The sequence below is a fragment of the Meriones unguiculatus genome, chromosome X (assembly GCF_030254825.1).
Source record: "Meriones unguiculatus strain TT.TT164.6M chromosome X, Bangor_MerUng_6.1, whole genome shotgun sequence".
In the NCBI taxonomy this organism is placed as follows: domain Eukaryota; kingdom Metazoa; phylum Chordata; class Mammalia; order Rodentia; family Muridae; genus Meriones; species Meriones unguiculatus.
The window spans coordinates 119,983,491-120,055,579 of NC_083369.1; the positions used below are offsets into that span (position 1 = coordinate 119,983,491).

Consider the following 72,089-nt stretch of genomic DNA (forward strand, 5'->3'; position numbering starts at 1 on the left):
AGAAACAGAGAGATCAGGCTGGATAGAGATGGCTCAAGGTGGTTAAGGGTTGTTGTGCTCTTCCAAAGAACCTGAGTTTAGTTGCCAGAGCCCACTTCAGGTGGTTCACATTTGCTATAACTCCGGGAAATCCATCCAATGCATTCTTTTGGCCTCCATAGATAACGTGTGTGTGTGTGTGTGTGTGTGTGTGTGTGTGTGTGTGTGTGTGTGTGTGTTTCAAAAGTTGTGACATAATTTGTTTTTGAAAAAGATCTCTCAGGGCTAAGGAATGTTGCCCAGTTGTAGAGGGCAACACCTTGGTTTTGATCTCTAGTGCATAAAAATATAGGAGATCTTTAGTGGCCTGGAGAGAAGGCTCAATTGGTACATTGCCGGCCATGCAAACTTGAGGACCCAAATTCAGATCCCCAGTGCCCATGTTTAAAAAAAAAGTTAAGGTTTTGTGTGCTTATAAACCCAGAAATGGTGGAGGAGAGACAAGAAGCTCCCTGGGGCATGTTGACTAACTAGCCAGTTGGTGGGCTCTAGATTCAGTAAGAGAACCTATCTCAAGAAAAATAAGGTGGAGAACAAAAGAGGCAGACAGCTGGACAGCTGACATCCTTCTTTGGCTTCCACACATATACCCACATGTACACATATGTCACATTAGCATACAGAGAGAGAGAAAGAGAGAGAGGTCTTCAGACTACTGTAAAAAATCGAATCATAGGTGAAAGGAGCAGAGAGGAAGATGTAGCAACAGTCCAGATTAAAAACAACAACAAAAAAAAATAAAACAAAAACTAAAACAAAAAAACTTGGAATTGAAGTAGAGCAGCATTTGGCAACAAATTGAAGATGGACTGATTTTTTCAGTCCATAAATAGGACTGCTGATTGTTTGAATACAGAGGGTAGAGAAAATGGACAAGAAAAGATTGACTCCTAGGGCTCTGCTTTGCATAATGAGATAGGTGGTCGTCATTCCTAGAATAAGGGACAGGAAAGGAGGATCTGGTTTTCTTGATATGGGCTGTGGTGAGTGAAATGTGTTTATGATGTTCAAGTGGAGATATCCAATAGCTAGATGCGAGTCTAGAGGACAGAAGAAATATTTTATATGTAGAATGAAGGAACAAAACTGGAAAACAACAATTTAGAAATGATAGAAGCAATGAGAATGGATGAGGTCAACAGTGCCTGGCAAGATCGTTTTGTTTCTCCAGTGTGTTTGATCTCCAGTTTTTATCTCTCAAAGTCTGGGGAATTGGATCTAGAGCCTTGCCAAGGTTAGACAAGTTCTGCACACCCTCAGCCCTCTTTTTATTTTGAGATGAAGTCTCACTGTTGCCCAGCTTGACCTTGAACTCATTTGATAGCCCAGCTGGTCTTCAGCTTGGCATTTTTCTGCCTCCACCTCTAGAGTAGGTAGAATTACAGGTGATGGGATTACAAATGTCTTTTGCCATACCTGGCAAGGAACAGGGTCTTTAAAAAAATTATTTATTCACTTTACATCCCTATCACAGTCTCCACCCCCTTCTCACCACCAGGTCCCATCCTCCCACCTTCTTTCCCCCTTTCCCCCTCCTTTTCTCCTCCTCCCCCCACCAATATGCCCCACTACATCAAGTCTCATCAGGACCAAGTGCATATTCTTTCCCTGAGACCAGCCAGACAAGACAACTTAGCTAAGGGAAGGTGATCCAAAAGCAGGCAACAGAATCCATGTCAGAGACAACCCAAGGGAGAATGCTTGAATCTCCCACAGAAGGGGAAATAAACTAGACATCGGAAGCGGAAGTGGATGAAGTGAGTGAAATGGGTGGGAGAGAGGGTGGGGAGGTGAGAGGGCTGGGAGAGAAAAGGGAACACAACCGGTGGGGTGCCTCTCTGGGGCAACAGCCAGGTAAGCTCCTGGGAGGATATGGGGGTTGCTCTAGCTGAGACTCCTAGGAGCAGGGCATATGGAGATTGAAGTGGTCACCTCCTGTTGCCCGGCAGGACTTCCAGTGGAGGGAGGGGGACACCAGCCCATCTGCAAAACATTTGACCCAAAAATTATCCTGCCAGCAAAGTGTGCAGGGATAGAGATGGAACAGAGATTGAGGGAAGGGCCAAATAATGACTGGCTCAACTGGAGACCCACCCCATGGGAGAGAGCCAACCGCTGTCACTGTTAATGATACTCTGCTCTGCTTTGCAGACAGGAGCCTAGCATAAGAAACAGGGTCTTAAACTCAGCCTCAAGGTACAGGCATTATCATGAAAAGCATACTAGGGGTTGGGAGGGAAGGAGATGAGCAACTACTGAAGCTTTCTCTTTCCTGGTTTAGTCCTAATAGACTCTAAGGAGCAGACTTGGGCCTGCCTCCAGATTTCAGCTAAGGTTCCAAAAACAAACAAACAAACAAACAAACAAACAAACAAACAAACAAGAGCCAGGAAGCCAGGAGTGGTAGTGCATGTTTTAAATCCCAACATTCAGGAGTCAGAGGGTAGGCAGATCTCTGTGAGTCCCAAACCTACAGAGTGAGACCCTGTCTTCAAGAAAAATGTCATGAAAGTATCAGGTCCTACGGTCCTGTCACTAGCATGAACAGTATGAGATGAGAGTTGATGGCTTTGGTAATTATTAAACTACAGAACCTTCAGTTGGTTCATTCATATCAAAGCAACTATCCTTTTCTCTTAAAGATTTATTTTTAGTATTATTTTTTTTACTTACCTTTATTTTATGTGCATTGGTTTTTTGCCTGCATGTATGTCTATGTGAGAGTGTCAGATATTAAAGTTACAGACAGTTGTGAGCTACCATGTGGGTGCTGGGATTTGAACCCAGGCCCTCAACCACTGAACCATCTCTCGAGCCCAAAGCAAGCATTCTTAAAAGGAGTGTGCAGATCTCCATTTTTTTGGTGATCCTGGAGATGCCCTTGGAGCTTGCCGAGGGTGGGCAAGAGTTCCACTCCTGAGCTGCATGTTTCCTGCCCAATTTCATGTCTCCTTTTTTGTTGGTGGGTTTTGTTTGTTTGTTTTAAAATCTCTTCTTATGTATCCCTGATTGGCTGCGAACTCACTGCTTTGACCGGGTAGGTCTCAAAGTTGCAAAGATCTTCCTCCCCTGCTTTCCAAATGCTGAAATTTTAAGTATAAACCAACATATCTGACCAGGTTGTTGTTGGTTGGTTGGTTTGGATTGAGATGGGCCTCATATCACCCAGACAAGAGCCATGAATAAACTTGAACTTAATCCTCCTGTCTCTACATCCTGTTCTAGGACTACAGATGTGGACTATCATGCCTGCCTAGCCTTTCATACTCCTGAGAGATAGACATTGGGACGGAGAGATGGCTCATCATGCTTGGCATTTATTTATCTATTTTAGAACTTTAGTCACTTTTTTATTTAATACATTTATTTGTGTGTATTGTGAGGTGCATGTGATTTGATGAAGAGTGTGTAAGTCAGAAGACAACTTTTGGCAGCTGGTTTTCTTCTTCCACCACATGGCTCCTGGGCATCCAACTCAGGTCATCAGGTTTGATGGAAAACATGTTTATCTGCCACAAGGTTTCCTGGGCTGATCCTTGAGTGACACCGCTTCTTAAGAGGTGGTATTACACACAAGAGCACCACACTAGGCTCATCTCTATTTTATAAATAAGAAAACCAGGGCTTCAGAAGGGAAACCAGAGCTGACTGCATCCTCTCCAAGCTCTTCATCAGTTTCTGCAGTTCAGAAATCCTGCCTCCTACCATGCACTTTTGGAAACAATACAACCGGATTATAGGCCAGTCACTTTGAAGTATGAAATCACATGGGCTGAAGTGGAGTATAATTATACATAAGCTACATCTTAAGTATGTGTTACTGAAGGATCTCCCTGCCTGGCTTAGTCATCCAAGTCAGCAAAATCATCTGTGCCTCTGTGAAGAAACATTCCAGATGTGCTTTGCCATCTGTGCTTTCCTTCAAAACTCATTTGTTTGTTGTTGCCACGCACCCCCACCCCATATATGAATATATGAGTTCCATTTGTCTTCCAAGTTTGTTTATGGAGGAAATCCAGAAGTGGGTTAAGTGTGTATATTCTACGTCATGGATGCTCTCCCACCCCAACCCCTTGTGGTGTGTGTGTGTGTGTGTGTGTGCCCACAATGCATGCACAGTCTGATTTTTAAGGATATTCATTTTTATCGGTGTGTGCATGAATGAATGCATGAGCACTTGGAGGTCAGAAATGTTGGGTCCTCCTGGAGCTGGAGTTACGGCACAACGTAAGTTCTGGGAACTGCGATCCTTTGTAAAAACAGGATGTGCTCTTAACCAATGAGAAATTTCTTCAGACCCCACAGTTTGGACAGTATCACCTGGGACCTTGCCCTTCACATTTACCTCATTGACTTTCTCCTATTTGGTAGGCCCATCAGGCTAACTGAAGAATGTCTACCTAGAACTTTAGATGGCATTCGATAAAATCAATTTATCTTAAGGTTCGCATTTATACTTAACGTTTTGGGCCACGCTGTAGAGACATATCAGAGGGTAACACCAAAATGTCAATGTGCATCCAAGATATAAAGCTGGGTGCGGCAATCCTTACACTTAGAAGGACTCTGAAATTCAAGGCCGCCCTGGAGTCTCCCTACCCTTCCAAGACAGTAGAAAACTACTTAGAATGCAAAGTGGGACCTCTATAACAACCACTTAAAATTGAGGTAATAGTGACCTAGTATGGTGCTATACGCCTTTAATTCCAGAGGCAGGTGGATCTCTGAGTTTGTGGCCAGCTTGGTCCATACAGTAATCTTTTCTTCTTTCCTTTCCTTCTTTTTTCCTTACCTTTCCTTTCCTTTCCTTTCCTTTCTTTCCTTTCCTTTCCTTTCCTTTCCTTTCCTTTCCTTTCCTTTCCTTTCCTTTCCTTTCCTTTCCTTTCCTTTCCTTTTCCTTTCCCTTTTTTCTTTCCCTTTCCTTTCCCTTTCCCTTTTTTCTTTCCCTTTCCTTTCCTTTCCTTTCCTTTCCTTTCCTTTCCTTTCCTTTCCTTTCCCTCTCCCTTTTTTCTTTTCCTTTCCTTTCCTTTCCCTTTCCCTTTTTTCTTTCCCTTTCCTTTCCTTTCCCTTTCCCTTTTTTCTTTTCCTTTCCTTTCCTTTCCCTTTCCCTTTTTTCTTTCCCTTTCCTTTCCTTTCCCTTTCCCTTTTTTCTTTTCCTTTCCTTTCCTTTCCTTTCCTTTCCTTTTTTCTTTCCTTTCCTCTTTCCTTTCCTTTTCTAATTTTTTTTTTTTTATTTCCTGAGACAGGGTTTCTTTGTGTAGCCTTGGCTGTCCTAGACTCGCTTTGTAGACCAGGCTGGTTTCAAACTCACAGAGATCTGCCTGCCTCTGCCTCCCAGGGTGCTAAGATTACAGGTGTACACCACCACACTTAGCCTCCTGATGGTTGCAAAACTGTGCTTACTATATGTAGTTTATTATAAATAAATAAAGTTCATATGTAAAAAGTTGAGATATTTGCTTAATTTAGACAATTCTGAATGTGTCTGGGTTTTTTAGAAGATGGCAAAATGTAGAATTTGATGTATAACAGAACCAAAATGACATGTACATATGTCTAAGAGCAGGGAGACACTAAAACATGAGGAAGTGTAACTTGGAGCTCCTGCATAGAGTACTGAGATATGAACTGTAATTTGGAGGTGACCTAAGATAGTATTTGGGCCACAACATAATTAGTGTTGATTTTATTTTCTTTTAAGACACGATCTTCAAAGGCTGACCTTGAACTCACTCTCTAGCCCTAGGCGGCTTCAAATTTGAAGTGGTCCATATACTTCTTCCTCCCACATTTAAGGATTCCAGGTATGCTGTAACTATATTATTTGTATTTTATGTACTACTGGGGATTGAACCCAGAGCCTCATGTAGGCACTCTAGCAAATTGAGCTATATCCCAAGCACCCTCACCCTCTGATGCTGTACAGCAAATTTAACCACTTTCTGTAAACTTTGGATCTTCTTTTTTATTTTATTTTCTTTATATATTCATTTATTACAATTTATTCCTTTTGTATCCCCGCTGCAACACCCTCCCTTATCTCCTCCCAGTCCCACCCATCCTCCCTCTTTTCCTCCTATGCCCTTTCCCTAGTCCCCAGATAGGGACCTCCTCCCTTTCTATCTGACCCTAGCTTATCATGTCTCATCAAAGCTGACTGGATCATCTTCCTCTGTGTCCTGGCAAGGCCGCACACTTGAGGGGGAGGTGATCAAAGAGCCGGCCACAGAGTTCATGTCAGAGACAGATCTTACACACTTTACTAGGGAACCCACTTGGAAACTCAGCAACCTATGGGCTTCCTCTAAACAGGGGTCTAGGTCCTCTCCATGCATGATCATTAGTTAGAGTATCAGTCTCTGTAGGACCCCCTGGGCCCAAGTATTTTGGCTGTGTTGTTCTCTTTGTGGAGTTCCTGTTCCCTCCAGGCCTTTCTATCTCCATCTTCTTCCATAAGGATTCCAGCACTCTACCCAAAGTTTGTTTCTAGTTGATTGATTTCAGCCCTTAGTTTGATTATTTCCAGCTGTCTGCTCCTCTTGGGTGTATCTGCTTCTTTTTTTTTTCTAGGGTTTTCAGTTGGGCCATTAAGTTGTTTGTATGTGATGTTACGAATTTCTTCTTGCAGGCACTTAGTGCTATAAATTTTCCTCTGAGCACTGCTTTCAATGTGTCCCATAAATTTGGGTATGTTGTGCCTTCCTTTTCATTGAATTCTAGGAAGTCTTTAATTTCTTTCTTTATTTCTTCCTTAACCCAGCTGTCATTGAGTAGTAAGTTGTTCAGATTCCATGTGCGTGTCGGCTTTTTGTTGTTTCTGTTGTTGTTGATGTCTAGCTTTAGTCCATGGTGGTCAGATAGTATACAAGGGATTATTTCAATCCTTTTGTATCTGTTGAGGCTTGCTTTGTGGCCCACTATATGGTCTATTTTGGAAAAGGTTCCATGCGGTGCTGAAAAGAAGGTGTACTCTTTTGAGTTTGGGTGAAATGATCTGTAGACGTCTATTAGGTCCATTTGATTTAGGGATTCTGTGAGTGCTTTTATTTCCCTATTTGGTGTCTGTCTAGTTGATCTGTCCCTTGGTGAGAGTGGAGTGTTGAAGTCTCCCACTATTAAGGTATTAGGATCAATGTATGATTTAAGCTTTAGTCTCAGTATCTCCTTAGATACCCTGGTGGGTAGAGTCTACAATATAACATAAACATACTAAAATCTATAGCCCTAAAGAAGCTAAACAACATGGATCTTCTTTAAAGTGCTGGATTCTGTGTAATAATATAAAGGGCTGAAAGTCTTCTATGTTCTAATCTCTATACAGACATACATTATTCCCTCAGCTCTGTTCAGTTGAGCAATTTACCCTTGTTTCCAGAAAGCACTAGTCCATACTTTTCTGAAAGTCCATGTGCTCCATGTGCTTCATTCCATAACCATCTTGAACAGTCATCAAGAATTCCAAATTGGGCAAGGTGGTGCTTACCTGCAATCCCAGGACTTGGTATGTAGAAGCAAGAGAATCAGGAGTTTAAGGCCACAGGTGACTGAGTCAGGATAATTGCCTTGAGTCTGAATCCAGCCAGGCTCACAGAGGGAAACCCTGTCTTAAATGATAAAACAGAAGCAAAAGCAAGCACTGGATGTGGTTGAAATGCATCTTTAATCCCAGTACCCAGAAGGCCAGAGACAGGTGGATCTCTGGAAATTCAAGGCTGGCCTGGTCTACATAGTGAGTTCTGGGTCACCCAGGACTACATAGTAAGACCCTGTGGTCAAAGGAAAAGTTTGGGTTTGAGAGATGGAACAGTGGGTAAGAACATGTTGCTTGTGTAGAGAGTCCAGTTAGACTCCCAGCACCCACATGGCGGCTCATCACCACCCACAGCTCTAGTTCCAAGGGATCTAATGTCCTTTTCTGAACTCATGGGAACCAAGCATGCACATGGTACACATACATACACATATAATAAAATAAATCAATCTATTTTTAAAACGAAGGAAGACAAACATGGGAAAGAAGTCTTCTCTCAGTACCATGCCTATGAGGGTCTTCTTGCCTTAGTCAGCCATCTTTAGAAGAAGACTTGAGAGCCTGTATAAACAATTTGACAGATGCAAATAGGACAGGGCTCTTATTGCCACAAGAGAGGCTGAAAAGCATCTTTGGCTCTTCCAGAGGCTCTAAGTAACCCACAGTTAAAGTAAGGCCTTCTTCCCATCTCTAAAGCTGCCCACAACTCCTGGAGCATGGAGAGTGGTTCTACTCTTTAAGAAACAAAGAAAACATTTAAAAACTCCTAGATACATAAGTGCAAACACAGAGAAGACAAATGTAATAAAAGTTTTCAAAACAACTAACTGATAATTATTTTGTTACTATTTGTAAAGATATGGATTGCCTATAAGATACAGGATAATTTCTCCTGTGGTTTGATTCTGTAAGTTTGGACAAAGAACCAGGCAGAGGATTCAGTTGCTAATGGCCATGCTATGGGTGGGTAGTATTCCATAACAGCTGGTACACACACACCATTATGAACAATCACATGAGCACAGTGTGTGCATGACATCAGGCTAAGATATGAAGGTTCAAAGTGGAACTTTGGCTGTCCCTAATACATTCCTAGTCCAGTTGATATGGACAATGAGATGGCCATTTGAACAGCCACTCTGTGTGAGCCCCTCCACTATATATGGCCCAGGGCACAACACTGGGCATAAGAAAGCAGGCGAGACTAGGTCTAGCCCTTATCACCTGAGACAACGTGATAAACAGGACAAACAGGGAAACATGATGGCATAATACTTAAACGCTGTCAAAGAAGGCTGGGGGTTGAGAGATCTCTGGAGAATGGATCTCCCAACAACACTAGTTGGCCAAAGCCATTGTAGCACTATGAAAATTTTGGAATTATCATCAATTACTTTGAGAGAGTAAAGACCCCTTTTCATCTGTTTAATCCCTTGACTTCTCTGGTAATTTAGTTAATTGAACTGGAATTCCTATTTCCCTTGGAGCCAGTTTCTATAACTTTGGGACCAGGATAAGGGAATTCAAGGAAGTTTCAGCCAGTCTAGCTGTAGGCATAATTTCGATCTTTTGCTTTCTTGGCTGGAGCTTCCTTCTAAGCTCTGTATCATGTTTTTTCCCCTCTTCTTTATCTAAAAGGCCCTTTTTAGAAAGAATGAGTTCGTGTTATATGTGACTAACCTCTTAGAAGAATTTCCCACAGTTGCCTGAGGACAAGATTTACCTGGTGTCATTGTCAATTATCTGGTTAACCTTGTTTTTCTCCTAGTAGTTTGCATTTGGTGAGTCTGGCTTAGGGTCTGGAATCTGTTCTTTAAAAAGATCATTCCTAGCAGGGTAGTGGTGGTGCATGCCTGAAATCCCAGCACTCTAGGAGGCAGAAGTAGGTGATTCTCTGTGAGTTCTAGGCTAGCCTGATCTACAAAGTGAGTCCAGGATAGCCCAGGCTACACAGAGAAACCCTGTCTCTAAAATAAAAGAAGACTGGAGAGATGGGTCAGAGGATAAGAAAACTGATTGCTCTTCTAAGGTCCTGAGTTCAGTTTCCAGCAACCACAAGGTGGGTCATAACTATCTATAAATGAGGTCTAGTGCCCTCTTCTGGCATTCAGGCAGAACACTGTATACAGAATAAATTAATTAATTAAAAAAGAAAAAGAAAGACAAACAAAGAAAAGGTCATTTTTTTTTCACCTGAGGCAGGGTTTCTCTGTGTAGCTTTGGCTGTCTTGGACTCACTTTGTAGACCAGACTTTTCTCCAGCTCACAGAGATCTACTGGCATTTGCGTCCTTGAGTGCTAGGATTATAGGTGTGTGCCACCACTGCCCACCAAAAAAGTCATCCTTATCCTTAGGCAAATTTGGAAAGCTGTGGTCTAAATACACTGCCCCTAAAAGTAGAACTACCATATAACCCAGCTAGACCAATCTTGGATAAAGAAAAATGTGCATATGCACAATGTAGTTTTATTCAGCAATAAAGAAAGAAATGAAATTACAACTGTGGAAAAATAGATGCAATTGGAGATCATTATATTAGGAGAAATAAGCCAGATTTAGAAAGACAAATACTATATGTTTCCTCTCATCTGCTGATCCTAGATTTAAAAGCCTGTGTGTTCATGAGTGTGTGTGTGCGTGCACCTGACTGTGTTCGTGTGTGTGTGTGTGTGTGTGTGAAGGGAGAAGACAAAGAGGCTCGGGCATGTGTTATGAGATTTCAAAGTGGATCATGAAAGGGTAGGAATAAATCTCATAAGAAGTGGGGAAGCAATACATGAAATACTTGACATGAAAGCAGTGTGAGAGCCTGTCTATCAAAGCAACGGGAGCCAGCCGCAGGACTAGGGAGCAGATGGAAAGGGAGGGAGTGAGTTAGGACAAGAATGATACCTATGTAGGAAAATACCATGACAAATAATTTCCTTGGAATGCTTGCTTAAAATAAAAAAAAAGAACCACACACATATAAATAAATGTATTATCTCCACGAATTTGCAATAAAGCACTTTGAGTCTTAAGAACAAGTGGCTAAGTTGTAAAACATTAAGAATTTTAATAACAGAGCTGGGGAGATGGCTCAGTGTTTGGGAGCACTTGATACTCTTGCAGAAGACCTGAGTTAGGTCTCCAACACTCAAATGGTGTCTCACAACCACCTGTAACTCCAGTTCCAGGGGATTTGACACCCTCTTCCAGCCTTTGCAGCATGCACACAGTGCACAACCTCCCGTATATGTATATGTGTATATACATATAGATGTATCTTTTTAAAATATTTAAATTAAAGAATTTTTAAAAGAATTTAAATAACAAAACAGACCTTATGTTTGAAAAGCATAATAAAGTTTATGAAATCCTATACAGCATACATGGTACTATATTAGAACCTTATAAGAGCCTGTAAATCATGTAGACCATGTGTCTCTATGTGTCCCTAATTTGGCAATAAGGAAATGTTGCGGTAGAACATAGTCTTCAGGGCAAAACAGCTGCTATCTTTCTTAGATCAATTGAATCTCTTGCAAGAAACCATCACAATCATATGTGTAGACTGTTGACATTCAGCCAAAAGAAAAAATGAGCTGAGTGTGTCACTGGACACTTACCTGAATTCCCAGCCATTCTGCTGAGTCATTTGTATGACTACAATTCTGTCTAAATTACTCTTGGCCTCACTGGTCTCTAGAGGCACTAGAATCCACAGGCTGGCGAAAGTTAACTAAGGGATGTTCCCTTATGCAGCTAAGAAGAAGCCATTTTGGGTGCTGTGTAAAAACTTTCCACAGTGGGTGCCTTGGGGTCACCCACTGCTCTGGCCAGCGGAGCTTGTTATTAGCGGGGATAGAAGAGAATCTGAACCAGGCCTTACCGTCTCTTGGGTCTAGAAACGGCGGCCTTCAAGGAGAATGACCGGTCACTGTTCTCGAGAGTCTCCATCCGGAGGGGATTCGTTCTTCTAGCCCCACGTCTGGGCGCCACCTGCTCCGGCCAGCGGAGCCTGTTATTAGCGGGGGATAGAAGAGAATCCGAACCTGTGAAAAGATGGGCGAGAGAAAAGAAGGAGTCCAAGCAAACGGGTGCTTGTCAAGGACTAACTTTACTGAGCAGAATTAGCTTTTATAAAGGGTTCAGGATGAGGAAGTAGGGTGGGTGAAAATTTACAAATTCTTCTCGGCCAGGGGCCTGAAACATCTTGTGATAAGCCATGGTTCTGTGGTAAGCACATCTCTGCTGTTACCAAGCAGTATGTTTACCGCAGGTAAGGAAACGGGCAAGTTGAGGCAGGTTGATGAGTTCCCTCAGGTGGTCCCTGACAACCCACACCCTTGTAGGCAACCCCTCACTCATGCTCTATAAGTAAGCCCCATACTTCCTATTTGTTATTGTTGTTTTCAAGACAAGGTTTTTCTGTGTAGCCTTGGCTGTTCTGGACTCAATGTGTAGACCAGGCTGACCTTGAACTCACAGTGATCCTCCTACCTCTGCCTCCATTGGAGTGCTGGGATTTCAGACATGCACCATCACACCCAGCAACGCCCATATTTCTTGATTTCTCCAGGTTGAACTTCAGTGGAGTCATACTTTGGTTTGTTATTGGAGCTTTATAAGGAGGAGCTAGACTTTGTTTACATCTCTTCAGAGAAGGAATTTTCTCAACATCTGTCATAATATAGTTTATAATAGAATCAGAAAGCAAGCACACCTGAAATGATGGAAGAACAACACAAAGTCAGGTACCCATTATCAGAGCACTGAGGCTGCCCCTGTAGAGGGGATCAGTCATGCATGCCTCACATCCTATCTAGTATATTCTCTGAACTATTAAACATGGTGCAGCCCCCAAAGTAGGGTAGACCCATAGGGATACCTTCCTAAATTAAGGTGTTGTGTCCTATCTAATATCTTCACTAATCTGCTACACTTAGAGAGATTACTTAACTCCTAAGGTTTCCAAATCTAAGGCTTTTCCTTTGTTATATGGGTGGTTGCTGAATTGTTACCATATCCCAGCTTCCCCTCAGCAATCTCCCTATTGACTCTGGAAAGAATCCTTCTTATTTTAATGCCCATGTTTGCAAAAGACTTTATGCCACAGACAATGGGGGTAAGGTTGGAACTGATATGGAGCCCAAGGATAGCTTGAACCAACAGGAATTTAAAAGCATCCCAAATCTAAGTAATATAACTATTTGGAAATTCAATTATTTTCTGTGGTGCCATATATTTTTCTCCACTAGATTCTCATGTGAGTTGTTATGTCTTCCATAACCACATATTGTACCACAAACCAGTCTGACCTGCAAGAGGAGTACAAGCTTTGATCCTTTTGCAATGTTCTGCTGCCTAACCAGTTTGTGTTTGCAAAAGCAACATTTGGTCAGGTCAAGATGGGGAGATGTCTTAGTGAAGAAAGGGCGACTGTCATATGAAGCCTTGTTTGCAGTCCTTTATGGGTCTATTTAGGATTTCTGATGCAATGGAGCTAAAGCATCACATTTAATTAAATTGTATACATATCTGTTGTAGAAGGGGCATTGTGCTGACAACTGTGGCCTGTTCTGAGGTATTCATAGCCTAGGCAAAGGAAAAAAGAATATATAAATGTGACCACGAGTTTACCTATGTCAAGAAGAAATATAAAACAGAATTAGCAGTGTTCTTTGGTGACACAGTAGGAGTCAGTGGTTCTTTTTTTTAATTTTTTATTTAACTTTTATTAATTATACTTTATTCATTTTGTATCCCCCCCATAAGCCCTCCCGATCCCACCCTCCCTCACCTTTCTGCATGCATGCTCCTCCCCAAGTCCACTGATAGGGGAGGTCCTCCTCTCCTTCTTTCAGTGGTTCTTATGCAAGTGTCTGCTGGACTTACTGGTACATGCCTATAATCTCAGCATGGCAGAGACAGGAGGATCACTGCAAGTTAGAACCACCTTGGTCTACATAGCCAGTGTCAGGCCAGCCAGGGCTACATAATCAGGCCATGTTTCAGACAAACAAATAAGTCATAAGGTTCTTATGGAAGATTCTAATAGGTTAGTTGGGAAAGTGACATTTCCCCTGGATCCTGAAAGACAGGTATTCAAAAGACAGATAAGAGCATTACACAAAGTCTGTGAGTAAAGGTATCAGAGCCTAGGGCCTAGGTGATATCTACCATTACATACCCATTTGTTTAGGTAGGGCAAACAGGAAGAAGTCTTTGGGTCCTATGATTGAGGAGAGGGGACCTGTGACCATTGCATTTTATTCTTCCTTTTTGAATATAATTAAGTTTGAACTAAGTCTCTTTTCTTTCTTTCTTTCTTTCTTTCTTTCTTTCTTTCTTTCTTTCTTTCTTATTTTTTTTTTTCTGAGACAGGGTCTTTCTATGTACTGCTGGATGTCTTGAGATTTGGTCACACTGGCCTTTAACAAACACACCTGCCTCTACCTCCCAAGTGCTGAAATTAAAGGTGTGTACCACCAGCCTGGTGATTTTTTTTTTAACACAGGGTGTCCTAGGTAAGGTTTCTATCGCTGTGATGAAGCACCCATAACCAAAGAAACTTGGAGAGGAAAGGGTTTATTTGGCTTACACTTCCACAGTATTGTTCAGCATCCATGGAAGTGGGAACAGGAACTCGATAGGGCAGGAGCTGATTTATAGGACATGGAGGAGTGTTGCTAATTGGCATGTTCCTCATGGCTTGCTCAGCCTACTTTCTCATAGAACCCAGGACCACCAGGTCAGGGATGGTCCCACCCATAATGAGTTGGGCCCTCTTATGTCAATCAATAATTAGGAAAGTCACCCAAAGGTTTGGCTGCAGCCCAAATTTTGTTTCTTATTTTTATTGTTTATTTATTTATACATTTATATAGTTTATACAGTTATACATTTATATAGCTTATATTTTTATTAATTTATATATTATATAAATATATTTATAATATATTTTATTATGTTTATTATTTATTACATCTCAATTGTAGTCTCCTCCATCATTTCCTCCTGGTCCTGTCCTCCCTCTCTCTTCCCCCTGTCCAACCCCCCCAACTTCTCAGAAAAGAGGACCCTCCCTCCCCCCAACCCACCCAGGCACATCAAATGGCATGCACTCAGTCCTGATGCAGCCCAAACTTCTGAAGGCATTTCCTCAATTGAGGTTCCCTCCTCTAAGATGATTTTAGCTTGTGTCAAGTTGACATCAAACTAGCCAGCACACAGGGTCCTGCTAGGAAGACTAGGCTGGTTTGGAATGCAATCCTTGGGATCTTCCTGACTTTGCCCTTGAATGCTAGGATTACAATTGTGTTCCACCACGCATAGCTGAAAAGTCTTTTTATCTCTCATTTGTTGGTTGATGGGTCTCGCAGGTACCCCTGGCTTGTCTGGAACTTCTTATGTAGACTAGACAGGCCTCAGTCTCAGAGATCCACTGCTTCTGCCTCCCAAGTGCTGAGATTAAAGCCTGGCCACAGCATAGCTGTCTGGAAGCCTCTAAGAGATTACAGAAATTACTGAGAATGTAGAATTTCCACTTTTAAAAGCTAATTGTCAGTATGTAACCCAGGTTGTTCTTAACTCGGGATTCTAAACCTTTGAATGCTGGGATTATAGTCTTGATCCACCATGGCAGGCTTGAAAGGCTTTGAGTAGACTAACAGAGTCAACCTATACACCTTAGGCTGATCCATTTGGGAAATGTAACAAAGTAATAGTGGAAGGAATGAATCCAATCAGAAAGCTACTGTAGCAGCATGAAAAAGTCCTTACGGAGTCCACTGTGCTGATGATAGAGTGGAGAAAGAGGGACAGCCATTAAGATAGGTCTCAGAGTAAGAATCACTAGCCTTGGGTAGTCATTGAGGGCATGCTGGGGTGGGAAGAGGAGTGAATGAAGCAGATGTCAAGGGTCACCACCAAGAGAGTGCAAAGAGATTGCATTCTGAGAAAGCCTCTAAAGCTCTCAGGGGGTGGAGAGGAGAGAAAGAGGAGGGGTGGCCACAGGACAAAGAAGGAAGTAGTTTGAAGCACTTGAGAAGGAAGAAACTCTAGAAGCCAGGTGGCAACACAGAAACTCCGCCCCCAATTAGATCCCACCCCTGAAGCTGCCTTCCCTTCTTCTTCTGAACCGTCCCCCACCCCCGCCTCCCAGTTGTGACTCCTCCTCCTGGGCGGGGAGAGGTGGCAGTCTAGTCCTCCCATATCCCAGCAGGCAGTGCAGTCTGGAGACTGACAAAGGAGCCAGGAGCAGTCGCAGCTGCTTTCCGAGAAGCCTGTATTGCTGAGGTGAGAGTCCCCCAATGTTCCGTCACCCACTTCCTCTGACTTGTGGAGGCAAACGTGGGACTTACATGGCCAGCTCCCCACCCCCACCCTCACCCCAGTGTAGACAATGCCCAGTACCCACAGCCAGAGCTTGGCTCTGTGGCTGACAGCAGGGCTGCGCGGTGCCGGGCTGCAGTGGCTGGCCAGGACCAGGCGGCCGGTCCACCGTTCTCTGAGTGCTGGTGGCCCTTTCACAATGTCGGGCCAGCAGACGTATGTAGCTGGCCCTGCCTGGGCCAAGGTATCCTCCAAAGCCACCCGCTGCTTGCTTGGCGGAGTTCAGTTGCCCTGGGGATGCGACTCCAGGGACAACTCTTTGGCGGACACTGCCTGGAGGGCTGTGGGAGAGAAGTCAGTCGACTACCCTGTTCGGGGTGACACTGTCCTCGCCCTTCCTGCAGTTCAGCCGGTCCCCCCCACCCCCCACCCCAGAGAGCAACTGGAAGGAAATGGGGCGGGGAGGGTAGGTGGCTGGAACCAGGAGTCCCAGGATGGCTTTGCCTAAAGGGACAAACTGGGAGGGTGGTGGTAGAAACACAATCTTCTTGGAATTATATAGGGGGAGAAAGGAGATACATGGCCTGTATCATTACTCCTCCCCAGACCTCTGCACTGATCCTGATGGTTGCACCAGCTGCTCAGCTGTAAACAGGCTCACATGACCAGTTTCACATGGAGCGGGGCAGTGTGGCGATAGAGCTGTAAAGGCTGGGCCTCTAGCCGTTGGGGCTAATGTCTTAGAAAGGTTTGGGTGCCCCCCCCCCCAGTCCTCAGCCCTTAATGTTCTGCACTACAAATGTAACTGACATTTGTCTTTCTCTCATTGAAGCAGCATTGCTGTCCCAGTAGAATTAAAGGAAATTTCGCTTGGGAGAGCCAAAGGGCAACTATGAAGTGAAAAGGGCACTAGTGTGTTGTATTTTCAGGAAATGCTAAACAAAAGTAAATCTGAAAATTTCAAGTTCCTGAATTTTACCTAAAAGGCAGTCCTGTTCTTTTTGGAACACGTTTTGTTCTTAATGGGAATTCCAGACAGAAGGAGAAAGTCTATCCTTTTGGGAAAGGCACACATTAGATTTAATACATTCTTAATGATGAAAATCCTGAAAGTATTGGAAAATCTCTTTGTCTATAAAATACTACATTTAGGAAATTGAGTAAGGGTAGACCCCCAGCTTTTTGATTACACATATATTTGTTGTAGATTGGCTGTAAGTTTAGAAAACAAGAAACGGCCAAATGTGTCTTCCTTTTTTTGTTTTTGTTTTGTTTTTGGTTTTTGTTGTTGTTGTTGTTGTTCGTTTTTCGAGACAGACGTTTTCTATGTAGTTCTGACTGTCCTGGAACTCACTCTGTAGCCGAGGCCTGCCTGCCTCTCCCTTCCGAGTGTCCCAGTTTGTAGACCAGGCTGGCCTTGAACTCACAGCCTACTTCTGCCTCCCTGAGTGCGGGGATTAAAGGTGTGAGCCGCCATGTCTGTCTCAAATGAGTTTTAAATTGTTCAGTCTACACGTTCAGACAGGATGTAAGGTTAAACTGGCTTCTGAGGGATATGTAGACTTTGCAAAGCAACAGAAGTTTCCTGACGTGCCAGGAAAATTTAGGAATGTTCAAATCTGTGAGAGCTGGTTGTGATAGTCTCCCTTTTCATGTAGTATAAAATCAAGTGTAATGGGCAGCATTTCAGTGTAGGCAAAGACAGAAACTAGTATTTCACCTGCTTTCCTTAAATTGTTCATCTTTATTCTTCCCAGATATTTTATATTTATTTATTTTTTCTCATACGGGGTTTACATTTAATTCCACGGTCTAAAAACATAAAACAAGAAACTAGAAAACCCACCCCATTCCTTACTTAAGCCCAATAAAGAAATTTATGGGCTGGGTGTGCTGACATAGGCCTTTAATCCCAGCACTCAGGTGTCAGAGGCAGGCAGACAGATCTCTGAGTGCCAGGCCAGCCCAGGCCAGCCAGGGCTACATAGTGAGACATCTCAAAATATTGCTGCTCTTCTCCAACATTAAAAAAAAAAGGGAGTTTAAGATAGCTGGGTAGTCTCCCAAGTTCAAGGCCAACCGGGTCTACATAGTGAGTTCCAGGACAGCCAGAGCTGTAAAATAGAGAGACTTTGTCTCAAAAACAAATAAGCAAACAAGCAAACACACACACGAAGAGGGCTTAAGATAGAAGATAGAAAACATTTTAATCTTTTCTAAAAGCAAGCAGAAAAGATTCCAAGTGAAGTTACCCCTTATCAGTCTGGTAATATATTTACTTACAATAAATATATTAAGTGATTTATTCTTTAATGTCCTTGATTACTTCATCTCTATTATAAGGCTTTTGTTGTAATCTATATGGACCTCTGTAGCTCTTAAGTTACCTAAAAGTGTACAGTTTGTGGGAGTGGGGTAAGTTTGGGGGGTGGGTGAGACAGTGTTACTATGAATCCCCAGCTAGCTCATGTAGCTCAGGCAAGCTTCTAAGTCTGCCATAGGCTTCCAAATGTTGAGTGTACAGGTGTGAGGCACCATGCCTGGCAAGTGTGCAGTTTTTGACAGAGAGCTATTTTTGGACAAATATGTTGGCCAATTAAGACAAGATACTGGTCACAATGAAAGCCCATGAAATAACAAGAGGTATCTATCTACCCAGAATCATGATAGAAATAGCAATTATATTCTGCAAGGTTCTTTTTTTGTGTGTGAAGGAGGGGTTGAGACAGAGTTTCCCTGTGTAGCCTTAGCTGTCCTGCACTCACTTTGTAGAGCAGGCTGGCTGGCGTCAGTCTCACAATGATCTGCCTACCTCTGCCTCCCCAAGTGCTGGGATTACCGGTGTGCCTGGCTTCCTGAAAGATTCTTGTGGCAGACAGGTCTGTGTGAGTTTGAGGCCAGCTTAGTGTATATTGTGAGTACCAGACCATATGGGTTACATACTGAAACTGTCTCAAAAAAAAATATTATGAGGAGGTAAATTAGTCATATACGTTGGCCTGTACCTGTCTTGCTTTTTGTCAGGTAATTGAAGATGGCCCCAGCTAAATCATGACTCCTAAATTAGAAATAACAGCTCTGCTAGGTTTTCATGACCTTCAGGATATAACCCAAAGTCTAATTCTTTCACTCAGTTCAGTTCAAACTTCTTCCAGAATTAAGCAGGTTCTGCGATTTTAGTGACATAATGAGGAGAAAGGGAGGGGTTTAATGGTCTCTCTGTGACAGCACCTGGCTTTGATCACCTGAACCAGTGCTTCCTTTCCAGCTTTTTCAGGTTCAGAATTTGTGCCAGCACATCCTGATATCATCAGTCTCGCAGATTGGTTCTCACGAGCTAAACTCACAGAAAATATGAACATGTTAATATGTCAACCTACTGGCTGATAGTGGGAGGCAGAAATACCAAGTAGACCAGAGTACTCATGTACAAACTAAGGCAACCTTTGCTCCTGACTATAAAGGAACACATAAAAATTGTTCTCTTCTTCCCTTTTTCTGGATCTATCAATTGACAGATTCAACAAGACTCTGGCTTTTGTGTAAAAAAAAAACAAAACAAAACAAAAAAAAACAGTGACACATTTGTATGAGTCTACTTTCACCACCTGATTGCTCTATGATCACTTGAAATATCTCTTAAATGTGATTCCAATTGCCTTAGCCTCTTGCTTATGTCATGTCCTCATGCCATTGTCATCCAAAAGTTTTTTTTTTTCTTGTAACTACCCTGGAGTCAGGTGTTGGACTTGGATAGTCAATGGCCACCACCCACCCATTTCCAAATTCATCAGGTCAATTTCAGTTGCTTAATATTGCCTGCGGCGGTAGTTCTCAAAGTTGGTGAATCGTGTCCACCATTCCTGATTCAGTAGGTGTGGGTCAGGAACTGAGAATTTCCATTTCTGATCAGCTCCAAGCCTAGGAAAGTTGGTTTATAGTCTTCTGCAATCTACCTCCAGCTTACCTTTCCAGTCTTACCTCTCCTTGTTGCTCTGCTCAGATATATTTCTATCATATATGATGCCAGCGCTCACTCTGTGTACCCCTTTTTCTGCCTCTGCCCATTCTTTTTAGAATTCACCCCTTCCACTCCCACTGTAGGATGTCATTTTATGTTTCCAGAGCACACTGTGTTAACTGACATTTCAATATGTCTTAATATCTCAATATCATCACATTCTACTAACTGCTATATGCTTTTTTTGATAGGCTGGGGTTCTGAAGGATGAAAATAGTATTTTTCTTTATATTTCCTATCATAGTTTCCGGTATATGATGAATAAATTAAAGACATTATTATTTTGTTTTGTTTTGACATAGTGTCGCTATGTAGCCCTGGTTGGCCTGGTACTATCTATTTAGATCAGACTGGCCTCCGGCACAGAAATCCTCTTCTTGCCTGTGTCTCCTGAGTCCTGGGCTTATATTCCATCAAGTGTGGAATAAAAGACTTAAACTTTTGTGTGCTACATGTAGCAGCGTGCATATTTTATATACTGAATCAGTACAGATTTCTCTTTGCACATCTTGTAATAACCAAAGACCCTAGAATGGTGTAAATTGTGGGAATAACACATTTATTAAAATGGAAATAAAGATGGTTTTGCTTTAGAGGGCATTTTGATTTTTTTCTGCTTTTTTTTTTTATTCATTACAAGTTACTCACTTTGTATCCCAGCTGTAGCCCCTTCCCTCATCCCCTCCAAATCCCACTGTCCCTCCCTCTTCTCCTTCCATGCCCCTCCCCCAGTCCATTGATAGGGGAGGACCTCCTCCCCTTCCATCTGTGATGTTCCTTGTAGATTAAGTTTATAGTTATAAAAAAAGTTCATAGTTATACATTTTCATAAGAATTCTGACAAATTTTAATTACATTTTCTGTGTAATAGCATGTCTTGTTTCATTTTTCCATATGAATACCCAGTTGTTATTGATTGATTAATTGATTTTTATTTGTGTGTTTCAATGCCAAATTGTACAGATGTATGTGGAAGGCAGAGGTCAACCTCAGGTGTTATTTTGTACCTTAGTTTGTGAGACAGGTTCTTTCCCTGGGATCATTCAGAATTTCATTGCACTATAATTTGAGCATATTTACCATACTCAGCTCCTCACCTCTCATGCCCTCAATTCTCCTGTCCTGTCTACCCAATGTAAGATTGTTTCCTCTGAAATTCATACATTGATACAGTTGGAATTAGCTCTGTAACTATTGTTTTGACAGCATAGTCCATGAGCAGTAATAAGTATGGAAACCCTGGATACTGATACACTCTTATAGGGACTGTTGATTTTGTTCTCATAGTTTTCTTAAATTCCAGCAGCAGACTGTACTCTACCCCTACTCTTACCAGCTGAGTGGTTTCTCTGGTTTTATTAGTTACAACTGCTACTTTTCTTGTCTTGTTTGTGAGGGCTGTTTCTGTATTCAGTACTCTGTCACTTCTAGTTCTTTTAGACACTTTTATATTCAGTAGGTGTGATGGTTTGAATAGGTATGGCCTTCATAGACTCATGTGTTTAAATGCTTGGTTCATAGGGAGTGAAACTGTTAGGAGGTGTGGCCTTGTTGGAGTAGGTATGGCCTTGTTAGAGGAAGTGTGTCACTGTGGAGGTTCCTATATATGCTCAAGCTATGCCAGGGTGACACAGTCTCCTGCTGCTTGAAGATCAAAATGTAGAACTGTCAGCTACCTCTCCAGCGCCATGACTGCTTGAATCCTCCCATGCTTTCCACCATGATGATAATGGACTAAACATCTGAACTGTAAGCCAGCCCCAACAAAGTGATATATTTTTCTTTATAAGATTTGCCATCGTTATGTGTCAATTCACAGCAATAAAATCCTAGCTAAGACAGTATGTGACTGTCTAATGTCTGTGTATTATTTGGTTATAGTAACTCAAATCTAGCTTTCAACTTCTGCTCTGGTCCTAAATTTTCTTCTATTACTCTAAGCCAATATGGCTGCTACTCTGTCACTCTTTCTCCACATGATACAGGAATATACACATTGAAATGGGCAGCAGGTAGTGTATCTTTCAAGAGTGTACTGTTTATTACTGTTTATAGTTGCTGTCTGAATTGTTATTATGATATTCACATAGTGGGTCTTTACCCAAGGACATATCCATGAATGAAAGTTGTGCTTAGATTCAAGCTCCCATACAGCTCCCTGCTTCCTAATATTTAATTATCTTAATTGTCTTTAAATCTTGTGACCCAGAGAGGCTAAGTAACAAGGAGGGTTCAAAGGTGGACACATGGATTTCTCTGGGAAGGAGAAATAGAATAGATTTTGAAGGTAAACTGGGGATAAGTGGAGATGGGAAAGGAGGAATTAAGTGTGTTGGGGAGAATACTATTTAAATCGGGACACTTGGGGGGCATATGGAAGCCCAGTGCAAGGAAAACTCCCTGGAATCTATAAGATGACCCTAGCAAAGACTCCTACTAATGACGGATGAGGAGACAGAGCTGACCATCTTCTGTAGTTGGGCAAGGCTTCTAGTTCTTCCAGCTGTGTAACTAGGACATCAACTCTGCAATTTGTCCTGACTGAAAATGTGCTGGCGTAATTGTGGCGCAGAACTTGTGGGAGTGGCCAACGAATGACTGGTCCAACTTGAGGATCAGGCCACAAGAGGGAACCTATGGCTAACACTGCCTAGTTGGCCAAGAACCAGAGACTAGATACCCCAAACACCTAGGATAGAACCAAAGGACTCTCAAACAATAGTGAAATGCATCCTAATGATATTTTGCCGTACTCAAGATAAAATCCAGCCCAATTAACATCAGAGAGATTTTATCGAGCAACTGATGGGAGAACAGAGACCCACAGCTAAACATATAGGTGGAGCTCTGGGAACTCAGTGGAAGAGGTGGAGGAAGAATTATAAGAGACAGGGGGGTTGAAGATATCACAAGAAAACTCACAGAATCAACTAAGGCTCATAGGGCCTCACGGAGACAGAAGTGACAATCAGGAGCTTGTGTGGGTTTGAACTATATCCTTTACATATATATTACAGTTTTATAGTTTGGTACTTATTGTGGGACTCCCAACAGTGGGAATGAGTTGTCTCTGACTCTTGCCTACTTTTGGAACCTGTTTCCTCCTACCGGGTTGCCTCATTCAGCCTTGATATGAGTCTAGTCTTTATTTTTTTAAAAATAAATTAGTTTATTCACTTTGTATCCCAGCTGTAAGCGCACTCCCTCATCCCCTCCCAATCCCACCCTCCCTCCCTCATCTCCTCCCATGCCCCTCCCTGAGTCCACTGGTAGGGGAGGTCTTCCTCCCCTTCCCTCTGACCCTAGCCTATCAGGTCTCATCAGGAGTGGCTGCATTCTCTTCCTCTAGGCTGCCTCCCGCTCATGGGGGGGTGGGGTGTCAAAGAGCAGACCAATCAGATCATGTCAGAGACAATACCTGTTCCCCATTCTAGGTAATCCACTTGGAAACTGAGCTGCCATGGGCTACGTCTGTGCAGGGGTTCTAGGTTATCTCCATGCATGATCCTTGGTTGGAGAATCAGTCTCAGAAAAGACTCCTGTGCCCAGATTTTTTGGTTCTGTTGCTCTCTTTGTGGAGCTCCTGTCCCCTCCAGGTGTGGTATTTTGATTTCTCTGTGTGTGTGTGTGTGTCTGTTTTTGTTTTTGTTTTAAGATGGGATCTCACTATTTTGGCTTGACTGACCTAGAACTCACTACATAGTCCAAGTTGCCCTCTATAATAGAGAGCTGCCTGTCTGCCTCCTGAGTTCTGGAATTAGAGGAGTATATATCACACCAAGCATTTTTTTTTTTTTAAATTTGAGACAGGGTCTTTCTCTGTTAATCTGGATGGTCTGGAATTCACTATGTAGACCAGGCTGATTACAGACTTGTAGTAAGCCTTCTACATTTAGCTGCCAAGTGCTGGGATTACAGGCATGTGCCACAATACCCAGCCATATATTTACAAAAAGACCTTTCTATAAGATGTTCCTTTCTTGTGGTAATTGAGATCATTTCCAGTGTTTCATGCATGCTAGGCAAAGTCTCTAACATTAAGCTACACCCCCATACCTTTAAAAGGTTTTGTTTGCTTATAAATTTATTCATTCATTTGCTTTTTTGAGACAGGGTTTCACTATAGACCATGCCAACTTGGAACTCACTATGTAGCCCAGGTTAGCCTTTAACTCATCATTTTTCCTCCCCCAGACTTAATGTTGGGACTGTAAGTGTTTATCAATAATTTTACTTATTTTTGAGACAGGATCTTACTTTGTAGCTCTGGTTAGGATAGCTATGTCGACCAGGCTAGCCTTGAACACAAAGAGTTTTATTTGCCTGGGAATGTGTAGGTTGGGATTATAGGCATTATGCACCATGCCCAGCCACTAATTTTATTTTGATATGGGGTCTTGCTATGTGGCCCAGATTGTCCTTAAACTTAACGATCTTCCTGTCCCAGCTTCCTAAGATGCTGAAATTATAGCCTGTCCCACTGCTCCTGACTAGGGTGTTCTTTTAAAATCTTAAAACATATACTACAAATTTTTTATTTTTGAATGTAGATTAGCTTATGACTATATGATTTGTAGTAGTCAGCTCCACCAGAAAGATAAAACATTATACCAAAGACCTTAAAAAATTACCTGCTCTTGACTAATGGACATTAAAATATAAAGTGAACATAACGATATCGTTTGTGGCATTAAAAACTATTAAAAACACCATTCAAAACTAATTGGTGATAGTAAAATTCGTACTTTGCTACTGGGTTTTTAACATGGAGGAAACAGGGCTTTTATACTAGGGAGTCTAAAATAGTAAAATCTACTGCACTTAACTAATTTTCATTTTCTTCGGTTTTGGCAAAGACTGTACCCAATATGGAGGATTAAGATAGTTCCTGCCCTCAGATAAAAGGGGCCTGGACTAAAGGTGGGGCTGAGAAATAATATGAGTATCTAGAGCCAGAGACATGCCATTTAAGTAGCTGGCCCTCTGTGGCTAAGCAGATGGGCCCCTAATCCTTCGTGGAGGCTAGACTTTGAATAGGACTTAGCTATATTTTTAAGATTTATTTATTTGTTTTATATGTATTTGTGTATGTCCAAGTGTATGTATGTGCACTACATGTATACTGGTGCCTGTAGAAGCCAGAAGAGGGCACTGGATCTCATGACTGTGGAATTACAGGTTGTTATGAATCGCTGGAAATGGGTGGTAAGAACTGAACCGGGGTCCTCTGCAGCAGCAACGAGTGCTCTTAACCTCTGAGTCATCTCTCTCTCTAGCCTGATTCTTAACTGTTTTCAAAAATTTGAATCATAATAGTACAAAAATACAGAAGGACTACTTATTTCCTTCTTATAGGCACCGTTTTCTAAAAAGGGGAATGGGATGAGACTATACTTTAATGTAGTTCCCTTGCTTGCTAATAGTCCCAAAGTTTTAAATCTATGGTGAATTGTATAGGAACTCTTTTGCTTATCACAGAGTCTTATCTTTTCCTTCCTCTGTTCATTGCAAAGTGGGTAAACAGCAGATGATCACAGCTGTGAGCAACAGTTTGTTTGGACCAACAGCAAAGAGCGTGAATTCTTAATGTTGCCAGATGTGGTGGTGGCATGCATCTGTGATCCCAGCATTCAAGAGGCAGAAGCAGGAGGATTTTAGTTCGAAACTAGCATGTGCTGTATAGCAAGACCCTGCTCAGTCAGGATAAAAACATTCCGTGTTTACATTGCTTTTCGCGGGAGAGTAGTTTGTAAATTGGTCACAAGGTGGTGTGCCCACAGGTTTTCTTTCTAATTTTATTCAGGAATGTTCTGTAGTTTTAGGGAGAGGGTCAAAAACAGGGCAGTTCCCCATATCTTTTTTCAGTGGGACTGCCTGCCTTTATGGTCAGGGGCATATTGGAGCCTCATGATTTATAAACACTGCTGGCCCACATGGACTCTTGAGGAGATGAAAGGGAAACAGAAGGCAGTGGGAGAAGAAAAACAGCTGGGAATGGTGATACTTTTTTTTTCCCCCTCGCCCTAGCCCATGGCCAACAGCTACCTATCTGTATGCAGTCACTTTAAGATCCTTTTATGGAAACAGCACCTTCCCCTATGGGGAGAACACATGCTCACTGATGAAAGAACTGAATTTTAGTAGACACCATAGGAAAACAAATGAGCTTAGTGTATTCCAAGTGCCTGCACTGAACTTGAGCCTATCACGAATGTCACACAAGACAAAAAATGTGATGTTAGGACTAGTATGTAACTGAAGAGATCAAAAGACTGAATCCGTACAGTAAAAATATTAAAAATACATTAGTGCCAGTCATCGTAGTGCAGATTTGTAATTGTAGCACCTGAGAGTCTGTCCTGGGCTATGTAGACACTGTCTCATAAAATAAAAATACAGACCTTGTACAAGGCCCTGGGTTCAATATCCGGCTCAGGAAAAAGAAAAAATAACACAGTGATAATTTAAACATCAGGCTACTTGAGACTAGGGTACATATATTAGAATCACAGGGATAGGACCTTTTAATATATTTTGTTTGTTTTTCAAGACAGGGTTTCTCTGTGTAGCCCTAGCTGTCCTGGACCAGGCTGGCTTCAAACTCACTGAGATCTGCCTACCTCTACCTCCCAGAGTACTGGAATTATAGGCGTGTGCCACCACACCAAACCGGATGTTCTAATTAAGATGCAGAGGAGATAAATATTATACAAGAGTGAGTAAACAATGTAATTCCATCCCTAATACCCTGTGCAAATCTGGGAAAGTGTTTTGTTTTTTTTGTTTTGTTTTGTTTTTTGTTTGTTTGTTTGTTTGTTTTGGGCCTGCTTTCCTCACCTATGAGATGTTAACACAGTTTGATTTGCTGTACACTAGACGTTTGGACAACTTCACAAACTGAACTGCATTAAGGTTAGTATATAATGTTTCCCCTAGATTCTTTGCACTTTATCATTTTGTAATATGCAGTAGGGCAAAGAGAAAATGTTAGTCTCTCAGAAACAATCAATGAAAGGTGAGTGTTATGCTTCAGGATGTTTGTTGGCAATGTTAATGCTACTCTGCTGACCTAGTGCTAATTCTTCCCTTATCACTCCTGGTTGAAGTTGAGGAGGAAAATTTTATCTTAGCCAAGATAAGCTATGAATGGGAAAGGGGATATGAAAAGAAACAGTAAACTGTTCAAAGGCAATTAAACACTTCTTTAATATTGACAAAGAGATGACCTATTTGTGATTCACAGGGAAACGAGTACATCTTTAACTTACCAAGAGAAAGAAAGCCTCAAGATGCAAAGGATGAAAATGTCTTCTAAGCCTTTATTCCAAGCTAATAAAATTCCTACTCTGACTTGTGCTAATTAAATTCTCCTTAAAGTTAGAACAACAGCTTGTCACTTGTATGTGTGACTATTTTTTACTTCACAGTAAGATTTGTGAACGGTCTCCCTTTCCTCTTTTTGTTTGTTTGAGATAATATTATTCTGTAGTCTTCCTGCCTCAGTTTCCCCACTGGGATGGCCTTTGCCATCATACCTGGCTTAAAAGGTTTGAAAAGTACATCATTTATTATTTCTTCATTCATTTGTTTGAGATGGGTCTCATGTAGCCCATGCTGGTCTGGAATTGCCTGTGTAGCCGAGGCTGGCCTTAAATGCCTGATCTTTTTGCCTCAGACTCGGAAGTGCTGGGATGACTGGTAGGTATCATCCCCGTTATCTTTAATTCTTTTATCTTTCCAAACAGGAGGTGGGATGTGCTTCTCTCATGTTTTGGAATGCATACTGGAGATTGAATCTAGTCCCTACCACTGAGCTTTATCCTCAGTCCTCCTTTTACAGTTTTTTCCCTTCCCAACTTTTTGTTTGTGGTCATAGTCTTTTATTAGGTACTAGGGGCACCTGGGACTTCACACCTGGGAGGCAAGTATTTCTATAGCCCACTCTGCTTTCGTTTTGATACAGGGTCTCATTAAGTAGCCAGACAAATCTTGAACTTTATATGCTCCTGTTTTAACTTCCTGAGTAGCTGGAATTACAGGCCTGTGTCAGCAGCTCCAGCTTTATCTTAAATGTTCATGTTCAGCTACACAAAGAGATTTGTCTATTGTTTTGATAGGTATCTTGTATCCCAATGAGTGGATATACCATACTTTCATATATCCCCTATTAATGGATAGCTGGCTATTTCGACCTTTTTGCTATGAACAACTAGCTTAGATTGAGTACAGCAAGCTTCATATGAATCATTTCCTTTAATCCTTAACACTTCATATAAAAGCTTTGACATATGTAAGTTCACATATGGTGGTGGTGGAGGAGGAGGATATATGTTCCAGAAATATTCTAAAAGTAAAATCTGTGGCTCTGAGGTATGAGTATATCTTTCTTTCTTTTCCTTTTTTTTTTTTTTTTTTGAAGAATAGGGGAGAGGGGAAGAAGGAGGGAGGGTGGGACTGGGAGGAGAGGAGGGAGGGGAACATGAGTATTTCATTCTAGCAGCTTAGTAGTTGTTCCAATTTATATCTCCATCAGTAACATAAGAATGTTCCTGATTTCTCTCACCATGTGCCAGCAAGTTTTGTTTTAGCTTTTTTACTTTTTACTAACCTGATATTTTTTAAAAATGTATCATGGTCTGGCTTTAGTTTGTATTTCTCTTGTGAGGTTAAATAACCTTGGGTAAGCTAAGTTCCTTTCCTATAAAATAATTTGCTTTTTGTATGTGTGACAGGTTCCCATGTAGTCCAGGCTGGCAAACTGGTCTCAGAATTGCTTTATAAATAAGGCTGATTGTGAACTTCTGATCCTCTTGCCTCTACTCCCCAAGTGCTGGAATTGCAGGCCAGCCATATGTGCTTGTAAAAGTTTGTGTAGCTACATTTGTTAATATTTCTGATGTTTAGTTTTAACCCTGAGAGGGCTTTTTTTTTTTTTTTTTTCATTTTTCGATGGTTTCTTCTACTGCTTTGATGGCTTTTCCCCCCCCTTTAAACCTTCATTTCCTATACCATGGCCAAAGAGATTAAAACTGGCCAAGGTATAGGAAGTGAAAGTTAATTCAACTTTATTGTTTTCTAGATGGCTCCCCAGCTTAACCAATACTTACTGATTATGTCGTCTATAAATCAGAGCTGCTACCTTTTTATTTTTATATTAATTACAGTTTATTAAGTTTATATCCCAGTGGTAGCCCTCCCCCTCCTCCCCTTCCAATCCTACCCTCCCTCCTTCATTTCCTTCCTGCCCCTCTCCAAGACCACAAATAGGGGAGGACCTCCTCTCCTTCCATCTAACCTCAGCTTATCAAGTTTCATCAGAACTGGCTGCAATGACCTCCTCTGTGGCCCAAGGCCCCCATCCAGTGGAGGTGGACAAAGCTGCTGCTACCTTTTAATCATATACTCCTTCCCTCAGAACTGAGTTTTACAATGAGTCAGAGCATATTACTTAATGATGTCAAATCTGAATCATCCTAATAGACAAGTTTCCTACAAATGAAATTACAAAGCTTATTGGTTGTTTTTTTTTTTAAGATTTAGTTATTTATTATGCAGTGTTCTGTCTGCATGTACACCTGCATGCCAGAAGAGGGCACCAGATCGCATTAAAGATGGTTATGAGCCACCATGTGGTTGCTGGGAATTGAACTCAGGACCTTTGGATGAACTCAGGACCTTTGGAGGAGCAGCCAGTGTTCTTAACCTCTGAGCCATCTCTTGAGCCCCAAGCTTATTGTTTTCTATCAAAACATGTATAGCAAACTCCAAGAGTGCATTATCCAAATAGAAGTGTGTGTGACTTAGAGCAAAAGAAAGGAATTCGGAGCCCTGTGTGGTGGCTTATGCATGTAGTCTTACTACTTGGGAGGCTGGTGCAGGAAAATTGCTGTGTGATTGAAAATAAATTTATTAGAGGGCCTGTCAAGACAAAAAGAAGTGTGTGTATGTGGAGGGGAGGGTGGCAAAAAGGACAGAAGGGAATGAAAAATAAATCAGAGAAAATATGTTAGATTAGAATTATTTCAGTCAGTGCTTTTCAAAATATTCTCTCATTGAAATGTTTTTGTATAGTAGAAAGAATATTGGACCAGAAGGCAGGAAACCTGATGATATTATTTTTCTATTTGTTTATTTGTTTGTTTCAGCCTGGTCTATTAATAATTAAACACCACTACTGCCAATAATAATAGGAAACATCACTCAGTAGAGTAGAAGCAGCACTGTTATCTAAGAGCCTATTAATCATTCAGTTTATGTAATTAATAAAAGTCTTGGTAATCTCTTGTGAGTTATACAAACATTGGATGTCGTTGCTCATAAAAATGTCAACAGATCAGTCAACTTATTGAACACCAAGCTCAAGAACAAACCCCACACTGTCATGAGTCATGTACATGCTGTAAAGTAGTAGATAGTGGAAGCATTATCTGAGACAGCTTGGAGTAGCGCTCTTGGTCTGAATTCTGTCCTAATTCTGCTCTTTCTTTCTTTCTTTCTTTCTTTCTTTCTTTCTTTCTTTCTTTCTTTCTTTCTTCCTTTCTTTCTCTTTCTTTTTCTTCTTTCTTTCTTTTCTTTCTCTCTTTCCTTTCTTTTTTTTTTTTTTGACATGGTTTTAATTTATTTAGTCCTGCCTATCCTAGGACTTGCTGTATAGTCCAATAGTCCAGGCTAACCTCAAAGTCAGAGAACCACCTGCCTGTGCTGACATTAAAGGTGTGAGCCACCACGTCCCAGCTTAGAGTTGAATGTCTCGGGGGAAGGGCCTGTGCGTGACTTCCACCGACATTTTAACACATGATACTATTATATCCTATTTTGGTGAAAGTTAAGAAAGCCTCAGTAAGAATCAGAGGCCTGGCAGCCAATAAAACTAAGTAATGGGTTCACTGGTTACAGTCCCCTTTAAATGTATAAGAAAGTTAGCTCACGGTAATGCTTTTGAGCCTGTTTCAAAAGTATGTTCTACAAAATGAAAACTAGACATTTTCTGAGCGTGTTAGGTTTTTCACTTTGTTGGGTTGGTTGGTTTCAGAGAGAAGAGCTTCAGTATGATGCCCAGATAAGCTCCAAACTTACAAGCAGCTGTCTCCCCTCAGTCTTGCAAGTGTCACAAGTACGAATCACCATGCCTGGCTCAATTTAGAATTTGGGGGGAATGGTTTCTGGACATTGAGCCTTGAATTTTATTGTTAGTTTTTTGTTTGTTTTTCTTTTTTGGAAGGCATAGTCTTCTGTCACTCTAGGCTGGTCTCAAGTCTTCTATTTACCAAGGATGACTTTGAACTTTAATCTTCTTGCTTCTGCTTCTTAAATGTTGGGCTTATAGGCGTGTGTCTCCATAGTAGGTTTTATGCACAGCTGCAAATTGAAGCCAGTGTTTTGTGCATGCTAGGCACGTCCTCTACCAACAGAGCCTCAGACCATGTATTGTTATGTCACTTTTAGGAGGTTCACTAAATAAGAATATTGATTGCAATGAGATTAGGAAATAAAAAGAGAAATGTTACATTTAACAGACAGATTTCTGCCAGCTACCATTGTCTGGAAGACATTCAAGAACCCGAGGAGTCCAAAAATGCCTATATCTCTCAGGAAACCTCTGTAATTTGACATACAAGTGGAAGAATGGTGTCACATGTCCAAAAGAGTACTTAATGATTTTAAATTTTCAAAGAAAACTCCAAGGACCTCTTAGCAAGTATAATTCAGTCAGTTCCAAGACATCTTGCATGCCTTGGTTTCAGCAGGAAAAAAAAAAAAAAAAAGATTAGCAGAACCTTCTTCCCCATACGTCCACACAGCACTAAATAAATCATTAGTGACGTCAGTGTAAGTGATTCATCAGGTTTTTTACGAGAAAAAAAAAGGAAATTTTTAGTTTTTTTTTTTTCAAAAGAGACTATATTTTCGTGTGGGTGTATGTCCATGTGGAGGGGGGGTGGTGAAGAGGCCAGAAAAGGAAATGAGATCCTCTGGAGCTAGGGTTGCAGGTAGTGTGAGTCATCTGATGTGGCTTGGGCTTTGGAAACTAAACTTGGGTCCTCTAAAAGAGCAGGAAGTACTCTTTAACAACTGAGCCATTTCTCCAGAACCAGGTTCGGTTTTTGGCACTCACATAGACCACCCATAAATCCAGATCCAGGGGACCCTGACACACTTTTCTGACGTCTGCAGCCACCCTCATACATGTGATGTCTGTGTGTGCCCTTGGGCGTGCTCACGTGTGCACATACACACACAAACAGGTTCAATTCCCAGCACCCATGGCAGCTCACAACTGTAGCCCTGGCTGGCCTGGGACTCACAAGAGATCCACCTGCCTTCTGCCTTCTGAGTGCTGAATTGAAGTCATGTACCACCACACTGAGCATGCTTTAAATTCTTCTTATTTATTCTCTGTTTTTCTAACTGTCTCTCTCTCTCTCTCTCTCTGTGTATGTGTGTATGTGTTGCCGTGAGAGTGTGTAAGTCAGGACAGCCTGACTTGGTTCTCTCCACCCATCCTGTGGGACTTGTGAATGGAATGTGGGTTATCAGGCCTAGCCTGGCACCCAGCATCTTTACCCACTGAACCATCTTGCTGTTCCCTAAATATATGCTTTTGTAGAGTGACTATAGATTACTGAAGATCAGTATCATGCAGTTTCTTTTTCTCATTTCCAGATTGCCAAAATGTTTTGGAGTTTTTAACTGAATCTAAGAAAGTCCAAAATAGATTTGAGACTGTAAAGACAGAAGCTGCACAAGGGGGATTCAGTGCCAATGCATCAACAAAAAAGACAACCAGAGTTAGTGGAAGGAAATCTTCCAGTTTTTGTGTTTCCCACGGAGCTAATCTTTTACGCAGATGATCAGTCGACACATAAGCAAGTGTTGACGCTGTACAACCCCTATGAGTTTGCCTTAAAGTTCAAAGGTGAGTCTCCTAGCTTATGCGTTTTTAGCTAGAGCCTGAGGATTTGTTTGCATGTTTACCCTCATGGACGTTGTGACTTTTTCTTTCAGTTTTGTGCACGACTCCGAATAAGTATGTTGTTGTTGACGCCGCAGGCGCAGTAAAGCCGCAGTCCTGTATGGATATGTAAGTCACAGTCGCACCCTGGGAACACATTCTCAGTGTGTGGATGTGGATGTTTTCACTTGAAAGGGGTCCCATTCCCAAGGTATCCCTAAGCAGGTGTTTCTACTCCTTTTGGCCGAACGTTTATCAAAATTTAACAAGTATCTGAAATATTCTATACATAGGACAATCAAATACTTAAACAACTGAGCCAGCACTTTCTTTAATAATTCCTCATTGTTTTAGTCCAGGCAGTCACGCTTATGGTCAAGCTCTGGCTTATTCCTTTAAATTTCTCCTGCAATAACAGAGAATTTAGCTTTCTTGGAGACATCCTGCTATTATAGTGACATTTGTGAAATGAATAATACTACATTCTCGAACAATAACAGTATGAGATCATCTGAAATAATTTAGCTAATAAGCCTGGGATTGAATCTACACATAGGAAGCAAATGTGTGTAAAAGGTTATCTGAGTGCTTCCAGATCATTTCATTTTAGAGTGTCAGACAGCTGATGGTTTGTTCAAGCTGTTCGTGTTTAATTTGTACTTTAGAAATAGTGGTGACCAGATGAATCCACTGGTCAGCCCTTCAGTTAAGCTACCAAGTCAGCTGTATTTTTAAAGTCTTCTATGAGAAACAGAGCTCAGTTCTCCTCAGGGTGATTTCATCACTGCAAAGCCTTAGACCAAAGGTTTTCAGCCTATGGGTTGCAACCCCTTTGGCACCCGCTCTACCTTAAAATATTTAAATTACGATGTATAACAGTAGCAAATAAAAATTATGAAGTAGCAACAAAAATAATTTATGGTTGGGGGTCACCACAACATGAGAAACTGTATTCAAGGCTCACAGCGTTAGGAAGGTTGAGAAAGACTGCCATAGAGGATATGATTTTAAGAACAGGTTTTTGCGCATTTCTTTGGGTTGTCATTCAGTATACAATAAGCAAAGAGTATTCCAAAGAAATGCAGTCTTAATAAATATAAATGCATTACCCTTGACCTAATTACTTTGCATTCTCTAGGAAGAACCAGGCATAATAAAGGGAAGATTTCTTACTTCAATAACAAATAGGAATGTATTATATGTTTGTAAGGAAGAAACTATTTTATGTGTTCCAGTTGAGGAAAGAAATCTTTAACAGATGTACAGAAAAAAAAAATCACTGCTAAAGGCAATTTTCTTTATCATTCTTTAACTCAAGACTTGGATTCTGTGCTGAGGCCATAACTCAGTAATAGACTGTATGCTTGTCTAGCATGCTGTAGGCCTCAATCACAGACACGTAGAAGATTGTTATTCTGTATTTCAGACTGTGTAGCTTTAATCTGCCCTTTCATAATTGCTCATTTTCTTCTTTAGGGTATATGATGATTTTTTTTTCTCAGTGTCATTAGCAAATTTTGGGTATCTGGTTATAGCAAGATTATTTTTGCCATCTTGAAACATTTTGATGCTTTTTGTTTGATAAGCCCCAGAAACCTAAACAGGTTTTGTTGTTGTTGTTGTTATTATTATTATTATTATTTTGCTGTTTTCAGTGTGATTCGTCATAGAGATGTTCGATCCTGTCACTATGGTGTAATAGACAAATTCCGCCTTCAAGTTTCCGAGCAAAGCCAGAGGAAGGCTTTAGGAAGGAAAGACGTTATTGCTACTCTTCTCCCATCTGCAAAAGAACAACAAAAGGAAGAAGAGGAGAAAAGAATAAAGGAACATTTAACCGAAAGTGTATTTTTTGAGCAGTCATGTCAACCAGGTAGTCTTGTTTTTAAAGCCCCTTAAAGCTTTATACATTTTCAAGTTTAATCATGGAGCTACAGTGAAATACTCTCAAGATAAGCACATTAAATCTAGTCAGCAAAGTGGAGCTTAGAGCACCAGGTCTCTGAAATAGAGCAAGAGACTGGCCTTTGGCCTTCAAGAAAGAAAGGAGTACCCATTATATTATGTAGGAGGAGCAGACAATTGCCATACTAGGCTTTGAAATGCGTGAGATGCTGTATATCATATATATATATATATATATTTAAAGAATGCAGGTACCATACTTTAATACCAGTACAAATTTAGCAATTATGTACTATTGTTTCCATGACTTTTGTATATCGTTTCGCATTTAATTAGTTTGAAGGAGGAGAGAGACTCATTTTGGCAGTAGGCCAAGCTTACTGTGCTGTTCATATTATTTTGAAAAAAAATCTCATTAAAGTTGAAGTTAATTAAACTAAGTAGATTATAATATCCCCTGTGGGCTATTAATTGAATCCCTCTCCATTCCTCATTTCCTTCCAGCTTAGATACTCAGAATTGTTACGATATATACTTTTGATAATGATACTCTCCTCGTATCCAACTTCCAGACACCATTCCCCCTTCCTCCCTACTTCTAATTATTGTCCTCCAATCCTATTAGAAGTGTAGAGGGATAAATTTTTTCCATAGGAAAACAAAGGGCTTTTCAGAGCGTGATTCATGAGTGTGATACCAGCTGTCTGTGAAACTGAAATGTGCAACTTAGGAGTGGTGGCGCACGCCAGTTATCCCAGCATGCTGGAGGCTGAAGCAGGAGGACTGCCATGAGTGCTACACAGTGAGACTCTTATCAAAATGGAAAAAAAAAGGGCTGGGAAAGGGGTTTAGCAATAGAACGTGAACGTAGCTTGAGCAAGGTCCTAGGTTCCATCCCCAATACAAAGAAGAAAACGTTTTGTAAAGATAGTGCATGTTTGTAAAATTAAATTAAACTGAAAAGTAAATTAAAACAAAGACGAAAAGGAAAGAAATTGAAGCTCATATTTGCGATATTTTACAAATGTTCTTATCATATCAACTCATATATCCGTATCAGTGTGCTCATCTTCAAATGTTTATTTTAAGAAGCCAGGAAGTGCTGTCTCTTTGATGTGGCCCTGAAATTTTTCCAGTCTGCACAGGGAGTGCCTATACTCTCTGTTTAATATCAGGACTGAGGACTAGGTGCTAGCTTCCTAGCAGTAATTATTTACTGACAGGTCCGTCTTTGATCTTTGTCAACCAGGCAGTCTTGTTTTTAAAGCCCCTTAAAGCTTTATACATTTTCAAGTTTAATCATGGAGCAACGGTGAACTACTCTCAAGATAAGCACATTAAATCTAGTTTGGCTGGTGGGGTGCCCCTCTCAGGCTTTGAGAGGTGGTGGATTGGGCATTTAGAGGGATTCTTGGGTACATTGTGTTGGAGGCCAGCTTGGCTTAAATGAGAACCTGTTTCAAAATTCAAAGGAAAAAATAAAAACAAAAAAAAAAGGAAAATTTCTGAAATGACATCTTGTCAGATCAATATGTTGAAGGTGATTTACTTAATGAAATAAAATATTCCCATTTCAACAGGCTTCCAAAACATGAAAAGCCATTGAATATATTTTTCTTGACATTTAATGAATAGTTAAAAATAAAATCATTGGAGTTCATTTTTTTCATTTAACATACTGATATGTTTTTCAATTTATTACTCTTTTACATGTAGTGATGTTTTGCCTGCATGTGTGTCTGTATACCACATGTATGCCTGGTGCCTATGGAGGCTAGAAGAGGACATCAGATCCTCTGGGACTGGTGTTATAGATAATTGTGAGCTGCCACATGGGTGCTGGGAACTGAAACCCTGTCCTCTGAAAGAGCAGCTAGCAGTGCTCTTAACTGATGAGACACCTCTCTATCCCCTAACTTTGTTCTTTTTTTTTTTTCTTCATTGGAAGTCATGTGAAAATCATCTTAAAAGGCTAAATACAACATATATACAGAGACAGAGACACACAGAGAAATACAGAGAAAGACACAAAGACAGAGAGACTGATTAAGGAGATGGTTCAGTGGGTTAAGCACTTGCCATACAAGTGTCAGGACCTAAGTTTGAATCCTCCAAGCCCATGTAGCCAGGTATAGTGATTTATGTCCAGCAATCTTAGTGTTCCTATAGTGAGCTGAGAGACAGAGAGAAAGGTGTTCATAAAGGCATGCAGGCTAATCAGCCTGGAGTATACAGTGGTCTCAAACAAGATGAAAGGCAAAGATTGAGACCTGGGGTTGTCCTCTGACTTCCACGCACACTAGGTCCCTGCACTCACACAAATGTGTGCATGTACACACATACACCAAAGCTAAGTAATTCTAATAGCTGTGTGTGTGTGTGTGTGTGTGTGTGTGTGTGTGTGTGTGTATTTATGTCTGTGTCTGGATGGCTGGATGTTTGAAACAGGGTCTCTGTAGTTCAACCCTGCCTCTGCCTCCCAAGACTAGGGGTTACAGGTATGAGCTACTGTACCTAGATTCGTATTTTAATTACCTAATTGATTACTTATGTTTATTTACTTTTGTTTTTGAGACAAGGCCTCACAACATAGCTCTAGTTGTCTTGGAATTAACTCACTATGCAGACAGGGCTGGCCTCACAGTTGTTAATCATCCTCCTCTGCCTCCTGGGTGCTGATCTACATGCATTTTTGTCAGCGCTCTCAGCCTTAGTTTTAGAATAATCATTAGTGTCTAAAGTATGGAGAGATATCTGATTGTAATATTGTTACAGGCAGATGAATTGTAGAGACATTGGCAAGATACATGATGGTCTCTGTTTGTGTCAGGGTGTTCATTGAGGACAGATACTTTTAAATCTTGGCCACCATTATATGCACAGAATAGTTACATTGAAAATATGTGATTGGGCTAGTTGGTGGGGAGGTACCCCACTCTAGCTCATCATGTGCCAGTAAATGGAATAAAAATAACATTTTGTGGGGTTATAGGGATCAAATCCATGACATTTTACTCAACTAAAATGTTAAATAAATTGAGATTGTTTTCCTGCTTTAAAAAATTCCTGAGACGTTTTTAAATGTCATTATTTTCTTCATGCTACTAATATAAAGATTTCAACATAAGCATATTACTATAAGTAAAACCGTGCAGCATGACTCACTGTTAGCTGGCAAGTGGTTGATGGGTACATCATGAAACGTTTGGATTTTAAATTTTATTGAGAGCTACATGTAGGAGTGCACGCCTATAATCCTAGCCCAGGAGGACGTTGAGTTTAAGATAAGCCTTGACTACATAGGGCTACACTGTGCTAAAAACGTAAAGTAAGCAAAATAAGAAATTGTTTAAGTTTAATGTATAAGAACATAGAGCAGGCCAGGCATGGAGACATGTGCTTGTGCTTATGTCTTGGAAGGCATGCTTAGCAGAAGTACTACAAGCCCACAGCTAGCCTAAGCTCCAGAGAGTTACATGCCACCTAGGGAAAACAAAGCAATGCCCTATCATTTTTATTTATTTATTTTTTTAAATACATTTTTTTAACTGGAAGGGGGTTGATCTCATGTGCTGAGATGTGTGTGGAGGTCAGGGGACAACTTGTGGCAATAGCCTTTGCTCCTTCCACCATGGAAGTCCCAGGGATGCAACCGAGGTGATCAGGCGTGGCAGCAGGGACCTGTTCTACTCACCCAGCCGTCTTGCTGACAGTCATCCTCTGTTATACAGGGAACTCAAGCCGCATGAGAACCTGCCCCCACCAAGCAGCCCAAACCACACAGCAATAACAAACTTAAAAAGAAAAAATAACCACCTATGCTTTCATACACCTAACAAGTTGCCTAATAGAAGTATTGCCTGCATATAAAAATAGTTTTAATCTTTTCATGTAACAGAAATAAACTGTAAAATTAAGATAAATACGTAAAATATACTTTCATAAAATACTAGCCTGGGCTATTAAAGACATTTTTATAAGACTGAATATTGGTAGATTTGTCTTAATTACCGATATCAATAATAAACTGCAGAGGCTTTGTCACACCCTTTTTTGTCTGAGCCTTCTGGCTTTAGAAAATTATGTTCTTTATTATCGTATGTAATAATAAAAAGAAAACCTGAAAATGACACAAAAGACCACCAGTTGGGAATTGATTAGATTATGACTACTAATGGGATGGGACATCTGTCATGCAGACATTTACAAGGATCTGTTAGGATGAAGTTTGTATACTGAGTGGGAAAAGCTTCAAATAGTGGGCTGGAGAGATGGCTTAGTGGTTGAGTGCTTCCTGCTCTTACAGAGAATCCCAGTCGGATGCCCAGCCCCCGCATGGTGGCTCACAACTGTCTACAGCTCCAGTTTCAGGGGATCCGACACCCTCTCCTGGCCTCCATGGGCACCAGATACACATGTGGTGCACAGACGTACATACAAACAAAACATTCAAATACATAAAATAACAATGACAATCTTTTACAAAGGTTAAAAGTACTTTAGTAAATGGGAGCAGCAGTTGTATGACATTCTATTTACGGGAAATTTACATGCATTTTTATCTCTGCATGTGTAAGATGTGGAGGGAGTTCTGGGTGCATGCCAGTGTATATGTGACACAGCATGTGTAGAGGTCAGTCTAAGTTTCACTCTACCTTGTTCAAGGCTGTATATCTTGGTCGCGGCTGTGTTCATCAGGTCTCCCCTTCCCACCTTGCTGTTGGAATTACAGATAAATTTTCTATGTTCAGCTCGGTGTAAGGTTCTGGGGATTCCTAGTCTAAGTTCTCGTACTTGATACAGCAAGCACTTTTTCCATGGAGCCGTCTTTCCAGCCCCTATTTTACATGTTTATGTGGACATTTATGAAATCTGAAAATTGTCAATAGTGCTCTCTGTAGGAAGAGATGAGAGAGGACATTTGTTTTCTTCTAGTCTGTGTTATTTTATTTCTTTGAGACAGAGTTTGACTCTGTAAACCCAAGTTACTCCTGATTTTCCCTCTCCTTTATCTCCCCAGTACAATTACAGCTGTGTAGCACTACCTTCAAACTCACTACGTAGCCTGGCCTTGAACTAGAAGCAATCTTTCTGCCTGTTTCCCAATTGCTTGGATTACAAGTGTGTGCCACCAACACCTAGCTCTTTGGAATTATCTTTATTTTAATTTGCAGTGAATGGTGTACTTGTCATATTTTCCTTAAAATCAGTCTTGCAACAAATATAAATACAAAGTTATTTTTCCTTTAAACTAAAACAAGATGGATTTTAACATTATTTATGCTCTTGTTTCATCCCAAGCAGTCATTACTAGGAAATTCAACTTTGTTTTACTTATTTGGCTTTGGTGAAGTTCAATTAAATTTCACAACAGCTAAGGTATTAATAATTTAGAAAAGTTCCACTTAATAATGGAATGAACAGCATTATTTCATTAATAAAACACAAATTGTGTTGCTCTTGGCTATTCCTTTTAATGAAAGGAAGATTAGTGGGGAAAGGTGCATGGTAGAAAAACACTGCTACTGAGTGATTAGCCAAGGTTCTCTAAGTAACAGAGCTCTCTCTCTCTCTGTGTAATCTGTTATATATTATAGTGTATTTATATTTATATATAATATGATAGGTTATATATGAATTAATTAGGGTGGCTTGCTGTGGTCTGAATAGTCCAACAATCGCTAGTGTAAAGGTCAAGGATCCAGTAGTTTTTCATTCTATGAAGCAGGATGAGTCAGCTATTGCAGTCTAGTGCTGGAGTCCCAGGGATGTTCTAGAGACTTGCCAGTTTACGGTCCAATTTGGAGTTTTGAACAAGTAGATTTTGATGGCAGCAAAGGAGTGGGTCAGGATACATGAGCTTGCTAATGAGAGTGAGGACAAGCAGACAGAAAGTACAAGCCTCCTTCTTCCACGTCCTTTTCTGTGGGCTGTCACTAAAAGTATAGCCCAGATGTAGGGTGGGTCTTCTGACCTCAATGGTCTAGAATTTAAGGTGGGGCTCCCACCTCAAATAATGCACCAAAGAAAATTAACCACAGTGTGCCTAGCTGCTTGGGTTTTGGTTATTTCCAGGTGTAGTCAAGTTGACAACCAAGATTAGCCATTCTACTGGATTTCTTTAAAAGATGGAGATAGACCTTAGATACATACCCAGCACTGTGACACAAAAGGCTTGACAACACATTGTTTCGTGTGTATTTGGTATTGGTGAGTTTTCATGGGTGCTGGAGCCAAATTCAGGTCCTCATGCTTGTGCAGCATGCACATTCCCCAGTGAGCCATCTCTAGCATTATATTTATTTTGAGACAGGGCCTCACTAAATTGTCTAAGCTGGCTTCATAATTTCAATCCTCCTGCCCCAACTTCTGAAGTAGATGGGATCACAGTCTTGTGCCACCATTTCCTCTGGAATAGATGGGATTATACATGTGAACTACCGTGTTTTGTCATTTTTTTTAAATAGTCATGACGATACTGAGTCTGCTGCCTATCACAGGCTGGCCTTGAACTTGTGATCCTCTGACCTCAGCCTTCTGAGTTCTGGGTTTGATAGGCTTATACCACTACATCAACTTTTCAACTAATTTTTGTGTGTATGAAATAGAATTGGTTTGGTTGTTGTTGTTTGAGATAGGGCCTTACTAGGCAGTCTTGACTGTCCTGAAACTTGCTATGTAGACCACTCTGGCCTCAAACTCACAGAGATCTACCTGCCTCTCTCTACCTCCCATGTGCTAGAATTAAAAGTGAGTGCCACCATGGACACCACTGATACAGTGTTGTTAAATATAGGTCCTATGTGATAGAGTGTGTCTTTAGACATACAAATCTCAGATGACTGAGACTTGTGTGAACTGAATTGCAACCGCATTACACTCTTCTCCCAGGTCCTAGAAGCCACAGTTCTCTCTGGTTCAATGAATTTGACCATTTTAAATCCCCAGTATGTCCCAATTGTCCCATTATAAACTGAGCATGTTATCTGTGGAGAAAGCATTGGATGCACAGCCCACTTCAGGGTGTTGGTGTTTTCCTTTTGTGATCACTGTGCCAACTGGCTCCCTGCTGAAGCCCACTATCCCAACTATCATACCATGCCAGGAAGCCTGAAAACAATCAAAAGTCACAATGTGGGATGTAGTTTGAGTAAGGCCTGTTGTGAATACCTGCAGTGCGATTCACACCAGCGGAAAGTTGAGCCATTTTCAGTCAGGACTTGCTGACATAACCAGGTAATCCTCTGGTATACAGGGAGAAGATGTTGAATGTTCATTCATTTCTAGCACACTCTGTTAGAACTATCTGTAGGCTTTCTGCTTTGTGTTTGTACTAGTGCAGTAGCTGTGCATGCGATTGAAAACCATGCTGGGTGTGGTGGTACATACCTGTAATCCCAACACTGGGGAGGCAGAGGCAGGTGGATTTCTGTGTATTTGAGGCCAGCCTGGTCTACATAGAGAGATCCAGGACAGCCAGGGATACACAGAGAGACCAAACAGAGAAAGGAAATCATACAGGTATTTATGATACACACCAGAAAGACTATTTACTACTGTAGATTACAGCCACAGGGTTGGGGATTTGGTAGTCACTGTTCTTTCACTACTGCCCATTGCCATTTGAGCAAGCCAGTGGATAAGGAGGGAGGGTTAAATTACAGATTTCCATAGACAAGCAAAATGTAAGCCTCCACGGGATTAGAGCGATGGTGAAGACATAGCCAAAACACCCATGCAAAACACTGGTGTCTGGTGGCTACCACTTGTGAAAGAATTTTCGTCTTACACATTGGTTTTAGAAGCAAGCTCAGGGATTTTCACATTTTTTTTTCCAAACAGAAAACAGAGCGGTCTCTTCAGGACCTAGTTTGCTAACTGTCTTCCTGGGAGTGGTATGTATTGCTGCCCTCATGCTGCCTACCTTGGGGGATATGGAATCGCTGGTGCCTCTCTACCTCCACTTAAGTGTGAATCAAAAATTAGTGGCTGCTTATATCTTAGGTAAGGGCTTTAAAGATGCTTTGGGACTTATGTGTAGGGATTGACTAGTTTCCAATGGTATGAAATATGTATAAAATACAGTTGTGCCTAGAAGTGTAATCCGGAAGTGGGGGGAGGAGGATTAGAAGTTTGAACTTATCTGGCTACAGAGTGAGTCTGAAAACAGTTTGCACTATGGGAAATACTGATACTGTCTTGCAACAAAAAAAAAAAAAAAGAAAAAAGAAAAAAAAAGGCTTTTACTGATGTTTTCTTCCACCTCTACTCTCTACTTTGATGCCAATTCTTTCTTGTTTTTGTGTTCATGTGTTCAGTGTTCCCTGAAGTGCTCTTCTGTTCTGCTTTTTTTTTTTTTTTTGCCAAGCTTTCATGTAGCCCAGGATTTCCTTGAACTCTGTATAGTAGAGAATTACCTTGACCTCCTGACCTTACTTTACTTACCTCCTCAGTACTGGTATACCAACCATATACCACCACAGTAGGCTTTCTTTTCTTACTTGTATTTGTTTGTATATATAATGTATGTATGGCTTATTTTTTTAAATTTATTCTGTCACTCTAGTCCCTGCTATTCTGGAGCTTACTATATATCCCAGTCTATACTCAAACTCACAGGGGTCCTCCTGTTTCTGCCTCCCAGATATTGGAATTCCAGGCATGTACTATCATGCTTGGCTGTTTTTTAATTTCTAAATTGCCCGTTTCTATTCTTTCCTTGAGCTTCCACACTCCCTGTCTCTTCCCCTTTGACCTTACCCCTCACCTCAAGCCACCCATCACACCGTCATGATGCTGATTTCCCTTCTGTTTCAGTTTCATGTTGTCTCCCTACTTAGATACCCATTTGTTCCCCAAACCCCATGGGATAAAGTGTAACTCCCTAGCGCGGCATTTACAACAGTGCTGTCTTACAGACCTCACTGAGCTGATTTCTAGCTGGTCTGCTTTGTAAATCCTTGATGAGAGCCCGCTGAATTACTCATTGATTCTAGAAAGTCTCATCTGGAATTCTGGGCCTCCTTCTAGAGTCTTGATCATGCCATGCCCTTTCTTGAAATGTCTGCTTTTGCTCAGCATCTTTCCTTTCTGTCTACTGAGATTTACCTCAGCTTCAGTCCTAAGCAATCATCTTCCATCACAGTGCTCTTTTTTTTTTTATTACTCCCAACCTTCATTAAAACTGAGCATACAAGCCAGTGTGGTGTCACACACCTTTAATCCCAGCACTTGGGAGGCAGAATCAGGTGGATCTCTGTGAGTTTGAGGCCAGCCTGGTCTGCATTGTGAGTTCCCGAACAGCCAGGGCTATATAAAGAGATCTTGTCTCAAAACAAACAAACAACAAACAAACAAAAAAAGGGGATGGAGCATGTTCTTATATTATTGAACATACGTGGAATGTTTTATATGTGGAATCTTTCAAGGAAAGTAGGAACACTATACTGCTCAGTTTTTGTGGCCTTAGGGCCCTGATAAAAAGAGGCTGTTGAAGTCTCTTAGGTTTCACAGACACTTTTAAATGACATGCCTGCTGTTATTACAGCTGATGTGACTGGATAAAGTAGGTATGTTTGATGGTGAAATTAACTATGACCAGACATAAGTGATTTCATTAAATCTATCCAGAGACTGCCTATGGTTAAAAATTAGATTTCTTCTGTATAATATCAACTAAATTCAAATTGACTTTGAGTTCTTGGTAGAGTGCCTGCCTGTGGCACTATATTTTATTTGCTTGCTGAGCTCCAAGCAATTGTTTATTGAATGGCAGATTTTATAAAGTGCATTTCTCTAACTGTCCTCCATTTTTTTTTTCCTTTCAGGTCTTATCACAATGGCTATACTTAGAACATGAGCAAGGATTAAATCTGACTTCTGAAGTAAATTTATCTTAAATATGAATGTGGACTGCCTTTTATCTCTATTTCACTCCATTAACACATCACAAATTATTGAATGATTTCAAATATCTGCAAATATATAATATATTTTCAATTGGTCTATAATTTTATTTGAAGGACTTTAGCACTTTATGTTACAGGCAACAAAGATACTTCTGAGTGATACCTAGATAGTGAAGACATTCTTTTAAAATCTATACCTATTGTGCAAATGACTTTAATTAAATGTTATTTTTCATCTTTTTTTCTAACTCACTTGGATAAGGTCCTTCAAAGTTTAAGACCTACATGAGCAACTGACCAGCTTGAAATTGAAATGACATTGATTGCCTACACCCAAGTATCAACACTGATATGTAAATCATAGATTTCCTTCTCTCATGCAAGGAGTTGTTGCAGTGTGTCTAAAGTCAGTGTGTGAGGGGGTTGAGATAACATAAGGTCCTTACTGAGGGATCATGCTTACCCTATACCCTTCACAGAGGACAAGATATATATATATACATATATATATACATATATATATATATGTATATATCTATATACCAGGTAGTGGTTCCTACACCAGGCCCCTCACAGAAGTAGACTGGCTTCTCTGTTTGGCCTGAGAGCTCTAAAGGAAAGTAGGTGTTTTGTTGTTGTTTTTTTTTTTTTTAATTAATTGGTTCGTCCTGGCTTTACCTCCTGTTAATCCTTAATGTCATTAAGGGAATAATCACTTGTTGGTTTTCTCCCAAGTCCCTGGCTTGCCTGCGTGTGATTTGCCCTGATTAGGAATGTCAGAGGACTGTTTTTGAGGACATTATTTTTTTTTTCACCTTCAAACTCTAAGCCAAGTAGAGAAAGCTCTAGATACCTGTGTCTATTTTGTATCAGTCACTGGGATAATTTTTAAGTTTTTATTTATTAAAACAAATTTACCAAAAAGGCCCCCTAAGCACAACTACTTCCATTTCTTGATAGTGTTTTCTGGTGTTTAACATCTGTGTGTTTTAACAGTTGTGTTATCACAGCAACTGATCTTTTACATCTTAGGATTTTTATCTGAAAGCACAATGCATCGAGTCTCTTGAAAATCTATTTCTCTTTCAGCTCTTTTTATGGAATAAACTTTACGCACTGCTAATGTAGCATTCTCAAGGACTATATGTAAACACAAATGTATGCCTGAAGTTGAATTTTTTTTTTTTTTGCAGGAAACAGTACTCTGCTTCTAGAAGCTTTTTGTCTAGTATTTCATAGGAAATCATTGTTTAACCATTTGTGGAGCATAAATCATTCAGTGGATCATGTCTGTACATTGTATAATGACTGAAAAGCACATAAATGTAATCGACTTTGAACTCATAAAAAAAAGAAAACATGTTTTTGAGGCTCTCTGTTCATTTCTTGAGGGGTGTGTGTGTGTGTGTGTGTGTGTGTATGTACCTCTGAGGAACATCAAAGTATTATCTGTCCTTTTTCTTCAAATTGGCTTATATTCCTGAGTTAAATATAGAAAATAGTAACTGTGAAAATAGCTGGTGTTGTAGGTCAGTGGTAGAGTTTAAAATGTTTAAGGCCCTGGGTTTAATTACCAGTACCATACAAAAAGAAAAAAAAAACTGAAATAAATGAGTTAGAATTATCTTGAGTTTGTTGACATTCCAAGACAGTTGATTTTCTTTTAAAAGAATTTTATGTGTTTCAGTGTTATATGTATCAGCTGAATGTACACATACATACATATATATATGTATATATACATACATATATATATATATATATATATATATATATGTATACACACACACACATACATGTGTGCTTGATACTCAGATAGTCCTAAAAGTACCATATTCCCCTGGAATTGGAGTTACAGATGGTTGTGAGCTGCTATGTGGGTGCTGGGAATTGAACCTGTGTCCTCTGAAAGAGCAGCCATTTTATTTTTATTTTTAGTATGTGTGTGTGTGTGTGTGTAAGAGAGAGAGAAGCAGACAGACAAAAGACAGAAATGCATGAGTATGGGTACACTTAGAAGAGAAGGTTGGGTCCTCTAGAGCTGGAGTTATAGGGAGTTGCGAGCCACTCAATACAAATGCTGGAAGCTGAACTCTGTTCCCTTAGAAGAGCAGCAGTATTCTTAACCCCTGAGCCATCTTTCCAGCCCCTTATGCTTCTTTGTTTTATTTGCTTGTTTTTAAGACATGCCCTCAACTCTACCACATACTGTCCTCAAACAGCAATCTTCCTGCCTCAGTCTCCTAAATTCTGGGATTAGGTGTGAACTACTATACCCAGCTATGTATTTCTTTGTTCATTTTTACTTCACTTGTTTTTTCCTCCCTCTCTTCCTCTTTGCCCCCTTTTCAGATGGAGCCCCCTTGTACAGTTCAGGCTGGCCTTGAAAGGCTATGTAGCTGAAGATGACCTAAACTGATTGCCCTGCCTCCTACCTCCCAAGTGCCGGGATTATAAACCTGTATTCCAAATCTGGGCATGGTGGCACACTCCTTTAATCCCAGGACTCAGGGGGTAGAGGCAGGCAGATTTCTGTGAGTTCAAGGCCAGCCTGGTCTACAAAGAGACTTCCAGGACAGCAAAGGCTACACAGAGAAACCCTCTCTCAGAAATAAATAAAAATAAAATAAAAAATAAACCCATACTCCTACACCTGGTTTAATTCTTTTTTTAATATATATATATTAAGATGTATTTACTTACTATGTGTTCTAGCTACATGTATGCTTGCACACCAGAAGAGGGCACCAAATCTCATTATAAATGTTTATGAGCCACTATGTGGTTGCTGGAACTTGAACTCAGGAAGCAAACATTGCTCTTAACCTGTGAGTCATCTCTCCAGCCCCTGGTTTGATTCATTTTTAACCTTTTATATAATTTAGGAGTCATGTTTCAAAACTTAAAACTTGGCTAGGCATAATACTGTGTGTGTATAACCCTAGCAATTGCAAGTCTGAGCCCAGAATATCAGAAGTTCCGGGATAGCCTGAGCTACATGAGACTCTGGGTTCAGAATGAACAAGGAAACACATCAGACACCATTACAAGGTATACAGGGAAAATAGCACACCTTGCTGCCCTCGTCCATAATCCTCCCCGAATGATTCCTTTCAGTAGTTTGAATGTACTTCAGAGGCTAGCGAGATGGCTCAGGGGTTAAGACCACCACTGTTTTCCCCAACGTGGCAGCTCACAACCTGTAGATCTAGTTCAAAGGAATCCAGTGTCCTCTCTTGGGCTCTGTGTATACCATATTCATGTGGTGCACAGACAGACAGACCTGCAGACAAAACAAAACAAAACAAAAATTCCTACACAAAAAGTTAAAAAGTACTTTACAAATAAAAATACACTTTTAGTGTTCTTTTGCATAACATTAGGAATTGTGAGTGTTCAGAGGACTGAGAGTTTGAGATAGTCCTGTTTGGGGAAATATGCTTACTATCCAGAGAAGAGAAGGGCCAGGCTGAGCACCACAAGGTTAACGTAATGCGTTACAAGTGATGCATGGGGTATTCCAGTTAACTGAAAAAGTCCTCACTGGGAGTGACTTAAAAGAGGTGAATATCGGCTAGGAAAGGGCCCAACTAGATAAGGGGCCATATGTATTACCGAGTTCAATGAAGAAGCAAAGCTGTCACTGGGAAAACAAGTGTGATTCACCCTGAGAGGAGCTACCAAACCGGAAACTTGCAACGAGAGACAGGGCAAGGGTTGTGATTACCTGACGACGCATAATCCTGCCGTCCGAGTCCACTTCCAAAGGGGCTGTGCAGGGCCAGCATACAAACTTTGGGATTGCTAGGGGAATTCTGGGAACAAGTTCCAGATATTTTTGTTTAAGGGAGCCATTAAGTAAGTGGAAAGACTGTAGCAGCTTCTGGGGGAGAGAGCGATAGATAGTTGTTCATCCGGAAGTGATAAACAACACGCCAGAGCAGAACATTGGCCTCCTGGATTATGTCCTAAACGGAGTACTGAAGTAGACTCCGCTACGGGGCATGAAGCTGAGACCTTTTCCAGTTACTACATCAAAGGCGAGTTAAGTCAGTCACAAGGAGAGAAAGATGGAATGTGCCACAACGCTAGTCTAAGAGGCTTTATAGGACCAAGATAACTAAGTCTGGCTGTTTCTCTCATTTTGTTCACTTAGTTTTTGTATGATTTGCTGATTGTTGGGTTAGTCAAAAGATTTTTCAACACATTAAATAGACACCTACCCTGAGTTATGACAGCTTCAGTGCCTAATAAAAGTTGCCCACCGGAAGGGAAGCAGCTGTGGGGAATGTCCAGCTCACTAAATGCATTTTCTAATTAGCTGGGTAATTGCTTTGTGAGTCACTGATTTAATGAACACATGAGGTGGCTGTGATTCCAGGTGTGATCAAGATAGACAGTAGACAGGCTTGTTTCAATAAAGTGAGAATAAATGATTTCTTGGGGTGGGCGGATTTTAGTTTATCAAGATAGAGAAAAACAATATAATTCTGTCTTGAATAAACACAGCGTAAATTGTGCCAATGTTGAGGAAACTATGCTAAATCTTGACATGAAACATAAATGGCAAAATTGATGCAGTAAATACAAACACAGAGACTCACATAGACACACACACATTCACACACACACACACACACACACACACACACAAATGAAACCCCACAATAAATTACTTTCAATTTTAAGTCTTGGGAGTGAAAGTTAGAAATGAATTTATTTAGATATTGAAACAAGAGCTGGGTTTTTGTTTTGTTTTTTACTTTTTCAAGATAGGTTTCTATATGAAGCCTTGGCTGTCCTGAACTCTCTTTGTAAACCAGGCTGGCCTTGACAAGACAGCTATCTGCCTGTTTCTGCTTCCCTGAGTGCTGGAATTACAGGTATGCGCCATTGCCCCCAGCTGCAAAAGCTGTTTTTTGAAAGAATGTATTTTTTTAAGCCAGGCACAGCAACACACCCCTGTAAACAACCAGTATTTCATGGGTGGAAGCTAGAAGATCGAGAGTTTAAGAGTTCACAGACAGCTTTGGCTATAGAGTCAATTAAAGGCCCACTATGTTTCAAAAATTCAATCCAAACAACAAAACACTTGTTTTGAAAAAATTTTTTGTTTGAGATGGGGATTCTCACAATGTTTTTAAGCCAGTCTTGGAGCTCTGGGCTTAAGTGATCTTCTTATGTCTCTTCTTGGTGCTTTTTAAATGAGTGATTTAACCTTGTGCCCCACAACTATCATCCCAGGATCTGAGAGGCAAAGGCACCAGGGAGCCAGAGAGATGGTTTAGCCATTAAGAGCACTGGCAGCTTTTGCAGACTACCTGAGTTCATTCTTAGCACCCGAACAATGGCCAACAGTCATCAGTGACTTCGATTCTGGGAGAATCTAGTGCCCTCTTCTGGCCTCCATGGGTACTGCATGCATTGGCAGTCAGGCCAGCAAAACAATTATACATAAAATACTTTTAATAAAGAGTCAAAGACAGGAGGATTAAAGCAAATTTAAGGTGAACCCAACCTATATAGTAAGTTTCTAGTCACCAAGGATGCACAGACCTTGTCTGGAAAAATAAACAAAATGAGGGCTCAAAATATTTTGTGGTTATTATTATTAAGCATTAACTGTGTTAGGCTCTTTTAAAAAAATATCAAGTACCTTGTTAGTGTTGAGAACCTAGAAAATGGAGGCAGGAGGTTGGGAGTCAAGATCATCCTCCCACATACCAAGTTCAGGACCAGCCTGGACTACAAGAGACCCTAACTCAAAGCAAGCAAGCAAGCAAGCAAGCAACCGAGGAAACAAGAAGACTCCCACTACTCCATGTACGATCCCAGTAGAGAATATATCGCCTAAGGAACTTAGCAATGGAGACCTCAAGCCTTCACTCTAAACTGCCTCATTCAGGGTCAGAATCTCACCAAGATCCCCCGAGGGATTCGGACGTGTGGTAAAAGTTGGGAAGCACTGTCTGCCTGTCACAGTGTAGACGCTGCCTAGCCTTCTAAAACTCTTGCAGCAATTCTACAGTGCAGTTCTAGCATTGAGATGTTGGCTTTTCTAGGATCCCACAGCTAACGGACTTCGATCTGTCTACCTTACCCGTGTAGTGTATGATGTACAGTGGTTATCTCCCAGCTGGAGAGTCAGATGCAGTGGCAGCTCTGTGTAAAGAGACCCCCATGCATCAGCCAGCCCCCCTAGCTACAACAGGAGGAAACTAAGCCATTGGCTCTTGTGCTAGCAATCACTTGCTCCACAGAAAAGCCTTTGCACAGTCATCCACTCACTATGGTATCCTGTAGACAGCCAAATACTTCAGTGGCCAGGGGGAAAAAATTGCAACAATTGTCAAAGTTATTTCCTCTGACCAGTGACTGTCAACCAAACATAAATCAAACTGCAAACTACTATACACTCTCCAAGAAGAAGACAGAAGATTTGCTATAGATCCAAATAATCAGTAAATGGAAAAAAAAAAAGGAAAACAAAAAAACCCCACTGTCAGTCCAGTTTGACATCATACAGACAGGAAGGGCAGGTGATTGGATGACTGTTGTTCCCAACCAGCTGAAAGTTGCTTACAGCGAGAAGGGGTCTTGAAAGGCTTGGAACTGGCTGGCCAAGACAATGGGCCCTTTTGTTTCTGGGTAGCTTGTTTTTGTTTGTTTTTTTTTTTAAATTAAGGAATATAAGTGGAAAAAGTAGAAAAAAGTACTGAGTCAGGAGCACACTTCCAGGTTATCAGGAACTCATTAGGACTCAGGAACTTCTATCCTCTAATCCTAGGAGGAGATTAGGCCATTTCCTTCTCTTTCCATGCCCTAATGACTCAGGAGACCTGCGTTAGTGCATCAGCATGGCCACTTGGTTTGGCAATGAGCTGATGTGATGATTAATTAGCTTGTAGCAAGATTCTGATGATGTTCTTACTGAAAAGCCCCAGAGATCCAGTACAGAAGCCGGCCCTCACAAGCATACATGTGCGCGCGCGCACCCACACACACCATGCATACACTCACACGCTCTTGTGCACACTCGTTCGATCCCACAGGGTTGGGTGATGATGAACCCTGACAACTGGATTGGTGATAAGGCCACCACTGGAGTTCTGACTGACTTTTACCGTCAAATAACCTGGACATAATTGAAGGTTGGAAAACTGCCGTCGTACTTTGTTTGAGACGTCCGAGTCTCACTATGCAGCTCAAACTCACAGATAACTCTCCTGCCTCTCAAGTGCTGGGATTACAAGCATGGACCACCATGCCTTGCTTAGGCTTCCTTACAAAAGAGAGAGAGAGAGAATTTTGGTTAGTTTCTTTGAGGCAGGGTCTCATGTGTTCTAAGCTTGCTTTTAACTTGATATGTATTAAAAATGATCTGAAGCCAGGCAGTAGTGGCCCATGCCTTTAATCCCAGCACTCCGGGAGGCAGAGGCAGGTGGATCTCTGTGAATTTGAGGCCAGCCTCAATTCCAGGACAGTCAGAGCTACACAGAGAAACTCTGTTTCCAACAAAACAAAACAACACACAAAATGATCTGGAAGTCCTTATCTCCCTGCCTCTACCTCTCTAATGCTGAGGTGTAGGCATGAGCCACCCCATTTGGTTTACGCATTGTTGGGGATCGAACCCAGTCCTGTGTGAATGCTGGTTATGCATTCTACCCGCTATTTCCCCTGCACAAGATTAAATTCTGTTTTTGAATTATATTTACTTCGTATGTGGATGTGGATGTGAGCACATCCATGCACACATACACATGCCTGGGTGGGCATGGGTATTGAGCTTAGAAGCCAATGTGCAGGAACCCACTGTCTCCTTTCACTGTGTGGGTCCTGGGCATGGAACTTTTATTGTCAGGCTTGGCAGCAAGTACTTGCTGAGCCATCTGGCTGACCCAAAATTACATTCTTAATGGATTTTTTTTTTTGCCATTCAAACAGCTATTTGGATAATTTGATGGCATGTTTTAATTGATTTATTAACATCCTATGGCCTTTTCCTTGTACTTCAAAATATAATGAACAATACTAAAAATTAAGTCAACAGAAGAGGAAAAACAACACCAAAAAATGAAACCAAATCAATAACAAAGAACCCCTTAAGGTAAAATACAGAAGACTTCTTAAGTGTGGTGGTGCAAGCTGATATTCCCAGAAGCACTTGGGAGGTTTAGGCAGAAAAGCATCCTTACTTTGAAGTCAGACTTGTTTACATACTGAATTCCAGGTGGACTTGGACTAGAATGAGACTTTGTCGCAGAGAAAAATAAAATACTGTCAGCTCTTTATTGTATGACATTGTCATCTAAATTGTGTTGGGCCACATTCAGAGCTATCCTGGAGTGCCTGTAACCCACAGACCTCACTCAGGCCAGAGGTGCTTGTAAGAATTACATTTGCACTATATTTTTCATACTGGAGAGATGGCTCAGCAGTTAAACATTACTTAATTTTTCTTGGAGCTGTGTTTCCACCCATGGAGGCCTACAACCTTCTATCAGGGGATCCAGTACCCTCTTTTAGCCTTTATGGACGCCAGGCATGCACATGGTATAGATATATATGCAAAAAAAAAAAAAAAAAAAAAAAAACACTTCCATGTAGTCACCTGCGACCACCAATAGCCTGCACAAGGGTCTGGGAATTAAAACAGACAGAGAACACGAAGAAGTGACACCAATGCAGTGCTCTGATCAAGGTGCCATCTTTATTACAGAGTAAACCACTTATATAGGCTTCCAAGTAAACGTATCCAAGCAAAACAGGAGGCTTAACCAAGCAAAACAGGAGGCTTAACCAAGCAAAACAGGAGGTGTTTGCTGAAAACAACAAGAATAGTGCGCCAGCATGACTTGCACACACATGACCATCTCAGTTCCAATGGAATGGCTACCTCACTTCTACAGATAAAAATAAGTAAGTAATAATTTTAAAATAAGCAAATAAAAGTTCAGGCAGGGTGTAATGACTAAACCACTTTACAATCCCAGCAATCCTGAAGGAGAGGCAAATTGGATCTCTGTAAGTTCAAAGCCAGGCTGGTCTACAAATTGAATTCCAAGGCCAGTCAGCATCACTCAATAAAGATTTAAAAATTCAAGAAGACAAACATGAACTAAAAAAAAAAAAAAAAAAGTACTTACTGTTCTTGGTACAGGATCTGGTTCTCCCGGGCTTTACATTGGGCCTGTCACTCCAGCTGCAGGGGATTCAATGCCTTCATCTGGCTTGTCAGGCATCTTTTGTGAGAGCACATGCGAGTGTGCACACAGCTCTCTCTCTCTCTCTCTCTCTCACACACACACACTTTAAAAGAAAATAAATCTCTGAAACCTTTCTACTGTCATTGTAAGTTCCCTCTGGACTGCAGTGACTATGTTTGTAAGAGCAGAAGAGTAGTTTTTGTCTGTTCATCTTTGGAGAGAAGGAAAACAAGGCTCTAAGCATTCATACTGCTTACCCTCCACAAGAGAGTCTCACAGCAAGTGAGGAACAAAGACAATACCAACATGCTTACCACTCTCATAAACTGGAGACAATAACAGCACAGGAAGGGCCACATGCACAAGGATTTCCAAAAAAACCAAAGCAGCTGAAGATGTAGGAAGTGAGCATTGTTCTCGAAAGCAAGGGAATTCGTACTTGAGAGTAGTAAACTGGGCCTGATTGCCAGGACTGAAAGTTTCCTCTGAGGCAGATACTAGCTCTGGTCCTGGCTGTGAAGGGTACTATTAGTCTGAAGTCATTCCTTATAAAGGGCGCCACATTTTTTTTTTAATTTTTAAAAGTTATTATGTGCATGGATGCTTCACCTGCAACTATGTCTGCCTGTGCATCTGCATGGAACACCAGGAGATGCCAAAAGATGGAGTCAGACACATTGGAACTAGAGGTATACTGTGTGCCACCATCTGGGTGCTGGGCATTTAATGCAGGTCCTTTGAAAGAGCAGCTGGTGCTCTTAACCACTGAGCCATCTCTTCAGCCCAGGACACCACATCTTAGAGGTTCTGAGCCTGCCTGCCTGTAGTCACTACTGTTAAGATAAGCAGAGCCTGAAGTTCTCTGTGATGAGAAAGGTAAATTAGGTTTCCATACAGAGACATTAAAACAAAAATGAAAGCAAAACAAAAACCAAAAAACCAGCCTGAGAGAGAACAGGTAATGGATCCCAAATAATCCCAACCATGGACTAGCCAGGGCTTCCCTTTGGCTTTCTCTTTCTGGTCTTTGCATGACTTGAAGTCCTTTCCTGTTTTCAATTCAATGGGTCACAGAGTATCCTGTGGAGCTTCCCTACTCACACAAGTCCTCTCAAGTTGCTGATCCACTTAGATTATCTCAGAGGGTGAGTTTTGTAGGTGTCTATCAGGTGGCCAATATGCTCACAGACCATGTGGGGATTAAGTCACCTCAGGTACCACAGTCAGTCATTCTGGAAAACTCCAGTTGCTAGAGGCCATATTATTTTAAGAAAATTCTGGAATTTCCGGTGAGCCTTCCAGGCTTCCTGAGCCTCAAACCTTTCCACTAGGTGAAAGGAACAGAAAAAGGAGACACTCGTTTGAGATAACAGACACCAACTCTGAAACCCACCATAGTGGTTCACACGTCATTCCGGCGCTTGGGAGATAGAAGCAGGAGAATCAACAGTTCCAGGTCATCATTAGCTACGTAGTAAGTTCCAGGTCAACCTGGTCTACGTGAAACTCAGTTTCAAACAAACAAATAGTATTCACTCCTTAGAGAGCCTCAATGGGAACCAAATATAGGTTAAAAGCTTGACATCTCTGCCTGCCTGCATTGTGTCTGTCACCTTTACTCGGGCTAAAGTCACAGAGGTCCATTTTCTTCAGCCACCTTGGATTCTGGAAAAAACGAAATCTCACAGAAACAGACCCCTGTTCAGTGAGGGACAATTTTTTTCTGATGATGCAACCACAAACTAGGGCAGAAGGGCCAGATTGCTGCCCTCAAGCCAAGCCTGCAATCGGAGTTTTGAACACCAGAACTGAGACAAAGATCAACCAGGCTTCAGATTGATCAGAACTGCTCATTTCCACACGTCCCCTATCCCACTTCATTCTCTCCTCCAACTGAAAGCTCCTATATCCCCCCCTAAAGACAGGTTTGGTAATAACTATACTCCTTCATCTGTTCCTCTTTCCAGCCAACCCTGAATAAATATAATTTCTCAACTTTTCACCATGTCTCATCTCTTTAGTTGGCATATTATGGATGGTTGGCTGTATCTAGTTTGGGAGGAGGAGTGAGGGGGATGGTGAGGAGACTGCCAGATCCCAGGTTTTTGTCCCCTCTAAACTCTAGCTACAACAAGACTCCATGAGAGGGGGACATTGGCATGGGAGAAGGCGTTTGTCACCGTTAAACTAAATAAAGGTGAGAGTTTTGCTAATCATAGAATGGATGGACAAGAGGAGCGTCCTTGCCCTCAACATTTGTGTGAAACCCATCAATGACTCTAGAATGGCAGCCTGGTAAAGGGAGCTTTTAAGGTAAAAGTGTAGGTACTGCTAACCCCAGCAAACTAGGCTTAGCCACCCCTCCCCCAACATGCCAATTCAAGGTATAAGTAACATTGAAAAGCAGAGCAAGATTGATTCAGTGTGGTCACACTGGAAAGAGGGACTAATAAAGGGGCTCAATTTCTGAGGCACTGAGATTTAGCCTTCATCACAGACCAGACGCACTCATAAGACGCATTCCTGGTCAAGGTGTGGTCCTCTTTAACACTGACTCATTGTCTTGCCTGGCTTTCCTCAGTCGGCCTTGCAAAGTGGCCTGATAAGTTGTCAGAGCTGTGTGAAATCCCTTCCTGGGAGGTCTCATCCTGAGTCTCATCCAGCAGGAAACTTCGGGGAAAAAATTGCTTTCTGATAGCTAGAGAGGGGCATGAGTCTCTCTCTTTAGAACATCTGCCTTTGTGACAGCACAGCTGCAATTTGGGTATGCAGCTGGCTGAGCAATAAGCATGGGCATTGCAGAGGGGATGTGTTCATGCCTGGGTTGGAAAGACCATTAATCCTGACATTCTGTTAAAACTAGAGATCCCATTTTCTTGAGGGAATTACCTTTTTTTGGGGGGGGGAGGCGGAGGGGTGTAGTTTTTGAATCAGGATATCACTATGTAGCCCATGTTGGTCCTGAATTTATTAAATTCCTGGCTCAGCCTGAGTGTGTGCTAGGGTGATAGGTATGTGTTACCACACTAGGAATTCATACTTTAAAGTACTCACAGTATAGAAATGGAAAATAAAGTTTTTCATTTCCATTGCAGGGGTTTGGGATGGTGGAGGAGAACTAAGGGACAAGCACAAAGAGGAATGAGGGAGAGCTTTGTGGTGAAGGAATAGCTCAATATTTTGATTACATTGGTAGGTCCCCAAGTCTATACATGTAATAAGAAGATTGGATAGAAGTGGATACACATTGTGCCCATGTCAAATGTTCTATCCTTTCCAGTACACATCATTATTTATACATCAGTATTTATTGAGGAAGAGTGGGTAAAGGGCAACTTCTTGTACATTTATACTTTATTTCAAGATTAAAAGTTAAAAAGGCCTAGGAAGATTGCTCCATGGATACTGGAAACTTGCTGGCCAGACAAAAATGACAAGCTCGAGGGTCAGTCACAAGCCCTGTCTCAAACACGAAGGTGAAGGGATGACTCAACCGTTAAAGAGCAAAGGTCCTAAGTTCAGTTTCCAGCAGCCACATGGTTGATTCACAAGCTATTGCAGACCCAGCTCCAGAGAGGATCTAGTGCTCCCATTCGTGCTCCTCTGGCACACTGTGGGTTGTTCCCCTCCCCCACCGCAGTCACAACTCATCAGTTATGGAGAGCTACACTTCAGAGTCCTTATCTACCGGAGGGAAAGGGAAATCAGACAAATGCATGCGTCTCTTTTTATTATTATCTACAGCTGTGTTGTTTCAGTTGGCTCTATGAGTTAGTTGGTGGAGACTTGAACAGACTGGGAAGATGTTGTGTCTGATTGAGACAACTCTTCTCCCTGCCATGGCAAAAAAGAAAAAAAAGAAAAAAAGAAAAAAAAAGTAGAAAGAGGTTAAGTTTTTTCAACAATGTCAATGTGAAAAGAAACAGAAGCTAGGAAGAAGAAAGGAGCAGGCCAGGGGCCTGTGAGGCCTTAGGGTTCTGAGATGACAGGCACTAGGCTACAGTGCAAAGCTTCTTCTCCTCTAGGCCCAGAGGCAGCTGTGCTCCAGAGGTGGTGGTGGTGCATGAGAGAGTGCCTCCAGAAGTAAAGAGCTTGGAGACCACGTAGTTCAGTTAGTCTCAGGGGTAGCAGTTTGAGTAGAAGCCAGAAGTCCAAACAGCTTTGCTAAATCAAAGCTGTTTGCTCAGGTACACCAGAAGAGATGGACGGAGCCCCAGCCTTTTCATGGGAACACGTGGTTGTACTGTGTAGGTTAGAAAAGGTTTGGAATGGAAAGCTCTGTCACAGGCCGTTCGATTCCAGACACACCCTACCACACAGAAGCCCCATTTTGATCTTATACATTGCGTGTACCTCCCTGCAACATCTTCAGCACCTCTCATCTGGTTTATGCAACCCCCAAGTGACAGAAGTTGTCTCACTCATATTCTCGTAGGTTACAGGTAACCTGAGTAATTCTGCCATTTACTAGATGTACGGTCTTGGACAAGTTGTCTAAACCACAGCTCCTGAAACTGTTGGTTGTGGCTCACTGTGAGCCCTGGGGGAAAACTGGCAACAGTAAAAAGTTTCTGAAGGTATAACTGTCCAAATTCAAATCCAGGTGTCAAAGATGTAGCTCAGTTGGTAGAGTGCTTGCCTAGCATGCAGAAAACCCTGGCTTTGATCCCAGCAACTGCATAAAATAAGGCATGGTGCAACCAGGGAGTCTGCGTGGGACTGAACTATGGCCCTCTGCACTTCAGTTACAGTTGTGGAGCTTGGTTCTTCATGTGGGATGCTTAACAGCAGGAGCAGGGGCTGTCTGACTCTGATGCCTGCCTTTGGGACCCTTTCCTCCTACTGGGCTAGCCTCAGTAGAAGATGGACCTAGTCTTGGTGCAACTTGATATGCCAGGGCTGGTTGATATCCATGGGAAGTCTCCCCTTCTAAGAAGAGAAAAGGAGGAGTGGATGAGTTGGGGAGGGGAAGTAGGGGGGGAAGGACCGGGAGGAGAAGAGGGAGGGGAAACTTCGGTCAGAATGTAAAGCAAATTAATTAATTAGTTATTTTTTTTAAAAGGCATGGGGCACTGGCCTGTAATCCCAACACTAGGAAGGTGAAAGGAGAGTGAGAAGTTTAAAGCAATCTTTGGCTTACATAGTTTAAGGGCCAGCCTCAGAAAAATGAGACCCAGCTCAAAAGAAAAAAAAAACAAACAACTCCCCCCCCCCCCACACACACACACAGCTCAAAATCAGACATACAGTGAATGTGAGCTGGCTGGCAGTTGCCATGTTGCATCAGCAACTTCCCTGAAGCTTGCTTCTGCATGTACAAAAGGGCACACTTTGCTCTACATATACCTTCTTGCCAGGCAGTTCAATGACTGCTCCTAAAACACCTCAGCTCGGATACAAGACTATTATATGCTATGTACTATTGTGTATTTACTAAATACAAAGTTTTCTCCTCTTAGAGAAAAATAGTTGTTTTGTTCTGTTGAGACTGGGTCTCGCTATGTTGTTATGACTGTTCTGGCACTCCCTGTGTAAAACCGTTTAAGCTTCAAACTCAGAGATCTGCCTGCTTTTGACTCCTGAGTACTGGGATTAAAGGCATATGCCACCATACCTAACTGGGCATAACTGTTTAATTGTGAAAAAGCCTTTACATGTTTTTTACAACCATACTTCAGCATACAAGTGTCATATTAATACATTTTGGATCATATTATGTTAGAATGTATGGGTTGTTGTTTTTTGTTTTTTTTTTTAAGTGTTGTTTGATGGGCTGGAGAAATGGCTCGCTGGCTAAGAGTACTTGTCCCTCTTTAATGGGACTAGAGTTCAGTTCTCGGTACCCAGGTAGGTATCTCACAATTGATTATAACAGGGATAATCAGTTCCAGGAACCCAGCACCATTATGGCATCTAAGGGCAGCTGCACACGTGTGCACATACATGGACATACAAACACAAAATAAATATTAAATAAAAATAAAGAGTGCTGTTTGGGTTGCTGACTTGAGCTTTATATTTTAAAAAAGCGAAATACATTTTTGACTTGGGATTAGGGCAGAATTTTTCAAAATTAAAACCTTTTAAAAACGTGTATGCCTGAGAGGAATGTGTTGGCATGTGTGCGCGTGCACGAGTGCTGTGGTGCATCTGTGGAGGTCAGAAGACTGCTTTACGGAGTTACTTGTCTCCTTCCACCTCTGTGTAGAACTGGGAACTGAACTCAGGTTGTCGTGCTTGCATGGCAAATGCTCTTACCCACTGAGCCATCTTGTCAGCCTTAGGACAGAATTTTTCGAAACTTCTGAAGTTGCCCTAAGCATACTTCTGCCGCTACGTTCTATGCATTTGTGGAAAGTTGTTCTCTCAGGACTGATGATTAGAAAATCAAAACATCTATTATGCTGAAGATGCTCTCTGCTTTACCATATTAAATGTTGAAGCAAGATTTAATTCTTTACGTAAAAATAAACAAAGGCATCCATCTTATTAGTATGCAAATTTGCCTTCTTTAATAAATGGTAAAATGATATATTTACCTAGGAATTGTTGAAAACTTTTTTTTATGATTTATTATTATCAGTAAATGCTTAATTTGTATACCTATTTTATATACCTCGGTTCCTGTAAAAATTTTCAGATGAAAAAAGGTTCCATGCAGTAACAGATTCAGGACGTTCTGGCTTAAAACCCTCTGCCCATCAGTTTGCTTACATGGGGTAACTCCTACCCTTAACGATTTACAAAGTGTTCGACACCAAATAGCTGCTCACATGTTACCCTCCTCCTTTCTGGTTTTTTTTCCTCCCCCTTTTTGTGGACGTTACGTTACATCACTCTTTGCTCTAGAAGCGTCTGTTCTTTGTTTTGCAGTTATCTAGATCAAGCCCAAGACACTGGCTTGTTGACGTGGCCTTGGTGGAGACCTGAAACCTGCAGTAGTCTGAATGAAATGTCTCTCATACACTCCAGCCTTTGAATGCCTGGTCCACAGTTGGTGGCACTGCCTGGGAGACCGAAGAGGTGCAGGCTTGCAGGAGGACAGGTGTGAAGGCAGGCTTTGAGAGTTTAAAGACTTACGCCTTACTCAGTTTGCTCTCTGCTTCCTGCTTGTTGTTTAAGAGGTGAGTGCTCAGCTTGCTACACCAGCCTCCCTGCCTACCTGCTGCCGCATGTCCCCACCGTGATGGTGGGAAGGAACAAGGCACTACAAGCAACAGCTATTGATTGCTTCCTATCTTCAAAAGCTAGAATATGAAATCAACATGTTGGCAGGGCCATACTCTCCAGATTATAATGGAACATCTTCTGCCAGCTGCAGGGAGCTCCAGATGTTCATTCACTAGAAGCTGCACAACTGCAATCTGTGGCTCCATTTTCACAACTCCTTCATCCCTTCTTTGTATCATCATATCCCTCTGTTTAGTGTGTGAGCATGTGTATGTACTTGGGAGGTTGAGGCAAGAAAATCACAAGTTCAATGGCTTCCTCAGATGTAGAGAGCATTTGAGGCAAGCCTAGGCAATGTAATGAGAGTCCCTCTTAAAACAAAAACAAAAATCTAGAAACATAGTTCAGTGGGAGTGAGCTTGCTTAGCATACACAGGGTTTGGGTTCAACTCTCAGTACAACAGATAAAGACAGTTTGACAAGGCAAGAAAAAGACATTAGTGTGGGCCCTTAACTTATATCGAGCCTGTGTATAACAAGGTAATTTTACACATACACACACACACACACACACACACACACACACAGAGAGAGAGAGAGAGAGAGAGAGACAGAGAGACAGAGAGAGAGACAGAGAGATTAAAAAGAAAGAAAAAAAGAAAATGTATTTCTCTCATCACAGTTCTAGAAGACACACACACACACACACACAAGATAGTAGTGGTGGTTATGGTAGTGGTGATATGGAGAACACCATATTATGATTCAAAGAAGTGATAAAGGAGTCATGAAAATGGAACCACAGTAAGAACAAAATCTCAAGTGACAACACATGCTGGAGAGGATGTGGAGAAAGAGGAACCCTACTCCTTTGCTGGTGGGAATGTAAACTTGTACAACCACTTTGGAAATCAATCTGGCACTTTCTCAGACAATTAGGAATAGTGCTTCCTCAAGATCCAGCTATACTACTCCTAGGCATATATCCAAAAGAGGCTCAAGTACACAAGAAGGATATTCACTCAACCATGTTCATAGCACCTTTATTCAAAATAGCCAGAACCTGGAAACAACCCAGATTTCTCTCAAAGGAAGAATGGATACAGAAATTGTGGTACATTTACACAATGGAATACTACTCAGCAATTAAAAACAGGGAAATCATGAAATTTATAAGCAAATGGTGGGATCTAGAAGAGATCATCCTGAAAGAGTATCCCAGAAACAGAAAGACACACACGGTAAATATTCACTTATAAGTGGATACTAGATCTATAACATAGGATACACATACTAAAATTGGTACACCTAAAGAAACTAAGCAAGAAGGAGGTCCCTGGATAAGAGGATCAATCCTCACTCAGAAAGACAAACGGGATGGACATTGGAAGAAGGAGAAAACAGGGAAGAGGGCAGGGGCCTACCACAGAGGGCCTCTGAAAGACTACCCAGAAGGGTATCAGAGAAGATTCTGAGACTTATAGCCAAACTTTGGGCACAGTACAGGGAATCTTATAAAAGAAGGGGGAGAGAGTGGACCTGGAAAGGACAGGAGCTCTACAAGGAGAGCAAGAGAACCAAAAATCTGGGCACAAAGGTCTTTTCTGAGACTAATACTTCAAAGTACCATGCATGGAGATAAACTAGAACCCCTGCTCAGATGCAGCCCATGGCAGCTCAGCCTCCAAGTGGGTTCCCTAGAAAGGGGAACAGGGACTGTCTTTGACATGAACTCAGGGGCTGGCTCTTTGACCATCACCCTGAGTGGGGAGCACCCTTGCCAGGCCAGAGGAAGACAATGCAGCTAGTCCTGATGAAACCTGATAAGCTAGGGTCAGATGGAAGGGGAGGAGAACCTCCCTTATCAGTGGACTTGGGGAGGGGCATGGGAGTAGATGAAGGAGGAAGGGTGGGGTTGGGAGGGAATGAGGTGGGGGCTACAGCTAGAATACAAAGTAAATAAACTATAATTAATATAAAAATAAAAATATAAAAGAAAGAAAGAAAGAAAGAAAGAAAGAAAGAAAGAAAGAAAGAAAGAAAGAAAATGGAGTCACAGATTGCAGTTGTGCAGCTTCTAGTGAATGAACATCTGGAGCTCCTGCAGCTGGAAGATGTTCCATTATAATCTGGAGAATATGGACCTGCCAACATGCTGATTTTGTATTCTAGCTTTTGAAAATATGAAACAATAAATATCTGTTTTTTATAGTGCTGTGTTAATTTCCTCAGCTCTTTGTGTAGTATGGTGACTTTTTCTCTTTTGCCCGTAAGTACACATGAAAACTGTGCCTTGGTCTAATTAGTGTGGGTCTTCAGAATGGCACAATTGCTTGGATAGAACACTGAACTCCATTTCATATTAAAAATAACAGCAGCAACAATAACAGTTTTGCTTTAACTTTTTTTTTCTGAGACAGGGTTTCACTATGTTCTCCAGACTGCCCTTGACCCTCCTATTTCAGCCTTCTAAGCGCTAAGATTACAGACTTGTGCTTTCACACTCAGCTCACATTTTTCATATACATAAAAAGGGAAGGCAAGAGTGTCTTCCATTTCTTTCTCTGCTCTCAAATTTGGTAGAAAATAGCAAGAACCAGAGCTGTAGAGCTGTTTCCACAACTAATAGCACCTGCTGTATAATTGTGAGGACAAGAGTTCAGATCACAGCACCCACATAACAAGCTGGGCATCGCTGCAAATGCCTATAAGCCCAACTACAAGAGGGATGGAGACAGGTGGATTGCTAAAGCTTGCCAACTTAGAGCTTAAATGTGAAAATATAAGCCCTGGGTTCAGGAAGAGACTCTGCCTCTTCTGGCCTAGAAGATATAATTTTGAGCAAGGAAGGAATGGAAGCCAACATCAACAGCCTTGTAGTGTTTCATTACTGCCAAATATGAATAACCCGCCTCTCATGAAGACATATTGGAGAACCCCAAACTGAAGGACATTCTACAAAGTAATTTGCCTAGACTCATCCAAAATGGCAATATCATGTCGAGGATCATTTCAGGTTTAAGAAGTATTAAGAATGGTCATGACAAGTATATATAATATGTGATTTTAGACTAGATCATGCAGTGACAAAGTCACCAGACAATTAATTAATTTTGAATTTGAACTGATGTACATTTCATATATATATATATATATATATATATATATATATATATATATATAATTTTTCTTTATTTGTTGTTTTTGAGCTATGTCATTTAGGTTGGTCTCAAACTTGATATCCTCCTGCCTCAGCTGCCTGAGTACTGGGATTACAGCATATCTGCTTTTGGCTATGTCTGTATACAATTTTCTACAAATTCAAAGCATCTCAAATTGATATTTTAACTGTATAACTTCAGGGGTAGAGTGATGGATGAACAGTTAAGAGCATGCAGTGCTCTTGCAGAGGACCTAAACTTGGTTCACAGCATCCACATTGGGTGGCTCACAACTGCCTGTAAGATCCCTGCTTCGGGGGATCTGATGTCTCTGGGACCTGTGCTCATATGCACATACCACCCCTGCCACTCATATATGTAAATATAAATGAGAAAAATAAACCATATATATGAGGCCCTGTGTTTGATCCTCAGTACCTAAAATTTTATATACATATTAATTATAATATATAATATATATAATTTTGAGCTTTTAATCATGTGCTTGATGGTGTGCTAGGTGCTATATATTCAAGAAAGAACAAGATATGCTGTATATGTTTAAAGTTGCAGTCTGGGGCAGGAGGGAACATATAGGGACAAAAATGAAATGTACCACGTGATAAAGGCTTGTGTGGTAGCTTCAGGATGTATGCTAATCTCAGACTGCTGGGGAAAGGAGTCAGAGGATCTCTTTACAGATGATATAAAAAGGGGTCTTGGGCCAGGCATGGTGGCACACACCTGTAATCTCAGCACACAGAAGGCAGAGGCAATGAGGATCTTGGAAAGTTCAAAGAGTTCAAAGAGTGCAGGACCTTGTCTGAAAGAAACAAAAGAATTAAGAGAGGAGGCTCAAGTTGGTGCAATAGCCATTTCTTGCATTTCTGTATCCATGTACTGGAGAGAAATAAGACAAGATTTCTATCAAGCACATTGAGGAAAGTAAGGCAGATCTGTTCTATCTGTGAGGGTAGGAGCATGATGCACAGGCTAGTCACATCATGGTGAGCCGTGGACCAAGGGCCAGACTACCATCCTTAAGGGCCCACTCCTACTGACCTATTTCTGTGAGTTGGCTCCACCTCCTAAACTTTCCACTGCCTCCTCCCAAAATAGTGCCACCAGCTGGGAAACAAGCATTCAAACTATGAGTAGGGGAGGGAGCACTCCAGATTCAAGCCATAGCAGTTGGGAAATGTTGTGAAGTTTTTGGGTGCCGGTGAGACATGTTTGCAGAGGTGGTGGACAGATTTGGCTATAGGGAAGACACTTGAGCCCCTAGCTGAAGCAAGCCACCTGCCTCCTGAGGACTGACAACAAGGCAAGAATTAGCGTGTTGTCAGCAGCCAGGCTGAGGCTACTATGGTCTTGGAGGTAACATAAGAAGAGCAGACATAAGCAAAACAACTGGAGGTTGAAAGGCTGAACACAAGTGTGCTCACCCATGACCTTTGCTGTGATGTGTAACTGAAAGCCCAAGAGACACCAGCCCCTGGATTGATAAGTATAAGTAACCAGGTTAAGGGAATGACCACAAATTAGTTAGGGTAGCTAATAATAAATGGGGGCAGAAAGAGAATGTCAAGTGATCATTAAAAAAAAAAAAAAAACTAATGAAGTGAGTTTTCGAGAACAAGATGAGCTTTGCAAGCACTAAGAATAAGGTAGTAGCCAATTAACACCCAACAGAATGGGAAGAGATTGTCATTAGTAGGAAAAAAAAATCCTGAAAACAGTTCCAGGCCCCATAATAAAGGGAAATCAGCAAGGTAATGATGCTGTTTCAGAAGTCAATAGGGAATGGGAATTTCCATTCAATTATGAGATATAAGATCCAGGATGAGAAAGTACCTAAATATTCTTAGTATGAGCCTCATAAGAATTATTTTTTTTTCTTTTTAACTCTTTATTTGTGTGTGTGTGTGTGTGTGTGTGTGTGTGTGTTGGGAGTAGATTCTCCCCTTCTACCATGTGGGCTCTGGGGACAGAGCTCAGGTTAGCAGACTTAGGAGAGAGCATCTTTACACAATGAACCATTTTGCCAGCCCTCTTATTTTTTCTCACACTTGGGAGATAGAGACGGCAAATCTCTGTGAGTTCCAGGAGAACTACATAGTGAGACCCTGTCTCTCCTCCCAAATGGCAAATTTAGCAGGGCATGGCAGGTCACACCTGCTATGGAGTTTGAGGCCGCCTTTAAGTTCCAGTGTGGACTACAGAGTTAGGCTCTGTCTCAAAGAAAATGAAATTTCATATTCGGAATGAAAAGAAAGTCCCATAGATTCACCACTCAACTTCAGCACATGGTCAGTTGCTTTTCATCCAAACCCTGACCAAATGCCCTAGCAAAATGGCTGGTTTGAGGCAAAATGCTTCAAATTCAAAATTCTTCTTTGTGGTACTTTTATTCTAATGATTTATATCTATAAAGTAGATACAAATTACATACATACCTAAAACTGAGGTTGAGAGATTAAACTCATATATTTTAAATTATTTTCTCAGCAAGTAATATATTCACATGACTAAAAATACAAAAGGTAGGAGAAAGAGGGGGAAGAAAAGGTTTATGCAGTTGCTCCATGAATAAAAATGTCTCTCCACGAGCCTGATGGCCTGAGTTCAATTTTCAGAACCTATATAGAAGAAGAGAAACAGCTCCCCACAAGTTATCCTTTGACTTCCACACATGTAATACAGTATATCCTTAAAAATGTTCATGTTTCATACATGCACACACACACACACACACACACACACAAACATACACACACACAATTTTTACAGCTCTACAAAAAGAGCCAGCAGGTGCAAGCCATTAGCTCCAGCACTCAAGAGGCAGAGACAGACAGATCTCTGTGAGTTTGAGGCCAGCCTGGTGTACAGATTGAGTCCTAGGCTAGCCAGGACTACATAGTAACACCCTGTCTTTTTTTTTTTTAAGTGAGTGTGGGGTCCCATTACACCTTTGTTCCCAGGTAAAATTTCCTAGCTCCAGTCCATTTACCAAAAGCTGTCTTTGGAAAACCAATATCAATGTTTGTGTCTCCTGAAAATGTTTTATGCCTATGCTGTCAAATGCATTACACACTATTAACACTCTGCTGTGCCTTGCTTCTCACACTTATTACACAGTGATTATTTCATATCAGTACACGAAATGCATCCTTTTATACAATCACATAACATTCCACTTTATGGACTAAACTATGATTGGGATTTAGGCTGTTTCTCATTATATGCAGTTACAGACCAATGCGTAATGTCTGTCTCATCTTTCACAATCACTCTGCGTAAAAGCAAACATGTGGATAAGATAAAGCTCCCTCAGGCAGAGATGCTGAATGGAAAAGAATGTGTGTAATTTTGGTACATAATGCTAAGTTACGCTCACTCAGGTAAGTGTTTGAATTCTGCCTATGCTCTTTGATCACATCTTGGCTGCTTCTTCAGCTTCTTCACACTTACTTCCAGGGTCCTATGGTAGATCACTTCAACATCTCAAACTCAGAGCCACTTCTGTGACTTTAGCCTTCTATTGTTCCCTCTCTCTTTCTACTGCTCTTTGGCCCTCAAGGCTAGCACTCTGGCCTTCCTTCCCTCTCCTTTCCTAGAAGCCATTAGTAGCTTCCTGGCTTCCTCTCAGCTCCTTCAAATTCATCTCCATGGCCAGCCATTTTAGCTCTCCTTGTGTTAGTCTTCAGCTGGATGGGCCAGGGTAGGTTTGTAAGGTGAAGCTCCCCTTTTCTGAGGAGAAGGGGAGGGGAAAAAGGAGGAAGATGGTGGGAGGGGAGACTGGAAGGAGAGGAGGGAAGAGACTGTGATTGGAATGCAAAATGAACACATTTATTTTTAAAAAGAAATAAGATGGTGTATAATGGGCATGGTGGAATATGTCTTTAATCCCGGCAACTGTGAAGGCTGAGAGATAAGGGGATCCTGAGCTAGTGGTTAGCCTGGGTTACAGGCTAAGTTTCTGTCTCAAGGGGGAAAAAAGATGATTCTGTCACAAGGAAAATATAAGATGAATAGACAAAATTTTCAACTAATTATAGGGTAGGATTCAGAATAGTTATACTCAAGTAGGCAATGTAGAAAAATGTTGAATTGGATTGTATTAGGCTGTTAAGGGGCTAGATATGTGACAGTTATAAAATCCAAGTGCAATTCAGAAATCAGTATGGAACCAGACATTTGGTTTCCAAGTTTTGATTAAAACATTTGATACCCAATTGGCCTATATGAAATTTTATGTGTGACTAGAATTATTTAGTAATGAGGGTAGTATTTTCTTTCAAAAATCATTGAGTGTTATGGTAATTTCTGGATGCCATGCTTTGAGGATATCAATAAACTAGCTACTAAAGAAGATACCTCAAAGAAAAATGACAGAAGACTGGAGCCAGAACTCGATGGTTAAATGCACATAATAATCTTGCAGAGGACAGGAGTTTAATTCTCCGCACCAATAGCAGGCAACTTGCCACCACCTATAGCTCCAGCTCCAGGGAAGCTGATAGCTTCTTCTGGCCTTTATGGCATCTGAATTCACGTGCACATGTACACACAGAGAGATACAAACAATGAAAAAAATGACAGGAATTGTAAACTCAGAGGAGAACAAAGTTGTGGAAAGATGATACAGACTGCTGGAGGTCTGAAAGCGCATCTGTGGGAATTCAAGAAATTCACCATCCACAAAAATATATTCACACACAATAAATCTATATACGATATGGCCAAATACAGTATAACACAAACAAACAAACAAAACTAAGATTCCATTAACCACAGTGTTTTGAACATTGAAGTGACAAACATCTTTTGATGTCAAAACTTCTTTCCACAGCAAATGATACACGATGGCATCATCATTCTTAGAATGTGTAGAGATTTCTACGAAATGATGGTACTACACTTTAGCCCAAACTTGCTGTGTAGCAAGCATAACCTTGAATTCCAACCTTCTTTTGCCTCCACATCTCCCAACTGCTACATGTGCCTCCATAGCCAACTAAAATGCTCTTCAGGTAACTTTTTTTTTAATGAACCCACAGGAAGATTGAGGGCAAAGAATGCTGCTGTCCATGGGTGGCTTCCAATGATCAACTTTTTTTTTATGTTTGACAGTCCAATATTGTGTACAACAGAGACACAATCTTACCTTGAAGGCAATAATCTTTCTTTTTTCACATTTACAAATACTATTATAATGGTTATTCTTTTTTATTTTGAGATAGTGTGTCATGTATTCCAGGCTGGCCTCAAACTCCACACATAACCAAGGATGACCCTGAATTTCTGGTTCTCTTATGTCATGTTCCATGGGATAGAATTAGATGGGTGCATCACCACACTCTGTTTACATAGTGTCCAAGATCAAACCCAAGACTTCTTGTATGCTAGACAGGTACTCAGCCAACTGAGCTACATCTTCAGCCTCAGCCTCATATTTTTACCTAAGAAGATTTAGGTTTGCAGTTTTGGAGAGTGAAGAGGGAGAGTCGGGAGTACTATACATTGTTTAGAACACTTTCTGAGTTTGTGAGGATCCCTGAGTTTTATTGTCAGCACCAGCAGAAGAAGCATGGAGAGTGAATGAAGAACAAGAAGGTATGGAGGGGGAGGGAGTGTAGAAGGATGAAGTACAAGGAGAGGGAGGGGGTATGGAGAGGGAAGAAAAGGTGAAGGAGTAGAAAAGTGTTCACTGCTTGAAGAGTTTTGAGCAATGTTAAACTTCCACCAAAAATATCATTAGGAATTCAGCATAGTAAATTTGAACATCACTTTCCCCACATTCCCAACAGTTTTACACTAATAAAGTACTAATAAAGTACTAAAATCAAAACAAACAAACAAACAAAAACTTCTGCAAATTAACATGGCATGGGAATGGATTCCAAAGCAAGCTGAAGGGAGTTTTAGTTGAACTGCCTTTGACATGCTGGCTCTAGTACTTTTCCTTTTTCAAGTTCTCACTCTTAGTGGAATCTAACCCCAGAATAGGGATTGATGTAAACCCCTGAGGAGCTTCCTACAAGTCTGGTTAAAGAAGCAAACTAAACCCTTCCTTTAGAAGGGTGAGACAAGAAATGGAAAGTATAATTAGGTTCCTCTGCTGGATAATGAAATTTTTAAGTATTTCCTTCCTTAGCAAAGTCACAAGCCAGCTGTTTGCAACTTCCAAGTGTGTCCTTTTTATTTGTGTTTAATGGAGACTTACCAAGCAAAGGCCTATGCCAAAAAAGAAACTAAATTAACCTTAGAGGGTTTTTCTTCTAGCCATACAGTAATTATTGAGGAAAAAGAAAAGGCTCATTTGCTGGTAGCTTCCTCTTTAGTGCTAGCCAAGTGCTTCCCAACGCATATCAGGACAGCATTTTTATAGTTGATGGCACTTTTGGCCATGTACTCCTTGATTCTCTGGAACACACATACCAAGCATAACTCTTATTTTGTTTTGTCCCAAGCTGTAGTTACAGTATAAAGAAAATTTTATGGTGAGTGCTCTGTCCATTGGAACTGGTTATTAATAAGGAAAGCCTGAGAGGACCATTTATTCACACAAAACAAGAAACTAGGGGGGAAATTAGCTTTGTGTATTTCATCATAAATCATGCATAATTTAGGGAATAAAGGAGACTATTGATGAGGCTGAACAAAATTAGTTTCTGTTGCCAAGAAGAATAAAAACATTCGCTACAAATCTGTCTAATTTCCTAAATATTTTTAAGTGTTCTGAAATTTCATGCCACCATGACTTTTACTGTCATCCTAGCAAAGATGGAGGAAGATATTTTCACAAACTCAATAAAAATTTAAGAGACAGAAGGGACCTTATAAATGTCCAGTCTGGCTCTGTTTTATAGATCAAACATCTGAACTCCAGAGAGCTGAAGTGACCTACTCAAAGGAACTCAGAACCTGGGGCAGAGCTTGAGCTACAAAACTCTGGGCTCGGATATTCATTAAGAGCACAGTCTGGAGGCAAAAATGGCTTAGAGTTTAAGAGCACTTGCTGCTCTTGCAGAAGACCTGTGTTCAGTTTCCAGCACCTATATCGTGGCTCACAAACCACTTACAACACAAGTTCCAGGAAATTCAATGCCTTCTGGCTTCCTCAGGCACCAAGCATGCATTTAGTGCTCAGAGATACAGGCAGGCAAAACACTAATAAACATAAAACAGAAATAAAGAATACAGTCTAGCCTGGGTGTGGAGATGCATGCTTTTAACCCAATCACCCAGGAAGCAGAAGAAGCAGATGGATACCTGAGTTCAAGATCAGCCTGGTCTACAAAGCAAGTTTTATGTTAGCCAGGGCTACATATTGAAACCCTATCTCAAAAAGATGCAGGCTTGTCCCTCCCTGCAAAAGGCTAATACGTGATCTTTGTTACCAGTTTCCTTTATATTAGTAAAGCCACCAAGATTTCCAAATTGCATTCAAGTAGCTATTGCTCAATTCATTAAGGATCCAACTAATGACATCACTAATTTAATTCATTTCTGAGAGACCATGGTCATTGAATCACCTACTATTAAAGGAGTTGAGGCTCGTTCCAAGATCTCTATATGACGGGATGATGAATCTCCGTATCTACGTGTTGCAGGCTTTGGAAAATAAATTTTGTTTACTGTGTTTGTCTGAAACAGAAAATCACTATGTGGCCCAGGGTGACCAGGACTCACTGCGTAAAGCAAGCTGACCCTTGATCTTGGAAGAATCTCCTGCCTCAGCCTCACCAGGGCTGGGCTTACAGGTCTACACTACCATGACTGGCTTTGTTTTAAAACATAGGCTATCAAGGAAATAAGCTGTCTCTTTTTGGGCCGTTCATAGGGCTTCCTGGTCTTTTCTAAATGCACATAT

The 72,089-nt window shown here is 41.2% G+C and overlaps 1 protein-coding gene across 4 annotated transcripts; it reads left to right on the plus strand.

The window, feature by feature from the left end:
• Nucleotides 1-15,723: 15,723 nt before the first annotated feature.
• On the plus strand, nucleotides 15,724-46,037 carry Mospd1 (motile sperm domain containing 1). Of its 4 annotated transcripts, none has more exons than XM_060375650.1 (7): nucleotides 15,766-15,851; nucleotides 26,459-26,623; nucleotides 32,572-32,824; nucleotides 32,914-32,989; nucleotides 34,516-34,733; nucleotides 42,608-42,660; nucleotides 44,593-46,037. In XM_060375650.1, exons 3-7 carry the CDS (start codon nucleotides 32,671-32,673, stop codon nucleotides 44,662-44,664), a joined length of 573 nt encoding a protein of 190 aa, XP_060231633.1. In that variant the 5' UTR covers nucleotides 15,766-15,851; nucleotides 26,459-26,623; nucleotides 32,572-32,670; the 3' UTR covers nucleotides 44,665-46,037. The 4 variants fall into 4 exon arrangements, with proteins under 4 accessions (XP_021517601.1, XP_060231633.1, XP_060231631.1 ...); XM_060375648.1 differs by having other exon boundaries at nucleotides 15,769-15,851; nucleotides 42,608-42,769; XM_060375649.1 differs by having other exon boundaries at nucleotides 15,781-15,851; nucleotides 26,463-26,623; nucleotides 42,608-42,769.
• Nucleotides 46,038-72,089: the final 26,052 nt, after the last annotated feature.

Coding starts and splice junctions, on each gene's coding strand:
- Mospd1 (XM_021661926.2), top strand. CDS start 32,671: ATGCATCAACAAAAAAGACAACCAGAGTTAGTGGAAGGAAATCTTCCA. Junction 32,990..34,515: donor CCGCAGTCCTGTATGGATAT/GTAAGTCACAGT, acceptor TGCTGTTTTCAG/TGTGATTCGTCATAGAGATG. Junction 42,770..44,592: donor AGTGGCTGCTTATATCTTAG/GTAAGGGCTTTA, acceptor TTTTCCTTTCAG/GTCTTATCACAATGGCTATA.